We start from the raw sequence: 72,089 nt of genomic DNA, 5'->3' as shown, positions 1-72,089 counted from the left end.
ACCTATCTGCAGCCTGGCTGCCGTGCGTCACACTAAACATTGTTTCAAGCCTGACCCAGACACGGAGCCAGACAAACAGACTGACAGGGATCCGTGGACACAGATCTGCTTTTCTTGAGGTTTCTGGATATTCTCGACCCTCTGCAGAATCAAATATAGATTGTGACCTAAAAAATTGCTTTAACGTCGCTCTGAGCGCCTACTGCCGGCCCGTTTGGACTAAAGCGTTCCTCTCCGTCTTTCTGTATTTAAAGAAAAAGCATTTAGGCTGTGAATTCAACACATTTTTGAGTGCTGAGCCCAGTCTGGTTGGCAACTTACTTGACAATGTAGCAAGTGGGTGAGTTTTTGCACAGTGTCCTGTCAGTTTTCAGGGAACTACGCAAGCAGGGGAAGTGGTGAAGTCTCACACTGTCCCCGACCTTCCCGAAAACTCCAGCGGTGGAATCCGGCCTCTGATAGTTTGGTGAGATTATAGTGGAACAGAAGAGGGTCTAGCCTTAACAGAAACATTTGGAAAGTGTCATAACAGCAATGAATCCATGTAGCTACTGAGACACACAAAAATCCTGTAATATTGTAGTAATGTGGAATTTCCTTATAAGAAATGGTGTGAGCTGGGGTTATTTGAGTAACAAAAGGTGGGAAAACACCTTTCCTGCAAGAACAAAGCATAAACATTCATTTCAGCAGCGCTAAACAATAATCAATTTGTGCTACTATTAACTAATAAGAGCCTTGAGCAAGATAATCTCTGTGAGATTGGCTGTACTGCATAGTGCAGCCGTCACCTCCAGTGCGAGCAAGTCCGTTTCCTGTTCTTTTGATCTGCAGGGAGAACACGTCTTCACAAAGCTGAAAGACGGCGTACGATATGATATTATGTTCATATGTACACGGCACTACAGCAGCCTTCAGTACACCCCTCAAACACCTGCGCTGTCTGCTCTGTGATCCTCTCACCTGTGATCTAAGCCTTTTATAAACCTCTCCACCCTGCAGAAGCTGAAAGAACCATCAACCAGTAAACTCCTCCCTCTGCTCCTGACGGGGCAGCCATTCTCTGAGGCAATAAAGATAAAGGATGAGGAGTTTCCCACCTGCAGACAGGAAGTGGGGATAGCTTCGCTAACTGCCAAATATAAATATTTCTCGCACCTTGTTTCTCCCAGTTTGGGGTATAAACCAACATCCAGGGCAACTCCTGGCCTACAAACATGATCTGACCCCATGTGATAGCACAAAGAAATATGGTGTTTGAGTCTTGTTCAGACATGCCCATGCAGCCCCTTCTTCTGCATATAAGCCACCTGAAGTAATGTAGTTTGTCATTTGTACTTTTGAAATATGTTTAGTCCTTAGAGTTTTATTTGTTTTGGGAGGACATTATTAGGCCAAGCCTTTATACTAAGCTTAGCGCAAAAAGTAAGGAATTGTACTGAAGGGTTAAGAACCTACAATAATACAGAGAAAACAAGGACACCCCCAAGAATCATATCACCCCCTATGAACAAGCACTTTGGCGACAGTGGGAAGGAAAAACTCCCTTTTGACAGGAAAAAACCTCTGGCAGAAAGAGGTTAAGAAATGTGGGGGCATCTGCCGCAACCGGTGAGGGGAAGAAGACAGGACAAAGACACACTAGAAACGTTGTTTATAAACACATAGTGAGCGAAAAAGGTGACTGAAGAAGAAGCAATGCATCATGGGACGCTGGCAGCAGCCTAGACCTATCTCAACATAACTAAGGGTTCAGGGTCACCTGATTCACCCCTAACTATATGCTTTGATTTCTAATTAGCGTGTACAAGTTAACACACTTTTGGACCTTGCCCCAAGTGGCCATTCTATGAACTGCACTTCATTTTTTGGCCTGATTTTACAGCCCCAGAGGTCGCCTCTTACTAAAAAGGGGAATATCACTTTAGAGCCTATTCATCTGTGATTTATGTGTTTTATTTTATTGTCAGTCAGTTAAATCTGTCTGTTACTGATCAGACATCAAAGGAGATTTAATGCAGGGCATGCCCCACATTTTCCCTCGGAGGACACAAACAGAAGCTTCTGCCTTCAAAGACAATTAACCCAGAGCTCCGACAAACACACCGGCTAAACAAATCATAAACATAGGTATGAGAGCTCAGTGACTGGTTGTTTGGCAGCATTTTATAAACGAGCCATAAAGGGATTTGGTCTTTCCTTGATTTATTGTACGTTTCTTGTAGATTTTCTGCTTGTAAAAAAAAAAAAAAACAGTGAATATGTCTGAAGGTGGAATTTGTTATTCAAGGGGTGAAAACGTGAGTGGCAGCGGTCATCGCCAAGGTGTAAGCAAGCGGCGCAGCACAGTCCGTATGCTAATCAGACTCCGCAGTGTTTGTCATTTTCCCATCAACGCTGATGCCCTGCTTGCTCTCTCTACTCACCTGAGTTCCCTTAGACCTTAAACTCCCAACCTGCCTCTCTTCCATACTGCGTTGACACAGGCGGGCTGCTCCGTCAGTCACTCGCCTCATTAACTCCTGCAGGGATGTTATTCCCGCTGCTACAGCCGTGCATGCACGTGCCCATATGCACTCTTGCATACATTCACTGAGGCAAACTATCCCATTTGGAGGCAGTCGACTGTTTGCCGGTGTGCACATTTTGACATGTTTTGGTATTTTGCTGCTTGTCTAAATTACAACAGCTGCAGGAGTTACCGTTACCCTCTGATCAGATCTATTGATTCTGGAGTGTGGTGACAGGATAGGTGCGTACATTCATCATTGACTGTTTGTATTAGAGCTTGATAGAAACATCAGATTATTTAAAAAACAAAAAAAACAAAAGCAGTATTCTGTGCAGTCGTGTGAATCAATCCACTCCATGACTCAATAGCTTATAGAACCACCAAATACCTGTTTTTGCTATGACTTCATTAGTCACTCAGGACTAAGGACTTGCCGCAGCATTTCAGTCAGTTTAAGGTCTGGTCTTTGGCTGGACCATTGCAACACCTATATTTATTCATTTACTTATTTTCAGCCATTCTGGTGTAGATTAGCTGTTGTGCTTGAGATGACTGTCCACGTGAATGACACAGTATTGGCCAAGCATTAGCTGTTGGCCACATGGCCTCAGATTTGACTCTAGATTACTTTGGTATGCACATGAGGTCCTGTGGCTGCAAAACAAGCCCAATCATAACCTCTACGCCACTGTGCTTAATATCTGTTATGAGGTGTTCGTGCTGTTTGTCCCGGCAACCCTTCCAAACAAGCCATACTTGTTCATTTCTTTTTTTCTAATCATACGTTCATGAGCTTTAACATGCTAACTGGGGCCTATAGAGTCTGACATGTAGGCTCTTTTGCACTTTCTTCGAGGGTTACACAGGGGGCTGAACCTTGGGGTGAATTTCCTGGGACCTCCACTCCAGGGAAGACTGTTGCACACAATGTTAACACACACCTGAATGCGCCAGACCAACAAAATGCCCCAAACTTCTGCTTTTATAGAGTTGTTCACAGTTGCTGATGATCAGTTAAGCACTTACGTTTGATTATCTGGCTGCTACTAATCCTCTTAATTCCCATGAAAGCAGTAATAGTATACTAGGTTTTTCACAGTGCTGCACAGAGTCTTATAAATACTTAGTCCTTCACATGACTTCAGGTAGTGAAATATTTTGGTTTGATAAAAAATAATATTTAAATATTGATCACAATCTTAACAGTGAGTACCATGCCACTTAGCTACAGCTACGCCTACCAACCCTTGAGGTTAGTTTAGCTAATACTAGCTTAACCAAAATTGTTAGCATAAATTGTATACGGCAAATCGAAAATACCCACGGTGACATCGGCCGTGGGATTGTAGAATTTAGGCCATTGCCTTCTTGGTTTTGTGGACCCAGAAGTGACCATATTGAGATGAGAGGAGTGCTAAATTAGCAGGGTCCATTCGCAGACTGAGATTGTTAAGTTAGCTTACAAATACAAAATAAGAATTTCAGACACCCAAACTGGCACAGACAAGAAGACAACAAGAAAAAATGGGGGAAAGTACAAAAGCAAAAGCAAAATGAGAACGAACCGTGGACAAGCACTGTCCACAGTAAACAGTTGTTTTAAAATGGAAAGTGATCAGGCCTTTGTAAAAGTAGTCGCCTGCATCCACTTTCAGAGTCCGTCAGGTTTCTAGGAGCAAAGCACTTAAGTGGCAGAACACTTCTTAAGTATAAATTGCTTTTGTATTTGATATTAATTAGCCAAATCAACCATATTTGAGCGGTAAATCAATAGACACAATATGTATGCCACAGAAAAAAAGAGGGTTTTCATTGCATCACTTCTGTCACCCACAAAAAGCATTGATCGTTACAGGAACTGCTGTAACTGACTCAGAATTTATTGCCCTTTTCACTTTGAATTCCCATCAGATATCCACCTGACAGAGATCTGCATCCATCCAAAGACACAATCCATAATAAGCTATGAGGCAATGTCACTTAAGTTCAGCTTCCTTGTTCCTTCCAGGCAATAACTTTGATGAGTGGCAGCAATTTCCTGGATTAGTAAAGTCTGAACGAACACACAAGGCGAGAAGGATATGGGCTGCTTTAGGACGGATTTTGAGAAATCAAACTGGAACGCAAACTGTGTGCGGGCCAGCACCATTTCTATTTTAACAAAGCTACATATATTTGCAGCAAATGAACTTTAAAATGATTTAAAGGTAAAACTAAAATTGCAAGAATGCAGGAAGTGATGTTTAGAATTGAAAAAAATAAATACGGATTACATATTTAACCAGGCAACAGAACAAATAAACATCGGGGCATGAGCGCGATGACACATTGTTTTGCAGATATCATCAAGGCAAATGAGAAAGAGCTGATTGAGGAGCAGCATATTTGCATAAGCAACTATCAGACGCAGGTGGTTAATGTGGTTGGCATGGGTAGTGTAGTAGCCTGCTAACTGGGCGTGACCGAAGCTTTGCTGCTGTTTGTTGTGCTCTTATTCTTTATTTTAGGCAGTGGAGAGTTATTAACACTTCTTTCTGGGGGGGTTTATTAGCCCGAGGTGTGATGGCACACACTTGAAGCGTTTAGGACTCATTAGAGAGATAAAATCAGTGTCCTCTCTTTAATGAAAGCAAATCCTGAAGCGTTCGTGTTGAAGCAGATTGCTCATCTCTAAGAAGTATATCTGTACCGCTGATACTCTCACATCAGTGTGATTAACTCTGGTGTTTCAGATGGTTACACGCAGTTTCACAACTTTATGTCCCCTGAGTCATTGAGTTTGTTTCGATTGAACTCGTTTCCTGCAGTCTTGTGGATGAACATATTGTGACTGATGTAAAATATTAACGCCGTGTATGAACTCACATGCTGCCGCTGATTCTTCCAGATTTGCGTTATAATTTAGTTGCTTTCACAGGTTTTGCAGAATGTAATTAATGTTTTTGTTTTTTTTAACATCTTAAAACTGAAAAAGATAAAAAAAAATTGACCCTACTGGCATCATTTTTTCCAGCTTCTTTTAAAAAGGCACCTATAAATTTCAATTCACTTGTCATCAAACTGCTCCCTAATCTATGACGACAGTAACGTTTTTGACTTTCTACAGTAAAAGAAGAAAGGCCATCGGAGTTATCACTTGGTTTAGGGTTTGTTTGTTTTTTAAACTTTGAGCCTAAACACTGACTAAAAAGCAGGCAGACAGGCAAGCGGTGAGAACACAAGATGCAGTATGGGAAGGTCTGTATGCAGTGTGTTTTTGGAGTGTGACTCATGCTAAGAAAGATCACAATATTTCAACTTCTGCAGCAAAAAGGTTGCCGGTTCCAACTTAATGTGCAGATACCAGTGTTTTCAGCCTCAGCTTGTTGATGTGTACCTTTTATTTCTGCTCATTTTTATTGAAACATTTATTACAAAGAAGTTAAATCAACTATTCACTCTGAAGAAGATAAATCTTTATTGTGTATTTTCTATATCTAAATTTCTCTATAATAACAACAAATCCAGCATTCTCAGAAATCCTGCATCTCTCAATCTGTAGGTGGTACACAAAGGTTTGGCTGCTCCCATGTCACAAGGAATCACCACATGATTAATTTGGTAAAGCTTTACAGCGGATGTCCTTAATGATGCAGTACCAAAGGGGAATTTGTGTCTCAGAATATGAACCCAGAGGTGCTTAGCTTAGCTTAGCCTAACTGGAACTGCTTTGTCTATGACAAATAAATAAAATATATTTAACTTTGCAGTTTTATTCATGTCATTTCTTCTGCAGCTGAGAGTTTTCCTCTGAATCAATACTAAGCAGACTCAGAGGCTGAGATGGAGGAACAAAGCAGTGACACATTCATCCAGACTGCCGAAGTTCCTGTATGAGGTGATCAACTCTGAAATTCCAGGGAAAAAGGTTTGGCTTATTTTCACAAAAGCCCAAATATAATCTGACTGAACATGCAGACTGGAGGCTGCAGTCAGGATTTTCTCACACTGGTACATAGAGAGAGGTATCAAGAACACACCCGCGCATACAGCCTCTCACTTCATCCAACTTCTTGTATCATGCAGTATTCTCGTCTTTTTATTGTCTAATTTGCTGTGATTTAGGGTCTGTGTCCGCAGGCAGAGATTTTTGCACAGGAAGTGACCAGCCTCACATCTATTTGTCACAAAATAGCCCAAACCTTTCTCCCCTGAGGAGAAACGCTGTCATCCCTGAGCTTCGCTGAGGTTTTTTATAAAAAATAGATACAAAAACCCCACAGACTCTTATTCACTTAGATAATGTTTGAAATTTTAAAAGTCTTTTTCAGAACAAAACTGGAGTTTTGCACATTGTTTGCTCCTCATCTTCTTTTGAAAAGCAAGTAGATGCTCTTTCATCTATGCGTTTGCCACATCCCATTAAATGCTGCTGGTGTCTCAGTTGTGCACAAGGTGTCCTTTGGTGTCAGTGCCTTGGCATACAGCCTGAAACTGGACATAATACAGATGTAACACAGACACATAAGTACTCTTTGAAAGCAAATATTTCTCTTTAGATCTATTGAATTTTATTTATATAGCCCCAGTTATTGGTCAATAACATTTGTCTCGAGGCACTTTATATAAGAGGTAGCGACCTTACAATATTAATGTAGGACACAGGTTCATTGGACTCACTGGTGAAGTGAACGCAGGTCAGTTTCTGGAAACACACTGAGCCACTTGAATGTTTGTATATGAACTCATTTAAGTGAGGAAGAACTGATTTCAGGAAAATAGAGATGTTCAGATCGTAAACATTGTGAGGCTTTTGTTCATGTATTAGCTGTTTAGATGTTTTATCACACAAAAAACATTTACATTAGTCTAGAGATGAATGTCGTCATTATATTTTAGTAAATATATTCAGAGGTGAAGAAAATAAACTGCAGTGGTTAGCACATTTGCATTAGCCGGTTCGATTCCAATCGGAGACACAAATCTCCTTCGGAGGTTGCTGCAGCTGAAACTAGCTTTCCATGAGTCTGCTTGGTTTCCCCTATATTATTATTTTTATAACATTTGTACCCCTTAAAGTGTAAACTCAGATATTTTCTGTAGAATGGAAGAAATCGGCCGCCTGTGCCGTCATGACATTGAAACCGGTTTGGAGAAGAAGTGAAGTAATATCGGCCGTGTATCACTTTTCTTTAGGACGTTAAAGACACGGCTAAGCTTCCACAAACACAGCAGCTTGTTTCGATGTAAATTCTTCACAACGCCTCATCAGAAACTCTCAGTACGGTTATGCATTAAAGTAAACAGACACATGTCAGTCCCTCTGAGCCGTTCCCTCTGTTATCACCGTTGCTTAAGACCGAGATGGTGTTGCAGCGCACGGTGGCCAGCGCTGACTCACCTGGTGGAATAACACACAAACACCAGCCCCCCGTTCTCCACTCACTCAACTCCTTCCCCTCCCACTGAGTTCACCCTGCCCTGCAGTTCAAAGAGGTTCTGCCTGTCTAGCCTTGGCGTTTAATGTTTAAGTATTGGGAGCGGCAGGAGAGTGCAAATAAAATGCCTTTACAGACTCCGGGGCACGCTGAGGGTTGTGATTCTAGATACTGTATTGTGAAATTTCCATTGTACTTGACAGATTAGCTCCAGGTCACCTGATTCTGTTCAGCTGAATTCTGACTCTTTACCTCTGCTTAATGCTTGATGCGTGCGGCTTAGATAAACCATTTAGAGGAAGATTATTCAAACTTTGTGGCTCTAACAAAAGAGTACACATGCTCATAGGATAGATGGCAACGTGTCCGTGCTATAAACTGTTTGCCAGAAGTTCAAAACAGGATAAAGGGTTGAATGCGGACTCCACCTGCGAGGAGAAACCACAAAGAGTTGCGGTGGGGCTGTCTTTCTGTTGGCCTGGGAGAAAGGAAACCCTATTTGCAGCAACGGAAAACAAGACAGAAAGCCTGACACTGCTTATATGTTTGTGCGTGATTATTCTCTAGTCCTAATCCGTCTAACAATGTTACAAAACATTCAGACAGGAGGAGGCTTTAAAGCAGTAATTGGGGGGACTTACACTGGTTAAACTCCACTCAACCACTTCTAGTTGCATCTCGCTTGTGCTTGATCGAGACGGTGGCAGATGAAATCAAATGTGGGTGTGGATTTAGTCTGATTCTAAGCACATCTTTTTGATTCCTTTGAATGTCAGACACAAGAGGGAGCCTTCTAAAGAAAGGCAGCGCAACGCAGCAGATGAGGACGATGCGATGGATCAGGTAGAGGGTTCCATAAGTGCGTTTGCACATTTTGGACGGTAAAGTGTTAGATGGGACACACAACGAACCAGAAACTGATGACTCATCGGCCGTTTTTCACGCCTCATACTGGATTAGCCATCACATGCAACAGGCTTCTTAATAATTGTGTAATGCCCTCAATCCCTCCAGAATTATTTCAGAGAGCTGGCCTTTGCTTTTCTGCATCACCCTCATATGCAAATCCACTGTAAATAAAAGAGTAACATAATGTGACATAATGGCACAAATCTGGGATCTTAGAAGGTGTTTGTTTTAAGACGTCTGATCAAGGCAAATGCTCAAATAAAAGTTCACACGCCAAATAGATGCAGATACTTTAATTGTCTAAACTGTGTGCAGTGATTTGCTTTGCCTTTAGTTGCAAACTCCACCCATCTGGCACCGAATTAGGCCAAAACCAAACAATGAAGTGTAATGTTTGCAAATACTATTTGCCCCAGGTCTGACTGAGAGATGCTTGGTTTCCTCTGCGGTAGAAATTCAAGTTCAATCCCAACAGCAAACCTTGGTTTTTAGAAAGCACAATTCATTTTCATTCAACATCTTTTTTTTCTTTTGTTAGTTTATAGGTTGTTGCTTTAATAATTGTGTTAGTGTGAGCATTAATATAAGTATTATTACTCTTTTTCAGGAGGACTGAGACCTCTGAGGACTCTTTCTACCTCTGCTTCACCTCCCTGTGGGTTTGAGGCATTTGTGTGGCATGCCAGGTTATATCCCAGAGCTGTGACACCTGACCTGGGGCTAAACAGTGCCTCTGGTGTCCCTCAGGGCACCACAAGTGCTGTCAGCTTTGTGTTTGAATACATCTGCAGACGTCGGCGCTGAAATGTGACTAAGGAAGACATCTTAAGAATCTCAATCATATGCAGCAAAAACTGAGTGGTGGTAGTGATTTGCAGACTGAAAGCTGGTAGTGGAGTATCTTACTCTGGGTTATACAGCAGCGTGCCAACCATCTTTTGGCTAAGAGCTGATGATCGTGGTCTCAGTGAGCAGCAGTTGGTCTCACCTGCCCAAGCTGCTTTGCCACAAGCCTGGCACTGACTAAACAACACCAGACTGGAGGTCAGCCAGAGCGAGGTCTAATGAGAGAGAAGCCACACCAAAGACTGGCATATCTGTCCTCACTTCAGAGCACCTGTGCCACAGTGTCTGTGTGATGAGAGCCAAAGTTGCCTCAGAACAGAACAGCCCGTCTTCCTCTAATTACTCGTTGTTATCACACAAATAATTTTCCTTCCTGAATTATTTTAGACGTCTGTTTTGTCTGGACCTTGAATTTGAATACAGTGGTGTCTCATGGTACAATACAGCCTTAATCAACAACAGTAAAATATTTCTTCATTGGCCTTTAATTATAGGAATGAGACTATGAGAATGTTGAGTTGGTGATTGAAATAAAATCTATTTTAATACTCGAGAAAAGTCATAATTTCTTTCCTTTCGAAAAGTTAGTTTTTCAAAACTATGAATCTGTGAGTAAAGTAGGTTTTGACTGTGTAGGAGAGAATATTGTTGCTACCCACTATCAGTATATTTTACACACTAAATAGGTTCTTCCCCATAAAAAGTGGCTTTTTAAAACTTTTTTTTAACGCTTTCTAAAGCCTCGTCTACTATTGTGCTGTAAGTCTGTCCCGTTCCCATCCTCATTTTTAAGGACTCTGCTTCATTTTCTGAATCTGAGTTCCAGAAACCTGCGTGAAAATAAGATGAATGTGTTGAAAAATAGTCACATGGAATGATATTTTGGAGAATAAAATGCATTTTTACGCATAAACTAAAGTAGGAAACAAGAGCGCGCAGAGGGCACTGATGTTACTCCAACTTTTGCTTTTTAGATCTGATGAAATCTCCATAATATTAGTCCAAAAAGTACATTACAGTACCATGTTTTGTCAGATTTATTGCGCCTTTGAACCATCAATAAGTTAAGAAGTGACCTTAGAGCAAATTTCGTGCGTACATTCGCGTTGGCACGCTGTTGTTGTTGAAAGGGACGCGAAGTTAGAGGCAAATTTCAATCTAATCTAATCTAATGAAATCTCTTATCTCACTGCACTGTAAGCAAACTATTCCATACTATTCGTGCGTTTATTCCGGTGGATATGGGGTGTCACAGCCAACTCATGCAGCCTTTGCGCACTGCACGTCCATGAGCAGTTTTATTCTCCTGGGAAACGCATTCTGCGCTCAAAGTTGTCCCACACAAATCAATTCACCAAACTACACTGCTTCAGATTTGAGAACCACTGTTCAAGTTCCCCTGTCTGTGCTTCACTTACTGTGAAACACTGGAAAACGGGAGGGTGGAAAAAAAAGACAGTTTATAATTGATGTTTTCCCATGGAGCAGCCCCTCCTCCTCGAAACAGAGGCTAACCCTCAGGTGGAAGAAATCTTTTAAGATTTTTGTGGGATAACATCAGGAGGGGTAGTCGACGCCAATGAAGTCCCTCCCCTATAGATCGGTGCTATAATACAAAGCAGTAAAAGCGGTAGGCACACACACAAGCGGCAGCAGCTCGACTAGAGATCCCGTGGCTTTTAATTCCCTCACTACTTTTTTTTAAACCCTCCTTCGATTTGCCCCGTTATTACCATTTATCCGAGGCGTTCATTTCCGCACCTGCCACACAGAGACCAAGCTAAGGCGAAGTAGAAGAGGAGACAAGGACACTGCGAGAGCCGGGAGAGGCAGACTGTAGAGATAGCAGCGGTGACCCGTTTGAGATCTTAAAGGACAAAAAAAAAAAAAAAAATGCTGCTCTGGACCAAAATCGCGTTGGTCGGTCTCATCTGCTTGTCCTTGGTATCCTCTGGGATGGGATGCGGACCGGGCAGGGGCTACGGCAGGAGAAGACATCCGAAGAAGCTGACACCTCTTGCGTACAAGCAGTTCATCCCCAACGTCGCGGAGAAGACCCTCGGGGCAAGCGGTAAATACGAAGGCAAGATCACAAGAAACTCCGAGCGATTTAAAGAACTGACTCCCAATTATAACACAGACATCATATTCAAGGATGAGGAGAACACCGGTGCTGACAGGCTAATGACTCAGGTAAGGAGACGGAATAACCTTTTATTTTAATTTTATTGTGATTTTTATTTTTTTGCCCCCACTGTCCATTTCCTAACGCACCATCACTGCGTACTGCAACAACTCCCTTGTCAGACTGATTGCGCACCTTAAGTGAAGTCTGTTTTACCCGCTGCTGAACTCTTCACACTGAGCCTTTTAACTTCACTGCAAAGGCAGATGCGCTTTATACACCAGCATGGGAGTTTCCAAAGGCTGCAGGCTTGAAGCGAATATAGAAATCCAGCTGGATAAGTGATGTGCAGGCGGACAGTCAGGACACTCGGCTTTCATGATTGTGACAGTGTATTTAAAATATTAATGTGCCCCTCTCCTCATATCTATATTTGTATCTATGGGAGGCTCGTTTTGTTGCCTTACAGGGGCACGTCCATGTTAGATTTCATGCAGACTTTCTGTGTTTGCTGCCTATTTCGGCTTTACGTTGCAGCTTGTTTAAGCGCCTTTTCTTTACCCCAGCCCTGGGGATGCGCATCGCTTTAACAGCCGGGCTTACTGAGGCATGGCGTAGCTCATTCAGACGTTTCCTTGCACAGCCTTCTGTAATTTAGCCTTTCGCGTGGCGTGCATCTGTGCATGAAAACTGACATTTCTTTGAGAGTGTCCAGGCCTTGGTAAATGGGTGGGACTCGGCCAATTACACGAGCAAGGCGCACAGGAGTGCTGGTGTGTTTTACAATACACCTGCACGAAGGATGGCGTCTGTTTTAAATATCTCATCCTCTTGCAGCCAGTCAGTTTAAAACCTTATACCCGGTTCAGTGCAGCTAAGAAGAGGCTCACATACATCGGAGACATGCCTTGATTTCTCTCCAGGCTGCAGGATGTCGCGTCTCTTCAGCATGACTTTTAGCACTTAGATGCTGGTGAATTATTAAAAAGCTCTTGGGTGATATTGGCTCAGTAATAATAAAATGAAGGTGGTGATGGTGGTGCTGGTGGTGGTGATGAAGCAAGGCGCGCGCCGGTGTCCCTGAACCCGTGCCTAGCACCACGCATGAGGGCGAGCTCCAATAAAATATTCACAGTGCGTGCGTCGCTCAGCCCTCCCCACATCTCCTCTGCTATACACCTATAGGTTCTCATACGCAGGGATCGTGAAATTACAGTAGTGTGAGGATGTGATTACCAAGGCGAGGGGTTAGAGACCTAAACGGATTCTCCGTGGGGGTTTCCAGGTCTCTAGCAGGAACATAGTTTAATTTAACCATTATTTCGAGAATCTTTGAACTAAAGAAGCACCTGTCTTAATCCAAGCTTTTACTCTGAGTAAAAAGACCCGCATGCCTATAAGGATTTGCTTTTGCAGGTCAGCATCAAAACGAACAACGGTGGGAGGTGGAAGAGCTGATAAATTGTGATTACATGTGGCACCATACGCTTGTGCAGCGTGGCCTGTTGGGGGTTTCTTTTTGTTTGTTGGATTTATTTGGGTTTGTTCGTGATCCATTTCCCACTTGACTGTTTACAGAAAACACGGCGACCGACTCTAAGTGTGAAAATGTACACGAAAGAACTTTTAGGCGCCCCTCGCCGGGGCTTGAAACACAGTTTGAACTTAGAACCTTTGGTCAGCGGGAGGCCACAGTAAGTTAAAACAGGTGTGATTATCCTTTTTATATATGACACTGTAAAGCCACCAGATTGAAGCATGTGCACCCAAAGGAGAGTAAGTGTAGCTGCAAGCAACATAAGCATTATCACATGGGGATTTACGCCGTGCCAAGGCTTTATGCATGAATCCAGAGGGTTTTTACGCACGGAGTTTTACGCATGAATGCCTTGAACTTCTTTCGTTATCTCGCGGTTTAGAAAATAGGTGTTGTATTCATAAATGAAACAAGGCACGTGTCTAGAGTAGCCCCGTTAGATATGTGCAATAAATGAATTAATCAGTCAATCAGTTTAGTGAGGTCTTGCCAAGATTATATACTCGAAGAAGCGCTTGAACAAGCACTCCTAACTAGTTTGACACAGCGCACTCCCAGAGAGCTGCCAACAAATACGCTTTAGAGACATTTACGAATAGATACACGAAGTGACGGGTCCTGACTTGATTAGGACCATCACCCGCTATTCCACGGCTTTTAGACTTATGCTCACCTGTCGCTGACCCTCGTGAATTCAACTTGTGTTAAGTGACATTCTACGCAGAAAAGTGGGACAAAATAAGACTCCAAAGGGATTTTTAAGGCAATAAAATGACTTAAAATTAAACAACAACAACTTTGATTTGCCCTCTTTAAACAAGTGAAACTGTAAGCCACAATGTCAGGGGTTACTTTTTTTTTTACATTAGACCCAGTGCCAGACTTTTCATCTATTTTTCTCCCCCTCCAAGCGTAACAGTGTTAAGAGCCTGCAGTGCAAACGAGTTGGAAACGAGATGAGCTGGCGGCTTGTTTGCACTGACAGGTAGCTGATAAGTGTTTCCTCTAACCAAATCATTTGTGAAAAGATTAAGAGGCAGGCTGTTGAACAACTTTACCCCGAGCACAAAGCGCCGGTCCAAGGCGCCCTGCTGGGCTTCATGGTGGTTGAGCAGAATTTGGCTTGATTTGCGGCACACGACCTAATGAATTAATAAATAGGTTAAGCTTTACGGCTCTTGACTCCGACAGTCTCTCTCAGTATGCAGAAGGGTTTTTTAAGGAGGGTTTTTTTTTTTAATTCAACACATTCTACAAGTGTGATATGCTCATAAAACAGCGACTGATATATATGACTTTGTTTTCTGTTATGCGAGCGGGTAGATTTGTGTGAACAACCCCCGATTGAAGACCTCAGACTGTCCCAACCGTGGCGTGGGGGTGGGAGGGCAGTGGGCTCTTCTTTGCCCCCAGTGCAATCCTGGGATATTTCACAAGTCTGTTAGTCAGCAGCCAAAACACCTCGACTTAAGAAGGCATGTCACGTTTCCAAGACTTTGCAGGAGAAGAGTAATGAAAGTTTCCCTCCGCCGCTGGACTGAAAAGACTCTTTGTGATGTTTTATTTGACATATTGATTCGGCGTCCAGAATAGTTGTCTTGGAGAAGGCCAGGCATCTTCATTTAGAGCGCGGAGAGCTTAGGGTTCAACCAACTCCAGATATTTTAAGGAGGCAGCTGCTCTTGAAGATCATCTTCATATCATCTGGACATCAATTATTAATTTAAAGAAAACAAGCAACTGACAAAAGACTCCCTCATTCATCGCCTAATGCAGACTCGTGAATTCATACTGTATTAATGTTGTCTTTAATGCAACACTTCTGGATAGAAAAGGGTCACTGCTCGCACCTCTCCAAGACCAAAGACCCATATGTTATAGGCCAGTGAAGCGAATGCAGTGCCTTATCAATATTTCATCAGCAGCTTTCTTACCCGAGATGTGCCCTCTGACGCTGCTGCTAACACTGAGAAATGCAAGCTCAGGATCAGAGACGCAGTTCAGCTCCAGTGTTTCACCTCAGCTGGGAGGAAACAGGGGAGTCAGGTGGGTGGGGGGATGGAGTTGTGCGAGAGGCCTCAGTTGGTCCAGTTTTAATCTTTAATTGATATTAACCCTTGTGTGGTGTTCATGCTTTTGTTACTCGGGCAACATTGGCGGATCTGGTTTAACAGATGTTTACTTTTCTCAGTTCTAAGCAATAAAATCCACACATATGGTCAATATGTGGAATTTGCCTCCGTCAGAGCGTGTTTATGAACTAAAGCGCTGCTCGTTTTTGTGAGAAAATATAATAAATATCTAAATATAAAAAAGTTGTGAATCACATGAGCCTATGTAACTCAACCTCGTTAAACAAACAGCCTGTTTGCATCAGCTTCTACACAACACATGGGGGGCACTTTTGCTGTGTGTGCACATGTGTTTCTTGCCCACAAACATTTCACCTCTTCTTTTTGTTGATACTGGATCTAGAATAGATCGGGGAATGTCTCCTGATCGGTAATGAAAAGTCCAGCCAGGGCCAAGTATGTTGGTCCTGGCTGGACCACGTTGCCACATTGCCACGTGGGATGCTTCATTCCTTGGACGAGAAGGCCATTTAGTTTCACTTTTTCTCCACCTTGCTGTCTGCTGATGAGCTTCTCTTCACCCTCCTGTCTGCACTGTCCTCCCAATAAAGGCAAAAGTCCTCATGTACTAAAATCTCATCGTGTTCCAAATCCTCTCTTTCTCGACTAAAATCATAGATATTGATCGATAAGGAGCCTCCCTAGCAAAGCTGCTTATTAGTTGTGCTCCTCTGCGATTTGTAGTTGGGACAAAGGGTATAATGTGCGGGGATGAGGGAGCAGACAGGTGCAGGTTTAACAAAGTTGGAACTTTGTGCGGAAATAGCAAGAGCAGACAGAAAGAAAGAAAGAAAAAACAAGCGCGCACAGCAACAGCAGGTCATGCAGGACGAGGAGGAGAGAGTGAAGGGACACCAGCAGGACCACACTTCTATGACCACATGAGTGTGGGGGCTACAGTGTGATGCTTTATATGTTCTTCGCAGAAAATGAACCGGAATCTGAGGTGGAAATGATGATAAAGCACACAGTTCTTCTGGCACAAAGGGTAATTGCTGAAATGTAATAAATCTGTCGGAAGGCTGATTAGGTGATCTAATATTTTATTTCTCTGACCGCTTATCAGCCCCTATTTCTCTCGTCAGCTAAGCTGTGTCAGTGCAACCCGTGATTTGAGTGATTTTCACTTCATAAAAGCTGATATTTGCGCACTGTGGTGCTGTTTCGGGCAGTTCCGGTGATGCATGGATTCATTTCTTGTTCCCACAGAGATGTAAAGACAAACTGAACTCGCTAGCCATCTCCGTGATGAACCAGTGGCCCGGAGTGAAGCTGCGGGTCACCGAGGGCTGGGACGAGGACGGACACCATTTAGAAGACTCTCTTCACTACGAGGGCAGAGCCGTGGACATCACCACTTCAGACAGAGACAAGAGCAAATACGGCACTCTGTCCAGGCTGGCGGTGGAAGCTGGATTTGACTGGGTCTACTATGAATCTAAGGCCCACATCCACTGCTCCGTGAAAGCAGGTATGGCTCCAAAGTAAAAAGAAAAACAGAACTGCGCTGATAATCTGCCATGCGCACCACTGGCTGTAGGACAACGGCGCGCATTTCCCATCAGGCGTGATTGCAATCGTTTGTAACAACAGGTGCAGCTCAGGGAAGCAGCAGTCCTGTTTTATCTTCTGGAAAAGTTTCACCCAAGACTAGATTGTATCAGCTGATTGTGATGGGAAAGTAAAATAGAGTCACAATAATACTTATCATGGGCTTACTGATCTGATGTTTATTGTGGACAAGTGTGACCACTGATCAATTCAATGATTTCAGTGATTAATCACAGAATCCTAGTGTTTGAGGGGTCATTTAAGTGCAGAGGTCAGATGTTTCAGATCTTTTCATTTGTTTTAACTGGATAGTTTTTATGAAACTGTAAATAGTCATTTCTCTGAGTGATGTATAGGCATTTCCCGGTTATAGGCGTTATAAGCGTTTCTCGTTGCAGCTTATTTCTTGATCTTACACCGCCCCACACTGTCTCCTGGTGGGAACCGCTACCATAGTCTAACGAGGGTGCTCGGCGTGACCTAGAAATAGCACATTTTTCTCGCTCTCTGATAAAAATAAGTGCTGCAAGGTGAATTTGGTAATCGTTTTTAATCATATGTGAGAAAATCATAAGAATTTTCATTTCCGTTTGTTTGTTTGGTTTTTTGGGGTTTATCGAGGCTCATAATCTACCTAGGCCGTCACTACTGGACACCTATGACGCCCAGAAAATATTTCCTCCACTTTGACTGATGAACCATGGTGCTTTTTCCTTCTTTTTTTTTTTTTAATTGATAAATCCCTTACTTATCATTCAGCACACACGTTTTGAGATCACAGTATGAGCTAGGCCGACGTGTCATTGGAGGTCATGCGACTTTACCAAAAGGATTTGGCTGAACAATGTTGAATTGGTTTGGGGTAAATCTGGTTTTCAGTTGTCACCTTATTTCATGCTCGGGAATCTTAAAAGAAGATTAAAAGCCCCAAATTCTGAGTAGGAAACCCTTTTTTCTCCCTCTGTGCAGGACAGTGTGATCCTAGAGACTGGTATGTGAAGAGTTCCACCAAGGCCAAAATTATTGTCATCAAGACTGACAACAAAGCAGGGAGAGGTGGTAGACAGGGAGAGGGGGGACATTGATGTTGCACAACAGAAAGCATTTAAGAGTCCGGGCCCTCATTTAAATTCAAATCTACAACTCGAGAGGCTTGGAAAAGTGGCTCCACTGGGTAAATAGTAGTTGTGAGTCGCCTATTTGTGTGAATTGTCACATAGAGGTTTCTGCACCTGAGTAAATATGGGAAGAGTAGCTGGGAAAGGCGTAAGTGTTCTTTACGGAGAGTAGCTCGATCCACAAGTTGATTTAGAATAACAATGCCTGCTCTTCATTGGGGTTTTTAATTAAGAATAGATGAGCCAGGGCTTTCAGTTTTCCCGTCTCAGACAACGTGGGCTAAGCTAATACGCATCTGGCATCAAGGAGCCGACATCATTATGCAAAATGCATATGGCCCACCGTGTTGTGTAGAGGCAGAAAAAATACAGATAAAGGTGGATTTTTCAGTCAATTTGAATTATTATGAATGGGCCTTTGAATGAGTTCTGGGCTGGAAATGTTCAAAGCGCATGTGATGTTTGTTTGCACGCGTTAAAAAATATTAATAAAAGTCTCGCAGTGAGAAAAACGACTTAATGTTTTTCTTGTTTCTTCTAACAGAAAATTCAGTGGCAGCAAAGTCAGGCGGCTGCTTCCCCGGATCCTCCACGGTCACCCTTCAGGATGGCACCAAGAAAGCAGTCAAAGATCTCAAAAGCGGCGACAGGGTCATGACAGCAGATGACGACGGAAATGTAATTTACACCGACTTCATCATGTTTATAGACCGAGATTCGATGCTGAGGAGGATCTTCTATGTGATCGAAACCGACTCGGGCCAGAAAATAACCCTCACCGCCGCGCATCTCGTCTTCGTCAGCCGCAACAGCTCCAGCGAGGCGGAGAAGCGGATGTCTGCGATTTTCGCCAGTCAAGTCCAGCCTGGACAGAAAGTGTTCGTCTTTGACGCAGAGCGAAGTCGACTCGAGTCTGTGACCGTCAAACGGATTTACACGCAAAGTCACGAGGGTTCCTTTGCGCCCGTGACCTCACAGGGGACCATCGTGGTGGACCAGGTCCTTGCGTCCTGTTACGCAGTGATCGAAGACCACGACTTGGCACACTGGGCCCTGGCACCCGTCAGGCTCGCCCACTGGGTGTCCTCGTTCCTATTTAGCTCCCAGCCTCCAAGCAGTGTACAAAACGAAGGAGTGCACTGGTACTCCAAAATCCTTTATCAATTAGGGACATGGCTCTTGGACAGCCACTCGATCCATCCACTTGGAATGTCGGTATACCCAAGTTGAAACAGCTGCGACAGGAGCAGAACGAGACTTTAAATGTAGGACACACGAACTATACAGTAGATTAAAAATAATAATAATAATAATAATTAAAAAGAGAAAGAGAGAAAGAAAAAAAGCGAACTGACAGACAGACGTGACATGACAAGGGCCCCAGCGGAGTTGGGATATTTATTTCAGTGACTTTTCCATGATGTGTCCCCCTTTCAAAGAATGAATGGAGCCTTAAAAAGTTTCTCTTTGAATAATTTATTCTCATGTGAACTCTGCTGCTGTCACATAAATGGATTCTGAAACTGTGTGAGCAGCAAATTGTGCATAATCTATTTTTGTAAATATCAAATGCAAAAAAAAAGAAAAATGAAGAAAAAAATTGAAAAATGGGGAAAAAAATCGGAAACAGAAAGAAGATCATGTAAAACGGAGCTGACTTTGACAGGCTGTAAGTTTCATATATATGTATATATGTATGTATATATATATATATATATATATATATATATATATATATATATATATATATATATACATATATATACATATATATATATATATATCTCAGCTGACTGTTATATTTTGGGGAGAGAGGAAAAAAAACCCTCGCGGGGTTCCATAAATTATATTTTTATACACAGAATTGTAAATTAGATTTTGACAGATCGCTACCGAATCACATTTCGTTATTTGAAATAGTGTAAGATATGAAAATATATTTTAATTTAAATACAGTAGCTGGGAAAGTGTTGGAAAATCTTGTACTGCTTGGTTTATTAAGAATTTTATTATTTTGTAAACTGTTCGTTTCAGTTGTTGGAGAGGGACAGATATTCTGCCCCATGTCTGCATTCTCTGCTTTTTTATGTGTATGTGTTTCTTTTCTGTTTTCTTTTGAGAAAAAATAATATCAAATGCAGATTCTGACAATTCAGTAACAGTTAAAGTAGTACTGAAACCGTTTCGTTAAATAAATTAATAAGTAACTCCTGTAAATGTACTAAAATCTTATTTTTCTTTTCATATTTTGTAATAGGGAAATAGTTTTATAGAAATGAACTGCAGGCTGATGCACAGTTTGAATAGACTATATATAGGCAGACCTACCAGTTAACTTTCATAACAGGGCGATGTGTCAAAAAATGTCTAGAATTTATTATTTATATGTTTATTATAAAATGAGATAAAGAACATTTTCAAACTTGGAGTTGTTATATGTCTTTTTCAAAAAACAGTGCCAGAGGAACCACACAGTAGTGGGAAGAACGGGGGCTTTTTGGCCATATTATTTGGACATTTACAACCAAATTATAATCTGGACTCAGTCAAGAGATATATCAATTGGCTTGGTTCACGCCCGCCCCCCGCCAAAAGAATCCCCACAGCCTATTGGATGGCTTACGCACAAAAAACCGGGGAGAATATTGCGCTTTGATCTACCTTTTGCATGCTTGCGAAATGTTGAAAGCCTATGTCAAATTTAACGAGGTCTGCCCTCCGCAAATAACTTCCAACGCGCAGACAAATTAAACAGAAGCGTCTTTGTTGGCCACAGGTCTGCCTCTCGGCGTCTGCTGGTTCAGGTCAGATCGCTCCATCCGACAGTAACTGACAGTCGGGGCTCATTATAAAGAAACGCTGCAGTCCCACTAGTCCACATTACAGCTTTGTTAGTCTTAACAAATCACTATAATCCTGCAGTATTTTCATAGACTTATAGTGCGCATGCAGCACTTAATAGTGAGCTCTCAGAGATGCGTTTTTGTCCTCTAGTGGAGCGCTTTGGCATCGGGCGGCACATCTTCTCAAATCGATTACAGCATTAGCTTTTTTGGAGATATCATCTTCAGTGATAGGGCGACACCTTGTGGTTAAATTAGACAATTGGACGTAATATTCTGCAGCTGGGTGTAAATACTTAACGTAAAACCTGAATGAAGTTCTGGAAAAGGGATTTTTATATAACCAACTCTAGTCAAAGTGTTTGTAAAGCTGGGAGCAAAATCATACAGTCAAGCAGAAGAACAAAAGCAGTTCTGAAAATGTGAGACTATAAATTCAAATTTAAAAAAAAGAAGAAAAGCCCACGCACACAAAAAAAGATAAATGTTGGTGAATCACTCAGACCCATCAAAGGTAAAAGGGGCCTCTGAACCTGGGTTTCTGAACACTGTTGCAACATGAGCAGGAATTCCATTTTCGTCTCCCGCATTGTGTTGTGCTGTTGATATTGTGAGGTGGAAACTTCAGGGAGGGACAAAGCGGCCCATCTCTCCCGGCACTGTGACCTTGGGTCCCTGTCAGATACAAAAGCGTCGGTGCAGGGCAGCATTCCTCAGAGCAGGTAAACAGAGCCTCCTCTAATCCCTCTGGGGGCCCTCAGTCTGCTGGAGCTCAACGACGGCTTTTACAAATGTTGACATTTGCAAACATGAACAGTCTGGCATTCTGCAAAAACAAAACTCCCCCGTTTCTAAGAGAGTTCTGCAAACGACAGAGCTCGTCCTCTCTGCAGGCAGCTTTTGCTCCTTCGCGGCAGCAGCCAGCAGAGTGCTCAACATGGAAGTGGCAAGTTAGAGGGAAGCAGAAATCCACAAGGCCTTAATTGAGAGATGTCCCTTTATTCCTACTAATGTAGTATTAATAGAGCAAAGAAGAAAGCAGAACTTTTTGTGACAGGCCAGCATGGATAGATGGCCTGTCACAGGCCTGCAGAGATGGGAGAGTATGCACCCATCACTTTGGTTAAAAATGGCAATTGTGGTTTTCCAACTAAACTATTTAATTTGAATAAACTGATTCTGGTTTATGGTTTAAGGTGAACACACTGCAACAAGTTTTCCACTTCAGAATCACAGCTACATAGTTACACCTTTTGGCCCCTTTTTCTACACTCTGTACTCTGATATTTGGCCGAGCTGAGCAGCATCAAGTTTCTGATTGTTCGAGGAACACAAATTCCACCCAGAGTGATGCTGCCTGTATTAAAACCCTGAACTTTGCTGCAAGGTAACAGTGCTAAGCATTCGTCCCTCATACTTCTGACTTATATAAAGCATACCCTACCAGTAACAAGGGTTTACAAATGAGCACTACTTAACTTTAAGACAAGTAAGAGTACAAAATAGTTCTTTAGCTGGGACTCATTCTGCTTCATCTATTTCTACTCAAAGTTACACAAGGCTAAATGACAGAAAGGTCACCAAGAAGTTTATTTCACACCTGTTTCTGGTATCAAATGTGACATTTTCAATTTACATAAAATACTGAATATCTTGAATCATTTTCAAAATATAAGACATAAAAAACAGACCAAATGCAGTTGTTGTTGTGGTTTTTTTAATAATCCAGCAGACAACACGATCCCTTCTGACTCGTGTGATCGGGATGAAAACACACCAATCAATCATTATTTGTAGCGTCAAACCATCCGAGATGATGGCACCAGGTTAAAAAATAAATAAATAAAATATATAACAGCGATGAAGCTGGAAGGAGCTTCTGGTGAAGTGAAAGCCGTGAAGCAACTTGCTTTAGAGTTACGTGTCTCCTCAGTGAACCCGGCTGTCATCAGATGGAAACCTCCATCCACTGGACTAGCAAACAGTGGTAATCCAGGCAGGCCCCCCTGCTCCTGCTTGGTACAGAAGTCTTAAGTTCAGAGAACAGATGAGATATGTTCGAATGCACGTACAGCAAGTTGGAACAACAGCAATGACTGGAAAAGCAGAATATTCTCTGGAAGAGAAGGCTGTGGCTCAGGAGGTAGAGCGGGTCGTCCACCAATCAAAAGGTCGGCTAATAGATTCCTCTGCTACTCCAGTCTGCACTCTGTCCCCTAGATGGCTCTTAAAGCATAAATAGCTCTGTGACTTCTTCAAATAGAACACAGATATTACATGCATGACGTGAGAAACATTTAAACCAAGATTATCAACCTCATTTTACGTTGTGGGCCACATGCAACCCACTTTGATCTGAAGTGGGCTGGACAGGTGAAACCCCCTTTTTGTCAGTGTAAAGTTTTCCTACACATCTCAAAATGCAGAGATAGCTTAATTTTTTTTTTTAAATTAGTGTAGTATGTCCCAGTTTTTCTACATGATCAAAAATTTCAGTTACAATAAAGTTAAAAGTCCAAACTCTACTCCCTACTTCATCTTTTCTAAAAGCCATCCGGTCGGCCGGATTGGTCGTCCTGGCTGATTTTGGACACTGGGCCTTATGTTCGACACCCCTGATTTCTATGTGTTTAAACTTGTGGTTGTAAAGTCAAAGTATGACAAGTTAGTGGCTCTCAGAGTGACTGGAACTGTCTTAAGACTATAACTGAAAAGAAATTCAGTCAAGTTGTCAGACAAGAGTGAGGTTAGAAATCTTTGAAACAAACCGGAACAATCAGAGGTCAAAGCAGACTCACAAATGCCGCACGGACTGTTAGATAGGTTAACTGTATGTCCGACGAGGGAAGAGGGAATCTAGAGTCAAAGGGCGGGACCAGATTGTTTTCCAGTTGATCTGCATTAAAACATCTTTGATATTTAAATTATCAAATGAAATAAATTGTTTCTAAATGCTTTTTAAAATGAGAGCCTTCCATATTTCATGAGTGTTGCCCTGTTTTTAACCAGGCAAAAATCTGAGGCCAACAAATTTCCAATTTGTTCCAAATTTGTTAAATTCATCTTCGTCCACTTTTCCACTTCGGGGTCGGTCAGCTGTCGTAAGGCAAAAGGCAGCGTACACACTGGACAGGTCTCCACTATCACAGAGCTAACACACACAGTGAGCCGAACACACGCTCGTCCAGTTTAGAATTCCCAATTAAAGTATAAACCCATGAGAGAAAAAGTCTGTAGAAATAACTACAGTGGTTTTGGTTGCTTTATTTTTTCTCCCTGAAGGCCAAAATATGCCGGTCCTAACTCAACGGTCTCATTTATCTAGGACAAGGATTACACTAGCTCGTGACACTGGTTACTAAATTTGAGATACAGGACTTCAACCTTTAGGCCAGGGGAAGTCCTGCAGTGGCAAAAAGCTCAGAACTGAACTGGGTGGAGGTTAGGAATGATGAAATGTTAGGCACTGGACAGGAAAAAAGATGTCCAGAAAGGTCAAAGATGGAATTCTATGCTGTGAAACACGAATGAACTAAGGAAAATAGCTTTTTAAGTATCTTTGTATTTTAGCTCTAATTAAGAAAATTTGTTCTATTAAAGTAAAAATTACAAAAAAAAAAAAAGCTGAACTGGAAATAAAACATGTAATTGCTTATATAGAAACTTTTTGCAGCAAACATTTCAATGTTTTACGTCACCAGGTAAGGTTGAGGAAAGCTTCAGATGATTACATCAGCTACTTTTAGTACATAAACTTCCCAACTTGCATTTGTTTGACATATGACGAACAATGAGTCAAATTAATAAAAATAATGTAATAATTTAAAAAAACAAAAAAAACAATGGTGCCTATAAATAACATTTATTATGAAGATGAATGGCTCACCAATCTTCAAAGTTCAGAAGAATAAAGAAAAGATATATAATATTGAAAACATTAAAATTTATTTTGTCTTGATTAGCTTTGATTCACTTCTAGCTACAGAAACTTTTATTCATTTTGATTGAAGTTTTGAGCAAAAAAAAAAGCCAAAAACAATAAAAACACAGAAATATTAAAGTGCATCAAAAACTTTTATTTTTCATGAGTTTGAGGTATAAAGAATAGAAACTTAAATGTACTTAAAAAATGAAGTATCTTTAAAAGTCTTCATGTCATAGTAGAAAAATCCAGTTTTTACAGCATCAGAACAAATTGCACAATCATTTCAGAATAATTCAAACACAACATGATTCCTTCTTATGACACGAGTGTGAAAAACACAGAGATGTCTTCAAAGTTTGCTTTTTGTTTTGGTCAGAACCCAACGGGCTGGGTTTACAGTCATTTGGTGCACCATACAGTTCGAGATGACGAAACCAGTGCAGTGTCTTTGTGTTAAAACTCCAACCAAACAGTGAGTGTCAAGAAGCTGGAATGACCTTTGGTGCAGTGAAAGCCATGAAGCAGCTTGCTTTAGAGGTTTATGTGTCTGCTCAGTGAACCCGGCTGTCGTCACACAGATGGAAACCTCCATCCACTGGGCTAACAAACAATGGTAATCCGGGCAGGCCACCCTGCTTGATACAGAAGTTTTAAGTTCATTGAAGAACAGCAGCGGGAAGGAAAAGACGAGATATGGTCAAGTTGAAAGAACAGTGACAGCAGGAAAAGCGGTTAGGAAAAAGGCGACAGGCCCGATAACCTGAACGCACCAACAACTGTCGAGTGAGGGAAATGAAATCTTCATCTCGGGGCCGGAGATGGCGAGGCTGTGAAAGAACGTGAAGTGTTAAGCGAATGAGTTAAGGCAGTATCGTGGTTTAAGCTGGTCAATGGCTCCTCTTACTGGCACGCTGTTAAAATAAAGTAAAAGTATGCGTTAGTTACAGATGTCTCTCTGTTGTACTCGCACCTGAGATGGCTGGCGGTCACGTCAGGTGAATCAAATCTCAACTGCACCATCGTGCCACCAAGTGTGATCAAACAAAGAGCACCACGAGAGCAAGTGTGGGACCACACCAGAGGTGTTTCATGCTTTTACTCAACCTCTTAGTTAATGACTGAATCAGTCACAGGTCATTTAACACTTTTTTTTTTTAGTTTTCCTGTTAAAAGGCAGTTTTTTCCCTCCACTGTCACCAAGTGCTCGCTCATAGGGGGTCGTCTGATTGTTGGGCTTTTCTCTGCATCGCTGTAGGGTCTTTACCTTAGAATATAAAGCGCCTTAAGCAAACTGTTGTAGTGAATTGGAAGTCTACAAATAAAACTGAACTGAAATTAACTGTAAAAAATAAAAAAGATCCTTGAAGAATTCCCTGCTCAGAAAACAGGTTGATTATTTTTCTAGCAGAACAACAAAGGCTTTGAGAAACTGGGTGAGGTTATATCATGTTAAATGACCTGATAGGTTTCTGGGAAAAGGCCTCAGATGATTACATTAGCAATATAAACAGGGGATACTTTTAGCAGATTAATATAAACAGCCTGCTTAATTTCAGGTCACTCGCAAATGCACTTTGTTGATTGACTAAAACATGTTAAACCTTTGGTATGGCCTCTTAAATGTGCTTTTAAAAAATGGATTTGTCACTCTGCTCCATGGTAGAGGATTTGATCTGAAGAAAAAGACAGAATTCAGTGATTAATTCAGCGACTCTGCACCTTAAATGTACCTGTTAAAAAAAAAGTTACAAGTTAGTGCTGTGCAAAACTCAACCTTTGACCCAAATATGCGAAATATTCTCACTATAATCGTCAGCAGCCTTTATGGAGGTTTCTTATGCAAGCATAAGAAAGCTGCATTCACATCTGACAGGCAAGCCCTTCTATGTTAAATACCTACTACAACCATATGAGGTGGCATGTTTGGAAAAACATGCTGTAACTTAAATAAGCCTTTTTTCCCCCCCAATTAAAATTAATCACTTTTAAAAATTCACAGTACACGTCTGTATGAAATTCTTCACATTAAGGTACAGATAAGATTCAATATGAATCTGTTCTGGCATTAAAAGACCTGACGTCTTATAACAATATCACTACAACCTGGCATTGCCGTTACTCTTTCAAATCCACAGGATTTAGCGTAGCACTAAAACTCGAGCGAGTAACCCACAACATGAAAGACAATAAATACATAACCGTCAATACACAGAAAAAGCTCAAAAATGTCAAACAAAAAAAGAATAAAACATAAATAAACCAGATTTCTGCAACATACAAAAAAATAAATAAAACAATAAATAATTTTTAAAAAACGGCACAACTTCACTGTTTATATGAAGAAGAGGAAATTTGGGGGATCGAATACTTTGGGTACTTGCTGAGAATGTACTGGTGGCTTATTTTAAACCTTTATGGATTATTAGTAACTTCAAGTAACATAAGGGAAATACCACTAAATTTGTGATGTGATTCAACACATGCAGACAGGACAGAGAAGCCAATCTGTACACATTTCTCAAACCACAAAATCAGGGAGGTTAATCTGTAGCGCCACCTAGAGGCACAGCTGGGAACAGACTTCCAGACAGATTAAAAGAATAAAATAAAAAGTGGTGACCTTTTTTTTTTGGCATAAAACTCGTACCTTTTCCCTACCAGCCGAGTAGCAATGCTTCTCATTTTATGGAGCTGCACATTCAGATGACCTCAATGCTAAATTTTCAGGCCAAAATTTCTCATTTAAGGAAATAAATTCAGTGATATTCCCCTTCAACTTTGAGGTAGTATCTCTTGCCATAATACTGCTCTTTTTTTGTTTTTTTTGTTTTTTTGCGTCTATAAACCTACAAAATCAAAAATTACTTAAAAAAGTGGTTCATCCCAAGAAAATACGCAAGTTTCCAAACGCATTTACGTCATATGTTGCATAGTTAAAACCCCCAAACTTACAGAATACGTTAAAAAGTACAAAGGAGTAGAAAGTGTGGCACAGAAGATGAAAACTACGTTATCATAAAGGCACATAACACATGGACATCACACACAACCACACGTCTTTGGGCTAAAGTTCAAGTGGCTTCACATACCTGCATGTTCACGGTATATTGGCCATATTTTTATTTACACTTTTGTTTTTGGTTATTTGTTCGTTTTTTTCTTTTCACCTTAAACTTTTTGTCAAATGTATTGTTTAACACAAATGTGGTCCAGTCATTCCTCGTTTGAAAATACAAACAAAATACTTGTAAAAATGACTTATATCTGGACACGTCAGCATATCCTTTACATATAAAAGTTGTTTTTCCTGATACAACGTGAGTGAACTCAAAAAAATTTAACGAGTTAAATATCGAGTGAAAGCCTGACTTATGCACATGATCACTACGCGGGTAATGGTTGCCCCCTCTCGTTGTTCTGTCTCGTCCCTTTGAATAATGTATATAAAACAATTTCAGTCTTCGATGTGAAAAAACGTCTGCATTTAAACTTTTAACACATTTTTACAACTACAATACACAAACAGTTTTGTGATGAGGAGAAAAAAATCTGAATAACAAAAAAATTTAAAATGTGACGAGCTAGTAAGTGATGCCTTGGAAAAAATGTGTAAAACTGACAAAAGAGAAATTAGTGTATTTAGAAAATGTATCTCTCTACAGTCTCCAGGGCAAAGTATTAAGGTGAATTTTGTTTATATTTCCTCCTCTTTTATCCAATCTGACCACTCTGCGTGAAGGAAAAACAGTCTGCTGTGCAGCTTACTGATCAATAAGGCACCAAGCTGATAGTCACTCAAATTTGGGTAAATATTTCCAAACTTATTCCAATTCCAGAGGAGAGTAAGGAATGTATCCTCGAGGAACTTCACAGAAATGTCTGTTTATCCTGCAGAGAACTGGAAACAGTTCTTTTCCATCTACCAACAATGTCAAATACCCTGCCAAGCTCATTAAAAAGAAAGAAAGAAAACTCAAAAAACATGTCTACATACTCACGGCCACAAAGCACACTCGGCACAACCTAAATCTAACTACTTCATAATCAGACATCCAACTAAAATGCAGGTCAAACAAGGCATGAAAGGTTCATCCACAATGTTTTCTAGTTAACAGTTAAAAGCTGAGTAATAACCAACTAACTTAAATGAGAGAGAGAGAGAGAGAGATAGAAAGGACTTAGTAAGCAACAATAAAACTGAAAAACAGGAGAAATCAACTCATCAGTGCCCACATTTACAATTCTTTAAACCACAGGGAATTTAGCAAAAAAATAATCACAGCCTATCCCAGCTGGGTTTTGGTCACTGCTATGACATCTTGAATCATCACAACCAGGACACCTCTCCGCCTATATGCAGGAACCCCACTAGGTAGTGCCATAGACCAAAAAACAGACTTCACAGCTACCCGAATGCAGGGCTACGAGAGAAAGACTGAAACACCAATAGTGATAAAATACTGCCATCTACAGACAGAGGAGACCCACTACATGAACAGGCTGACCGCATCCCACCACAACCAGTCCCCCTATATGAGCACCACACCACTAATAACATAAAAAATTCTATTAAGTGGTCACGTTAGAATCACAGCGTTCAAGTGTCATTTGTCACGAAGGATTTCACTAAAGAGGGGAGCAACCATTATCCCATGATGAGCTCTACTTATAGTGTCCATGTCAGATGCAAAATAAACATTAATCACAAACTACATTGAAATAGCAGAAGGTATCCAGTATCTCTCCAGTGCCATTTTCACAACTGCAGACACTTGGTAGAAAAAGTCAAACACAGGCATGCTCTCAGCTAAATGTCTTTGTGTTCACTGTCCCAGCTCGATGGGAGACGACTTGATGAATGATGTGCAGAGGCGTTGAATGTTAGTGACCCCCAAAAGAAATGGAGAAGTATCTGTAGACCAGGTTGGAGCTGTGCAGGAGACCCTCCGGCGTTGGGAGAGAGCGACTTCTTGCAAAAGGACCCGCTGGCTTTATAACGCTCCTCATCCGTCAATCAGCGACACATCAATGTGGGACAAATCAATCATGTGCCTGTGTGGTAATTGTGATAACAATGTTTGAGCCACTGTGGAAGGAGATACCTATGACACTGTACAGCAGCTAAACTGGAAAATATAAAAAGGTCTACTGGAGTATGTCTGACATGTTTACAAAGATAAAAGGAAGGAGCTGTGTTCAGTACCTGTGGAAGCTCATTTGGAAACTTGCTGCATGTTGGGGACTGGAAAATGTAGCAAATGCTTTCCTCTGCTGGGGCACCATTTTGAAAGTCTGCAAGTGGATAAAAATGGGGGGGAAAGGCCCAACTAAATAGAAGTGCATACTCCTTTCCTCCGCAAGGGGGAGCGGGGGTGGTAACAAGAAAGGGAATAATCAATTGGATCTTCAAAGCTAACCTACTGAATCACTACAACAGAGGGCGCTGTGGGATTGCAGATAAGAAACGCCATTGCTGTCACTGGTGGGTGCCACTAAATATGTGGTTTCTAAGTTTTCAGTGTGAAGTAGGGCGTCAAGATGACCAAAGTGATCGGCAATATCTCGCCAATTCTTACCTAATTTGATAATTTAATCTTTTAAATAAATAACACAACATAGATTATTCAAAACTGAATCTACCTCGCTACAGTTTCATGTCACATCACATATAAGCAACACTTGCAAACGCAGATGTGTCTGGGTGTGCACGGAGATGTGCACGCAAACACACGCTCAGACTTCTGCACACTTTAAAATTAATGTGTGTATGCAGCATCGTCATACGAGGGGGGATTTTTCAATTTGGAGAATAATCTGACTAAACGTGCAGAGATACTCATTGAGCTCATTTCTTTTATTAATCTTAGGGGGGGGGGAGTGAAGACCCCCAAGATTCATAACTTAGAGTATCTATACACATGTATACTCTAAAAGGGCCCACTTTAACCTTCTCTGCCAACCTACCTTAGTAGCAATGCTATCAGTGACTGGCAATCCCTAAAGGCTAACAATAGGACAATCTGACCATTAAAGCAGATCACCTAATAGTGTGATGTATGAGGCTTTAATGTAAAAACAATGCATAAATTCAGCTTTAGCCAAGCCATGTCAACGAGGTATGAAAACACAATATAAATACACCATATTCTCCAGGGTGATGTATTTGGTACCCACCTTTATTGGGCCGATGGACCTCAGAAGGTTCTTAAGCTGCAAATCGGTTGTAGATGAGGAGAGGCCTTCAATGGACACAGTGCAGCGCTCACTCTCAGCAGTCTTTTGGCTCTGTCTGGTGGGCATCGGACGACCTCGACCCATCTGGCTACCCCCTCTACCTCGGCCCCGGCCTGACACAACAACCTAAAATCGATGGAAGGAGTCATTTTAAAAACAGGGAGAGAGACCACAGATGTACAGAGTGAACCTTCTCCTCCTAAAAAACGGGCATGCAGGTGCATTCAGCCGTGTGGAGAGTTTTCTGAGCACAAAGGCAAATTTTTAAAATTCTACACGTTTCCCTCTCACACCTCTCAGCCTTGTCACGCTTTCACATGATTGACTCGTCATATTTCTGCATTGAACATCAACATCAGAACACGATGCAAGCGGCGTGGCATATCTTCATATGAGCTTGTGAGTGAGAGATATGTTGCTTCAGCAGCAGAGGGGGAGGAAGAAGAGGAGGAGGGGAGGAGGAAGAGAGGAGAGGAGCTAGTGGGAATATGTCTGTATGTGTTGGGGGGCGGGGGAGCATAAAGGGAGAGGAGCCATGCAAGCGTTATGGTGGCTGCCTTACCCTGTCAGCGCCAGTGAGTACGGTAACAGTGACAGGAGCCTGGCGGTGACAGGCGTGCAGAGAGGCCAGGGGACCTTGTGTAGTCCCCCTGTGTTACACCATTTTCAGCCTGTCAATACTCCCGCACCTGGCATACTGTCCTGTCTTATTACAACTCCTCGATTGGTACGTCTACTGAATGCCACAGGAGTGCCACTGGCACAGGACAACTTTACAGGAGTCATTTCAGCTTCTTTTATAGCAGAACTGCCATCGCATGTGCAGTGACCTCCATTAATAATCACATTTCAGGCAAAATTCTCTCTAGTGTCTACACCACAAAAGAAACAGAGCTCATTTTGAGCATACCCTGTTTTGTTGTGGGTTGCCCATGCCCCCGCGGCTAGCCTGTGACGGTCCACCTGGTCCCTGTTGCTGTTGTCCTGTCATGGTAACTTTCCTTTGGATGCCCTGGTTGAGCGTAGCTGCTGGCCAGGCGCCTTGTTCCTGTACTGGGCTGCTTGTGGCCTCAGGCCCCTTTCCACTCTGGATGGGAATGATGGAGGGCAAAACTAATTTAGCATCTCAAAAAAAATAATAATTAATTATAAACTTCCCACTTTTTAAAATCACCTTATGCACATTAAGCATTTAGGGAAAAGTGGTTTATGGGCAACTGGGAGAAATGCAAGGACATATCTACAACGTTAAAATCTGTCAGGACTGGACGCTGGATTCGTATCCGCCAGGCTGTGGAGAATAAAGATCAGCTCAACAAGGTGATGGTCTCATTATCAAATAAAGTCACAGCTCAACTGTGTTGACATGCAGGGAGGAATTGAAGGTCGTCTCCTCCCCGAGTCTGCAGAAAGATGTGACAGATCAATACGAGGGAAGAAAAGAGGCGATATCTCTGACCTGTCCCCAGCTGAGAATAAATGGATTAATCCCTCCTATAGAAATCACAGCTCCTGATTGCGCCCATCAAATGCTAAGCTGCATTACACTGAAACGACAGCAGCTCGATGTGTACCCCATCTCCCTTGCGCGCTCCCCTCCTCCCCAGCTTTTGTGTTTTGCACTGCTTTGTATTATCCCTGATGAAAATATAATTTGCCTCTTATCTGTGTGCCTAAGCCATACAAATCCAAATCCTCAAAAGTGGCAACTTTCTTACACAGGTATTATGTTTCTCCCCCCACCGCCACCACCTTCAACCAAAAAAGATTAATTACAAGAGTCTTGGATTGGCATCTTTTGTTGCTTCGCACCTGAGAGATGGGCTGAGGGAAAAAAGCAACTGAGGGATGACAAGAAAGGGAGAGAGAGAGTGTGAGGAAAAATAAGGAAAGGAGATAACATTGTCAAGCTCCCGTTGATGACAGCAGAACAATGTGGAAGAGAGAGCACCTGGAGAATGTTCTTTTCACTGCTGCTATAGGGCCCTAGCCGTTTCTTTCCCTTTCCATCTCTCTCTCTCTCTCCCCACTTCACATCCCACTCCTCTTTTTTTCTCCAAGATGCGCTACATCAGATAGCTCTGCGCAGGTTTCCATTAACGCGCTGACACCCAGTTATCTTCATCTGCAGCCAGCCTGCGATTTTGGCTCGGCGGCTTGATCCTCTGGGATGAAGTCGAAAAGCAGCTTATTTCAAATACTATCATATCCCACCAACACATCTCATCAGTGACAAGTATGAATGTTTAACATGCACGCTTTTGTGGTTTTTCAATAAAGATTAATGTGCAATTAAGGCCACAGCAGTAACTTATCAAGCAAGTACAAAAACAGACAGCAGTGGTAATTCTGGACTTTACCGCCGTTACCGTCATTCTTATTTTACCCCCTCCGAGGCCTTTATCATTAAAAGAATACTCTTCTGTCCTGAAAAGAGGATATCAACCTTTAGGAGCAGTGATGAGGTGTCCCCAACTCCACAGATAAATGTCATATTGCTCTCTTTTAATGCCTCCAGCCTTTCTGTGTTCTCTAGGTAAAATGTATGTAAAGGCACTGTGGCTTAAATACCAGATCCCAAAGCTTAAGAGAGGAAACTCTTAACAGATCAATTTTTCCAAAATGACACAGACATCACTATGTCATTCCCATAGGTTAGATATCATCTGGACTACAACGCAGACAGTGAGGGCAATCAGTGGCATTTCCTTTCAAAACTGTGTAGTTTCCCATGTGGGTAAAATCTGCTGAAGAGGATCAAATAAATGTCAAACCAAAACAGGCAAAGAGGTGTAGGATAAAAATGAAATCATATGCTCACCGCTCCTGAAAGTTTGACAACTCTGACTTTTTGCGGCACCTGCTGGCGCTCGAAGCTAGTACTCCTTGCCCGCTGCATCACAGTTCTTTTAGCGCCAAGTTTAGGTCCTTGAGCCTGAGCCAGGGCTGGACTCGCTGAAGGAGTATCAGGTACGTTCCTTTGAGGAACTTGAACGGTTTGGATCGGAGCACCAGATCGGTTTACGTTCTGCAAAGCGCTGTTCCTTCGCTGCGGCACTGGCTGCAGCTCATTTTGTTGGGGTTGCTTAACAGGCCGGGCAGGCTGTTGCTGCTGAATGCTGCCTTTTACCATCTGCAGCCGTGTCTTGACATTGGGACGGGGCGCAGGGGTCTGAGCAGCACTGCTGGGAGGGATGGTGTTACCTATATTGCCAGTCTTTAATGTGGGATTTACTGATTGTTGTGTTCTCTGAGGAAACTGTCTTTGCTGTTGTGGTTGCAGTTGCTGTTGTGGTTGCAGTTGCTGTTGTGGTTGCAGTTGCTGTTGTGGTTTGTGTTCTGGTGGTGGTTGCTGCTGCGGCTGCTGCTGCTGCTGTTGTGCTGGAGGTACAGGGTGTGGTATTTGCTTATTTGGTTGCTCGGGCTGAGCTTGTGTAGTAGTGGTGCCTTGGCTTGGTGCCTGGGCATTAAGTCTTTCAAGCAGCTCCTTCTTCCTGACACCAGCCTGCATCTGCCGTCGCATCTCCTTCCTCTTTAGAATCTCCTCTCTCAGACGCTTCTGCTCCTCAATCTTCAGACGATACTGCCGTGTCTCCTCATCCTCATCAGGATCCTGTAGCACAAAACACAAGCTGGAAATATGCCTGCCACACTTCACTTCCTGGATGTAGCACTGTGTCTTATTTTAATCATTAGTGCTTGGGTTGGGCATTAAGTCTAAAGCATGTGAAAATGTCATCAGCAAATATATGATTTGGTTTTTGGTGAATTTTTAGCAAGTAAAAATCCAAAGACTTTAGTATACGGCAAGTCATTTTTTGTACTTATTACACACATTGATGTTTTTAGATTACATTACTTTAAAAAAATAATGTATAGTATTATTATTATATATTAATATTCCCCTGTTTTTACTGGCATCTAGTAGCGTGTAATGCAACAGTACTACCAGAAGGTGGCAGCAATGAAATTATAAGTTGTCTGCCAGTCTCCTCCAAGCCTATTATAAAAATTCTAACTAAAACAGAACAATTACTAGACACACATTAGATGCTCTGATACAAACAAAAAAAGAAAACAAAACATCTATGGCCATTAAAAAGTTCTAAAGAATGAATGACAACAACGCCCACTCCATAGTTTTCCAGGTATATAGAGCATATATATCCACAGTCATATGAGAGTGGGTGCCGAGGGGTAATCTTTGAATAGTCAAATAGCTTCCTATGACTACTTTAGAGTATTTTAGCTTGAAATGTTCATCTCTAACACTGATTTCCTTCTTTTACTTTTGGGACACGAGCTTACGATGGTTTGAATTTCATGATGCAGGAAAAACAATGCTGCAAATAACATTTTTGACACTGTGTTGTATACCAGAGGATTTATAAAAAAGTGTATTTGAAAAAAAAAAAAAAAAAATCAGCACATTACTATAAACACATTATGTATTATCCAAACATGCTCATTTTTTAAAATTTACTTCTTTTGTCCTTGTCTCAGACAAAAAAAAACAACTAAAATTTGATCTTCGAGTCCTGACCTGTGGTGTCACGCCGGACGGCGTGCGTGGAATTTCCTTGCGAACAACCGTCCTGCCTGCTCCCTCAGGCTGTGATTCAGTCTTCGCAACAGCTTGGCCTCTTCCTTTGCCACCGTCAGGCATCGGCTGAGTGTTCTGCCCAGGACGCATCCCCTGTGTTGTCCTGGCAACAGGCTTGATGTTGGCAGCGGGGGAGGTGGGGGTGGTGGCAGGGCGGGCGCTGTTCGTGTTTGTGTTGCCAGGTGCTACAGGGAGCTCACGCAGGTTGCTGTTGCGCTGCTGCATTTGCTTGGAGACAGGTGTGTTCTGAAGAAAAGGCCAAATTTTGTGTTTTCAAACCATTTAGCTCAGTTTTTATTTACTGATTAAAAATAGACGCGATACATATAACAACGATGGCAACATTTTATTCTTTCATTCTTAAACTGCGACCAGTTTAAGAATAAAATAAATGAGATAATATGTTAATCACTCACCATTCTCTGCCTGTTAGACATGTGGCGCTGTTGGGGGTTCAGAGGGCGGGGATTCATCTGCCTTGGGCTGCCATGCCCCTGCTGTTGATGGAAAGGATTCTGGCCATGGTGCATCATGGGGCGAGGCTCACCGAGATTTAGCTGCGGCTGCTGATGGTGGGGTAAGTCCTGCCTATGGTGTTGCTGCTGCTGGTGCATGGGCTGATGGGGTGACAGCGGATCATGATGTGGAAGCTGGGAAACAGGAGGGCCGTGCATTAAGCCCTGAAAAATCAGGAAGAAAAGAAGAAAAGCTCAATGAACACATCTTTTTCTGAAACAACAGAAACAGGACTAGTTTTTCTGAAAGTTGTTCCCAACATTGGAATGAGCAATTTCTACATAATTGAGCTCTAACTTGTGTCCTCATGCATCCAACTAAATAGTACTAAAAATAATGCTTTAATCACTAGAGGGCGCTCTTGTCTATGTCTCCAGTCAAAATGCAGCAGTGCCAAACACAAGAGCCTCAACACTTTAGCAGCAATGAATATGATTACTAGTCAGACCAAATTATTGAATTTAGAAAGCACGTCTAACTGTGGTAGAAGAGGAGAAAAAGGGTTAAATAAACAAACATTCACTAAACAAACAGACACAAATACACACAGACATCTAGTGGTTATAGAAATCACTTACTCTTAGTCGTACCTGCATCCCAAACGGAACTTGTGTAGGAGGGAAAAGGTTCCCCTGTTGGCCAAAAGCTTGACGAGGGCCCATGAAAGGCCTGGGCTGGTTGGGGGGTCCACCTTGTTGATTTAAGTTCACCATTCCCGGGTGATTTTGGTGGGGAGGGATGTTGTGTCTTGGGGGTTCTCTCCCAAACAGTCCAAGCGGGCCCTGGCCCGGGTGGTTGAAGGCTGGTCCTGGTGGGCCGAAGCCCATGTGGCCCTGGCTGGGCAGCTGCTGCTGGTGGAGGTTGTTGCTGCTGTTCATCAGAGGGCCGGGGCCCTGGTGATCAAACATGTGCTGCCCTGGAAACCGTGTTGAATCTGTGCGCTCTGTTTCCACATGAGGAATAACAACAACATAAGGGAGATGTCAGCTTTCTTTCCTTGAGACTACACCGGTAACTAAGACTCCGGATGTATACTGTTATAGCATGAAAAACGGATACAGCCAGCTCTCTCAAGGTGAACGGAAAAACAAACGTGTTGGTTATTAACTCTGCAAATGAAATATGTATAATGCCATTTCCAGGTTTCATTCTGACGTATATAAATATATACACACGTGAATTCTACATGAGTTCTGCTAACCAGAAAGCTAGCAGCATACCCTGTAGGTATAGCGCCAGAGGTGATGATGAACAGGGTTAAATATGCTAAGAGAGCTTTGTTATCCTCATCAAGGCTGGATGTGAGGCTCACCTCCCATAAAGAGGGGTTCTCTGTCCTGGGGGCCTTGAGGTGGCTGGTTCCTAAAAGGCTCCATGTGATGAGGGGGCCGCTGGGGCTGACCGAAATTACCAGGCATGTGCTGCTGAAAGTCTCCCGGTCCCTGGGAAAACACAAAACTCATGAATTATAGGCCATTCTGGGAACTCAATAATCACAAACAAATTAAACTAATGAAAAATGGGAATTTGTGAGGTATTGCATTGGGCAGAAAGCGCTTGTAATTGAGGTGCTAGGGTCATTAAAAAGATGCAGAATCTTGAGTTGTAAACATCAATATGCATGCCAATATTAAAGAAACCCTTCAGCATGAATTTGAGAGCAAACCTGCATTAATGCTACTCGGGGCTTCTAAAAGGCTTTTTTTCTAACAAGGAAAGGGTATTTCAGGAGGGGATAAGTGCCCTCATCTTTGTTTCAACCACTTTGTATGTTAGACAGCTTTCCACTCATCGCATGCACACCACTCCCAATCTATCTTCCAAGGAAAACTAGATAACCATTTAATCCCTCCTTGGAATTCGAATCCCCCTCATAACTGTCTCCTTTATTCTTTTAAACATCCATCTCTGTTGAAAAATTAACCTGCTATTCAACACGTGCCACTTCCACAAATGGGCTGCTTGCCTCCTCCAAGCCTATTGTAAATTACTTAAGATGCTATCAAGGCTTAATCCATCTTTATTCCACTGCTGTGTGGAGGTATTTAGAGAGAAGAGGTGTTAGAAAGCTAGAAGGCCAGAGTCCCAAAAACTTGCTTAACATAAAGTTAATCAAAGAGGCTTACAAAGACTAAGGATCACAATGGGGGCACAATCATGCCATTCTGAAAGGTCAGGCAGGCAGGTTTGCACAATGAGGACTCCAGTGTCCATATAATACCTCTCGAATAACACGGCTCATCCTCTCACGTCTAATCCTTGATAAACAGTCGACTCGGTATGTAACTGATGCAAGGACAGTGCTTAGTTGTGATGGGATAACCGTGACAAATATAACAGAGATGGGCCAAATGTCAAACTATATAACAAAGAATGAAAACTTGAGTTTTTGTTTCTGGGTTTAACATAAGACTGATATCATTTACTACTTGTGCTATTTTCAAAGTAGTGAACACTGCTGTAAATTAATAATAGCTAAAGAGAAAAGATTCCTACAAAGTGTCTGCAGAGCAGGCGTCTCTTTCTCAGACACGGCTCATCATCGGATAATTTTTTAAAACGCGTTTGTTGTTTAGGTTTAAGACAACACAAGCTTTCTGACTTTAACAGTTAGCTTTGAGCAGATAGAAAGCGCATGCTTGGCTATTTCCTGGTTTTTCCATTAATATTAATCAATATTTAACTGAGAACGGGCACCAAATCAAAATAATTGTCAAAATAATCCTTAGTTGCAGCTCTTTTGTGGTGAAACTAAATGTGTGAAGAGTAAAAATATTCGTAATAATGACTTTAATTGGTGTTGAGATTAATATTTCAAAACCTGTCTCCACCAGCAAAAATTTAATGCAGTAATACTAGAGGCTATGACCCCCAATTCGCCTGGCCTATTAACAATTAAATTTGATGGGATGATAATGTATGATAATCATGAGTAATCAGGTGCCCGCCGATAAATGGGATGTTGCCGGCTGGTATGTCACCTGCATTTCAAATTGTGTCCTTGGCAACACCAGCCTAAATGCAATTGACAGCTGGGGAATCCAACACTATGCTGTTCATCAGTCCAGTTGTCTGGATACCTTTCCAACCCACCCTTGTACTGCCAAAATAGCTCTTTGCTACGGTGCCATCAATAACCAGCACAATCACAGACCTCAAGAAACCGGAATGCTGTGATACTGACACTAAAGGCCAGAAATGTGTGTAAATAAAAATACATTTTTGACAAAGACCGACTACTGTGCAGAGGTCTGGCATCTGGCAGCAGGGTTGTAAATTCACATGAGCGCAATTGGATGCAGCCATTTCCAATGGCTCATTTGCATAAATCCATATAAAAGGCGCTCTCCAGAAAGATGTCAGTCAGTACCAGCACCACCTGATGCCTGAGCATCATTAAGTAGAAGGATGGAGTAACTTAAGGCACCCTGGGTGACTTTCTAGCGAGTGATTTCCTTCAATACAGTAATTACTTTAAAGGCATTTCTGTCATGTCTTGGATGGGCTCTTTGTGAGTGAAATAAAGGACCTTTTCTTTCAGGAAATCACTGACTTAAGATCAGCCCGTCTGACGTGAAATTCTGCCTTTGCAATATGTGGTACACCCGAGCCCCATCAAACCACCACCCCGTTTCACTAATTTAGATACTGTTCGAAAAAGGTCTCTGTGCCTTTGGGATACAAACTTGTGGAAAGTGAATTTTAACTGGCAGTATATCCTGGTTTCACAATTCCATTATATGCCAAGCTGGCTAGTCTGAGCCCCAGCCCATCCATAAAGAGCTACTAAGTAAGTCCCGCCACTGCAGCCCCAACCTCTAAAAGTCGACCGCCTAAAGCCCCTATCACGCATTTCCAGTTGTGCAGCCAGGCTCCTATCAGTGTTTACAGATTTGCTTTAACAGTATTTGGCCTGGGCAGACAGTCTAATTGAAGTAATGATATTGCCCTCACTAAAAGGGACGCTAACCGTGTGAAGGAGGAGAGAAAGTGAGGCGAAAGAGAGGTAGAGGAGCAGCTGCTACTCACAGGGAACCTCTGAGGACCCACAGCAGGTCTGGGCTGGCTCTGAGCAGGAGGCATCAAGGGCACTGCAATGAGAGGTAGAAAGAGAGCAAGAGGAGGAGGAGGAGGGGGAGGGGGAGAAAATGAAAATGAGAGGCAGTAGGCAGAGAGAGAGAGGGTGGTGATTGTAGAAAGGAAGGAGACCATTAGACATATCCATGCTAAAGGCTCTTAGTCAGGGGTACATGTTAAATTTTAGCTCAGTGTTGCTGCACAAATCTGCCCCCTCCCCAGTTAGGTACAGACCAGGGAGCTCAAGGAAATAGTAAATACTTGCTTGAATCAACAAATATAAAAGAAGAAATTTCTTATTGTTTGAAATGTTATTTTTTTAATGGGATTTTCTTAATAAGCATTGGTGAAACCATATGCCAACATCCAGCACTGGTAAAGAAAATTAAAGTGGAACATATAAACTACACAACACAGATGTACAAAAATAAATAAATAAAATGCACTTGCACACATATGCACACACAATCCTAACCTCAGGCACCCCCAGATCTTCCAGCAAACGCCTTTCTCTTGGGAGCACAGCCCACACTGCACACGCTTTCCTAACACAATTTCAATCTCGGCCTGGACAGACAGGCCAGATAACCCATCTCAGTGAATGAATGCATACTTGAGTTATTGTAACACTGTTCATCTTCACTGCCCATACTAACAAATTTAAGTCAGAAAATCTGACAAGACATCTCATCGGGTCATATATGGCATAATTTTGTGAATCTACTCTAAAAGTGTTTAAATACATTTCCAGCCACCATAAAGAAACATGGCTTAATTTGGGTTTTAGCTTGGTTTTCGCAGCATATGAAAGCCAGGCCAAAGCCCAGATTTTCAACTTCTAGATTAACTTTTATCTTTGTCCTTAATCTGTGTTCATTTCCTGTTTTTTGTTTTGTTTTTAAATTAAAGATGTCTAACAGTATCCATTGCCAGTTACTGTGGTTTAATAAACAGGCAAATAGATAAACAGCCTCTTGTAACTTCACTGAGTTTACAAGAAACCATCAGTTACAATTACTACCACGGCCCAAAGATGAAGAACTGACCATCATCACTAATGGGATGGCAGACTGGCTCGGTCGCAGCCTCAGGCGTGTGGGGCTACACTGAGTGGGGGTTCCCTCCCCACCTCACAGCCGAGAGGTTTGCCGGACAAGGACCCGGGGCAAAACACTGTGTTGCTTACTTGAAGTTTATGCATCGAAAACTGTTCAATAAACTAATTTTTTCCACTTACAGATTATTTGCAGACACTGAAGCTACAATAACAAACACTGGAAATGCTAATGAAGTCACCGTTTGACTGACTTTGTGCGCAGGTGGGCTTCTCAGTTTCCTGTCAATTTCTCGATTTTTTGTGTGTTATGTCTTTGACTCCAAAAAGTTGCACACAACAAATATGACTCTCTAAAGCAATGTGGTTTCTTATGCATTAAAACTTGTAAATGTGTATATAATTATGAGAGATTGGCTTGATCCCCTTGTTAATGGACAGAACTGTTGAATATATAAGTTCTCCAGCAATTTTAGTTTTAACACTAATCCAAAGAAAAACTGAATAAGAGGGATATATTAGGTTAAATAACAAAAGTCACCCAGAAAGCACTGGGTTGACGCTGGAGAAAGGTACCTTGAACGGGTGATGTTGCAGGCCCTCTGAAGTGGGGGTTAATGTGGATGTTCTTAGGTTGTGGAGCCTGTTGCTGGTGATGTGGAGGGAAGTTGGGTGGCGGGGAATTCATCAGTCGTGGTGGCGGCTCCATCTGAGGTCGCAGCGGCGGGGAGCGATGAGACATGTGCGGAGGGATGAGGGGCTGAAGGGGCTGCTGAGGAAGCGGACGCCCGTGATCTTGGAAGTGAGGCGGTCCGCTTGGACGTGAGGGGTGGTGCTGCGGGGAATGCAGCTGCTGCTGATGAGACTGATGAGGAGGAAGCATTCGCGAGGACTGCTGTTAATTGGAAAGAGAAAGGAAAGCAGAGAGGAGGGAAAACCAAAACAACCCGTCAAAACACCTTCCGATCTTTTGGATTCTGCTATGATGCGAGGACACACCAACAAGTCAATTCAACAGCAAGAGCAAAGACGGTATGGTAGAAATAGGATGTACGTCTGTTTTCTTTATGCTGGGTTCAGACTCTGTGATAACAGCCTGATTGTGGCCTCATACAGATGATGTAGGCTTCACTGTTAATCGAAAACGATAACAATGGATGGAAACTGGAGCAACTGTCCTGACAACCTGCTATGTCAGAATATTTTGTGAGGTTGACCATTATGAGCAAAGTAAAACAGGAATGATAGATATCATGTGCAATCATGATTAATAAAGGAGAAACAGCAAGTACTCCGTCATGTCTCTCAGTTACAAAAAGGCAGGTTTTTAATGATTATGATCGCTAACTCTGCCACAGTGACCATCATTACAGGTAGACAATTTTTGCACTGTGAACCCAGCGTCAGATTTCATCAACCTTCATTCAATAAAAATATAAAATCTTTGAAATATGCTACAAAAATTAAGAAAAACAAACAAAGCCAACACTTAAAAGTCATGCCACCTGCTACCACTGGAATATCCCTGCCATCGATGCATCAAAAAAATAATTATATAGTTAGGTGATGTTTCAAATGGGTCCTTGATAATTGGTCAATATGTTTACCGAGCAAACAAACAAACATGCCAGTGACCAAATTAGTCAAATAGTTAAGCCTGACAACTAGAGTGCCTTGTAAAAAGCGCACACTCATTAACGGCAGCCAGCAGGATGTTTGTGGTGTTGGCATGTCATCCCTGTGCCATTAAATTTTCATTTCCAGTGTTTACGTTTGGTTTTGAATTTTAAAGCCTATTAACACTAATTAATACAACCTAAAATAATGCAGTGCTGGAGTTGGATTTCATCTAGCCTTGAAAAAGAATCACTTTAATCACAGTCTCAAGCTGTGAACAACGGGGGAAACACCCAACTCATACTTTTATTTGTTACCTGAAGCCTTGATCTAAAAACGTAAAGAAACCCAACACACCTACACAGTTTGTTTTATTTTATTTTTTTTTTAAAAAGAATAAAATAACATTTTTATTTGATAAAATTAATTTACATTGTAACTATTTATATCATATACCAGTGTATAAAAAGGCCCAGGATGTGCTGAAAAAGTATTAGTTACTTGCACATACACATGCACATTATGGTACATGCTCAATGTGACTTTTTCACCAATAATAAATGTATATCAAAAGATTAAATGGTTGGAGCTCAGTCCTGTGTAAAGAGCAAACAATTTTTTATAATGCTGTCTAAATGAACAACTGCTAAATCATTTTCTATAATCCATATATCACTGACTACAGGAGAGCAGAGAGTGCTTTGACTTTCTTTCCATGTGTAATCAACCATTGCTGTGGTGCTTTTAGATAGGAAGGAGAGCAGCAGCAAAATAAATACATGTCAAGTACTTAGACACGCTGCCTTGTAACTGTGACGAATACAAGGAGGTAAAAAGTTGAGCCATTTCAAATCATCTTATTCAGTGAAGCCCTCATGCTCCCTTACAGTGAAGTGACACAGTACTGAGTGATGCAATGCTCTGTGCAGCCAAATAGGAGAACGCTTTAAAAACATTCAGGTGGATGACTTGACAGTGCTTTACCTGCATGCCCATGTTTCCCATCGGGGGGAATCTCTGGTCGTTCATTCTTCCTCGGTTTCCTCCTCTATAGTCTCCCATTTCAAACCCTGGGAAGCCTCCTCTTCCTCTGCCTCCTCGTCCCCCACCTCGGCCTCTGCCTCCGTGACGATTTTGTTTCTTCTGCCGTTCTTGCTCCTCGAATTCCATCAAATCTCGCTTGGCCTTCTCTGACAGTTCTGTTTATACGTGGAACAGGAAAAGGAGGCACTCATACATTAAACTTAAATCAACGGAAGTTTAAGTAATGTAAATGAAGCCTATAAGAGTTTAGAGAGATTCAATCTTTCAGCATCTTTAAGCATTCAGGCTGTCAGTGGATACAGAATAAATTATTCCCAGTAGGAATAATTTGTACCTAGTGTTTCAGGGATGTTCCGCCTTTTGGAGCCTGCATCTGCCAGGCGCACAACAACGCCCTCCTTTCTTTCAGATTTGAACCTTATGCGGCCAGACTCTTCATCTTCCTCGTCTTCTTCATCCGATTCCTCCTTTGTTTCTTCTTCTTCTTCTCGCACAGCCTCATTTTCACCCTGAAGGACATGCTCCGATGTTAGAAGCAGAAGACGTCTCCTATCCTAACATTTGCTTCACCATTTTTACTCTGTGGCTTGCTGTGTTTAATTTCATCATTGGCTGTATTGCATGAAAGGACATCCTAAAATTCATGCTGGTGTTTATTGAATATACACCAACAGTTGGGGGCCAGTAGCCAGAAGGTTAAAGCATATACTCCCATTGCTACCAATCAAGCTCTATGCATTCCTAGCTAACAAAGCCAGCCCTCGAGCTTGACTGTACCATGTGAAGTTGTAGCACCACTTGTTCATCCAGTTTCAACACTGAAATAAAAACAATGAATCTAAAGAAGCTGGCTTCAGAATACCTCCTCCATGTCATAGACTCGATTCCCTTCAGCAGTGTCTTCATTCTGCTGATTTCCCTCCACCTCCTCTGTGTCCTCCCCTGCGCCCTCCTCCTGCTGGGCTCCATCTTCATCAAGAGGCTCATCACCATAGGGGGTTTCGTATTCTTCATCCTTTAAAGATGAAACGGTTAATATGCATCAATAAATTGACAACAGATTTCTGATTAGGACCGGCAATGAGCAAATAATTGTTTATTTTTCCTGTTTCTGTTGAAAATAAAAAACATTCTGTTTAATAAAAATGCTGTTATAGATTATCTTTTTTCCCATCACTAAGAGCTGAAATGAACGCAAGAGGTGACATGATGACATACTTTGCAGTGCAGATTGATAAAATTTCAACTTTTCTCATTAAAAAAGGACAAAAAAATAAATAAAATAAAAATGCTATGGTGAGGTTTTTGGGGAGGCACCAGACAACCCCACCCCTTCCAAACCCAAATTATCATAACAGTAGGAGCAAAGCTTCATTACTATTCCTGACAGCATTTGAAATTCAATGAGATGTAAATGTTTGACATGATATACAGAAATGCAGGCGCAGATAAAAACACTCCTCCCCGCTTCAATGATGGTGAAAATATCATTGACTGACTCCTCACAAATCACTCCGTTACTGTCCACGCTGATTTCACTTCAACCCATGATGCAAACACTGAGCTGTGATCCAAATACACAACTCAGTCCAAAAAAAAAAAAAAAAAAAAAATCAACACACAAAAGGTGCAATATAGCCGGAATATGAGCTGCCAGCGATTCCAGCATCCGAACTGCACAATACCCTCTAACAAATACCAATGGCTGAATAAGGTCAGATTGTATGTCTTGCAGTGATGTTAGGTGATGTTAGGTGTTGTGCTCCATTAACCTGCCAGCAGCAGCGCCACGTAAAAAGGCAGAAAGGGGGGGGGGGGGATATTCCGACCAAACCAGGCGGATGGACAGTAAGCCCCAAGGGAGGCACAAGAACAGCTTAATCCTTTAAACTGTTCCACAAAATGCTCAATGAATACCACAGTGAGCAAAATGTCAAGGCCATGCAGTCTAGTGACCTTGTAAACAGGCATTGCAGATAGCTGAAATACACCTCCACACCTGCAGACATCTCCAAAATATCCAATCCAAAATAGGCAGCCACTTGTGCTAAGAAGGTCAACATCTTATCGTTGTTTGGAGAAAGACGCTAGGCTAATATATCTCTGTCAGGTGACACACACAATCACACCATGGTAAATGGAGCATAACAGACATTTGCACATGGATCTGGTCTTATCTTTGATCCTCTTAGCCCAGGCTAAGAGGAAAGGAAAACGAATAAAAGGGAAACTCACATCAATCATTAGAAAACTGTATGGAGTGTCCTCGGGAAGGTCAATAATCTTTTCACCTGCATGAGACTTTATCAGATCCAGTCTAAAGGCAGAGATAAAAGCCCCCCACATTAACCTCTGCCGATTGGCAGCACATCTCCCTGACACAAAGCAGCTTCTTACTCCCCCAAAGATACAAGGCCCAAGGTCACAATGGCACAGGGATTTGGAGGCGACAGCAGAGCATTACCTCACGCCAAACAAGCTGTCAACAAAACTTTGTCAGCAAGATGGAGAAATTAACTGGCAGGAAGTGATAATGAATCTAATCCTCCCCTGCCAAAAAACACCGACCAACATCTCCTTCTCCTGAATAGATTTTCAATCCTGACTGACCCTGTACTGAGACAAGAAAATTGACATTATCTCTTGGACACAATAGAGCTGGGCAGAAAAGGGGGAGAGAAATGTGTGTGTGTTTAGGCATAGATTTGAACAACTGAGGAAATGTGAGAACTCACTTGAAATTCACCATCAATAGGCTCATTGATTTGGATGTTTAGCACACCATCCTGATAGTCGTCGTCAGCCTCTGCTGGCTCTCCAGCGTAACCCATTTGGTCTTCGGAAATCTCTGTGCCATCTTCTTGGCCATATTCCTCTGTATATGCCTCATCCTCTCGCTGGTACTCTTCCGCCTCCTCCACATCCCCTTCTTCGCAGCCCTCTGCACCGAGGTTCACAACGTCATCGGTATAGTCTGCTTCCTGTGAGTTGTCCTGCTGGTCATAGGATGTGCCCAGGGTATATGCGGCATTGAGGCTGATATCCTGACCACTGAGAGGAAGTGAAAACATTTTTAACATCCCATAAAACAGAAATGAGGGATGATGGAAGTCTAAGCAAAGATGAGGACACAGATATAAGTGGATTACCTTTGATCTACGTCTTCATCATCACTTCTGAGAAGATCATCATTCAGCTCTTCATCTGACATTTCTGATGGATTCTGAAACAAACAAACAAACAAACAAACAGGGCCATTATGGTGTTAAACATACTGTTCTTTAGATGTGTGCGTGTGTTGGTGTGTCTGTTTAAGGTGTGGGGGCAGGGGACCACCTCCAACCCCAAAGGATGCTCTATTCCCATGTGGTGAAGGCAATCTGGACAGGTCAACAGAGTGCTTTTTTGTCCACTGTACTTCCTCCTGGTTCACATCAACAATTCCCCCTGTGGAGGAGCCACCTGCTACAAATCCACTGATCGCATCACTTTCTAAATGTTCCACAAACACCATCAACTAATGTTTAGGATGTTGTTTTCCGGTTTTTAAGCAGAGAAACCATACCAACAGCTTGGCACAAAGCACACACAGCAAAAAAATGTGACTTTTAAAAGCTTTTAGCTTATTCTTACCTTTTTACCTGACAGCCAGTCCTCTTCCAACAAATCCTCTTCCAAATCACTTTTGTAGCAAAAAGACAAACAATGACAGGTGAGTAGAGTTAGACATCAGCATGTTACTTAATACTGCCTTACATAATACTGTCAACTCTCTATTCAACTAGCAAGTTAAACCTGTTTAGGTAAACTCTTCTTAAAAAATATATATATAGAATTCTCAACTTTTAACAATAATAATATTATTGCAATAAAAGATAAGTAATTTCAGTAGCATCTTGACCAATACAAGGGATGTAAAAGTTCTAAAACACAGGCCAAAATCCATTACACACATTTCAATGATAACAGCAGGTTGTGCCATTTAATATAATAAAGAGATGGATGCAATAGTTTACCTCTCAAGATCATGATCTTCACCTCTCCTTCTGCGTGACCGCTCAGCACCGGGTTTGTCATATTCATCAAAGTCAAAATCTGCAAAAAGGACAGTTGTGCTTCAACATTAGCTCTAACAAGAGCAACGTAAAATACTAACAGAAGGCTCCCACATGGATTTAGAGGTGGGTGGTAGGCGGCAAGCAGGATAGTGGCTCGAGCCACTTTTTTATCATTTATGCAGATCTGTTAAGACCAAATCACATGCGGCGTCAGTAAGATTTAACAATGAACAATCACTTCGTTACACATAAAGCAGGATAAAAATCACTCCATGAAAAGATAACCCCAAAAATAAATATGTCTGCATTTTCAACATGATTTGGGAAATCTGGCAACGGCTTAAAATAACTACAAAATATATAAAAATTAGTTTTAAGGTGAGACATAGCCCACATTTTCTTCATATGCCATAGGCCTATTATTCTCACTATGATGCCTGTTTTAGTGGGACTGTGTATCCATTAAAAATGGAGGAGGCTCCTTGCCTGTACAATTAAACTTTTACATTTACTTTGCAAATGTTGGTCAAAAACACTGAAGACTAGTGTCTCTTTTCTACCGTCCATGATGCAAAACTTGAGCTGAACGTCAAGCCACACATGAATTTATGTCTTGGCAGGACTAACGCAGATGGGCATGTTTCTCCACCATCATGTTAAAGCTGAGTTGTAGTAAATCAAAATATATTAAAATATTTAAATTTTGGGTTGGAAACTAGCGCTTTTATGAATATATATTTTATGTATCTTAAAGCTAAGAAATTCCTTTAATATGTAAAGCATTAGACTAACATTATGGAATCGGGCTGCACAATTAATTGAATTTTAATCTCGATCACCATTTTGGCTTCCCACAATTAATTGAAATTGATCAAGCGACACTGAAAACGCGTGCTTCCCCAATGGAACACAAAGCAGAGGCAAATCAAGCGCTTCCTAAATCAGCACCTGACCACGTGCCTGCATGTGCCAATCACAGCTGTTCCCTGTGCAACAAAGCTTCAATTTTCCTGGACTAGTCTGGACAAGTAACATAATGTTAAAAGACAGAAATACAACAAACTTCAAATGTCTAATACAGCAGGTGGTGAAGAGAACATCATTTGTTCTTTGGAAATACTTTGTATTTAAGGCAAATTTTGTCAACCAACCAGCAACACAATGAACTTATTCAACTCCCTGAAAACACACCACAAACTGCTCTGCAATAAAGGCTGAGGGAAAAAGCAATGGGTGCTACCGTGACTCGTTCAACGTTAACTCAGACATCCATGAAAGTGAGCCTGTGCAGTGCATCAGTTTCCATCCAGCTCACAAAAATACACTGAAAAACCAATGCAATCACATTTAGCTAAAATAAGCACCCAATAAACACTTTGCATAATGAAAGCTTCAGAAAAATGATACATTTACTGGACTAAAGATGGGCTACCTCTCAGCGCAATCATTTTTCCAAAGTAGCAAAACCTGCGCTATATGCAAACAATCAAAGGGTAAATAAAGAGGAATCTCTTTTCAAGTACTTTGCTACAAGTTTTAGTCATATCCATCGCCCAGGTTTGATTAATGGAATGAAATACTTTATATTTTCCTTCTAGGAGATGCACTTGAGTCAAGTGAATAAACACCTTGTCTGAAAAGCTTCTTTAGTTACCTGAAATGTAGCACAGTGTATTTTTCCTCAATAAAAGCAATCAATAATCAAATGATTGTCCATATTTTTATTATTTATTTTTTATTATTTTGGCCATAATTTTGCAGCCCTGCAACAGACCATGTGCTTTTCACAATCTGAAATGCCCCTAAACTGCAAACACCCTGCTGCACATGCTCCTTACCCCAACAAACTGCCGTTATTGTTGCAATGACATGTGTATCAAGAGCCTATTACGCAAACTGATCAAACTCTTTGAAACCTTTCAGAGAAAGAACACAGATCGTCTATCATGGACGATCTTAATTTGTCACAGTAGCCAATTCAGGCAAACCAACTTTATTTATATAGGAATAGGTTAAAAAATACACATAATACAAAGGAGTGCAGTGTACAATGATGTGTACTCAATAAGCGATGGGCCTCGTGTCAATAAAAAGGCACATCTGATAAGTTTAAAGGCAGTGATCAATAACCCGATTTTAGGTTTTGTTTGAAAATGGCTAGCACTGAAGCAGATTTGGCCTCCATTAAATCAATAAATGCTCCGTTCAAACGTTATAGACCTTGATGCAACTGGGGTAAAACTCACTGCAGCAACATGATCAATGAATGTCAAAGCAGCTGAGATATTAACCACTCTGATCAGAACTTTCAGAATTAAATCAGAGAGATTATGTGGGCTCACCTAAATCTGAAGAACTCAATTTTAGCAGGTTTTCCAAACAGCCTTGAATAGAATCTGTCAGGCTCATTCTATTCAAGATAGCATCCCTACACTTAGAACACAGCAAATGCGCAAAATGCAACCTCTGATTCTCTGAAAGCCAGACATCATACGAGCAAAAAAAGGGACGGATGCTCAAAATACTGACAAATTGAAATTGTTTAAATTAGGGATGCACTGACTGATCAGCCAGGGATTGGAATCAGTGCATTTTCAGCATTGTAAGCCCTCTATGTCCAATTACCAGCCAGTGTGTTTCATACAGGCCACATACTAAAATTCCTATTAACATGAAAGCGCTTCAGTGTCAGTGAAAACAAAAAGTTCATCAAAGTAAGGCACGAAACTAGCACGAAAACATTTGAAACAACAAACTTAACAAGACACTTAAAACACCCTCACATAAACATTTTAAAGAAGCTACAAAAGGCACCTTAAGCTAAAGCTATCCAAATCCATCAATCTAAAGACATCAGAGCCAGTCACAAAGCAGAAGCCTTGGTATGAACAAAGAAAAATTAAGGTTTAAAAAGAGAAAAATGTCAGTGTCCTGTTAGCAAAAGTTGATTTTTCTTTGTGCACGCTATCAATTATACCCCTTAGAAAGAAAATCAGGATTGGCAAAAGCTGATAATGAAAGGTCACACAAAATAAATAAATAAAAATCAGACTCAACCAAGAAAATTGCGATCTCTACTTTGATTCTAAGACGGGTGGATATAACAATGTGCTCTGCTCTGCTGACTTCGACAAAGCTGGAAGAGGCTCAGGTAATTTAATTGTGATTTAAATATCAAGCTTAGCTCATGGGCGTCCTTCTACATCCATGAACCTTTCTCGCCTCTACCCATCTCGAGCAGACCATCCTTCATGACCCTCCCCAAAACTAAGGCTGGTGCTCCCTGACAGACAGTCGAGCATGAAACTTTTATCTGGTAAATTACACGATGTAATTCAGAATAATTTTCTGTTTTATCAGTAAAGTGTTAAAAGCTACACAGCATGGCGGGAGTCACTGCTGACGGTGGGAAGTCGGGTGTATCTGTAGTGAGAACGCTTTGCACCTTCAGAGTATTCAAACAGAATGAAGCAACACATCACGTCTTTCCCTCCAAAAATAATTCCAATAATTAATAAAGATAAAGCGAATGGAAGCATGTCGGCCAACAGCAGCACAGCCAAGCATTAAAAACAAGTTTAACAATGAACTCCCACTGGTAGACATTTTCATCATTCACAGAGCCTACTACCTTGTCTACAGTCTATGGCAACGTCAACGAGAGAGCCACTTGTGCTATTAAGTACCAAACAACTGTTGCAGGAAGCATGTGTCACACATAAACACACACAAGGCATGACATGCAGGTTTCCACCGGCAGTGTGCTCAGAGGTTAATAACTGTGTGTCAGTGATGCAACAAGAACTATATTCAAGACCCTGAAAATAATGTAGCAAAATTTAATTAACCTATTATCAATTTTAATTTTTACATTTGCACATTTTCTGTTCTGGCAAAAGTTATTCTACTCAAAGGGCAAATTAGCAGCTTTAAAATGGGCTCTTGAATCTGGTTTGCCTAATAATTCAGTCTCTGCTCATCTAATTATTCTGTATCTGTGCTTTCAGCTTGAAAATCTACTCTGACAGTAGAGCCTGATAAAGCTGCCATTTTTAAATAACATCCTAGAAAAGCAGCCATGCACTGAGCATGGGATTTCAACAGAAAAACTGTTGTACAGTTGACCGCCATCAGTGTCAACAATAATTATGTATGAGTCAGTTGTTTAATGGACTGCTAAAGGCACGAATCACAAACTCTTACATTTGACATTAAAGTTAGGCTAAAAAAGTTTCTGCATTCATGCAGTGCAGGAGAATAACTGGTTAATTTAACATATGAACTTGACAAAAAAGAAAGGCCATAGCATTCCAGTATGCTCATGCTGTCAGAAACGGTAATCAAAATAAAATATCTAAGTGTGATTGCTTGCTAAATTACAAATACCCGCAAAAATACAGCCAGAGCTGGCCCATAAAGACAAATAAAATAACCCATAAGAAGAAGTAGATGGAAAAAACCAAACAAACAAGTAAAAAACAAAACATAAAATCTGTTTTTGGTAAGAAATCTCATGTCTAATGCCTGTAGTGGCTCTTTACTGCTGTTTAACAAAGTCCCAATACAGTGTGTTTCATCATGACTTGTTCAGTGGTGCATATCAGACAGCTGGCAAGATGTGGTCTTATTTAAACGCTACAATATTTCATTTAAATTGTATTTATACAGGGCCAAGTGACAACAACAGTCGAATCAAAGCAAGTTATATTGTATGGTAAAGGCCCTACAATAACAGAGAGAAACCCCAACAAACAAACAACCACCCTTTAAGCAAGCACTTGGCAACAGTGGGGAAAAAGAAAGCAGGAAGAAACCTCTGCAGGATTAGGCTCAGGAAGGGGAAGCCATCTATTGCAACTGGTTGCAATATTTTTATTTTAGGCTGCCGCCAAGTCGCAATTCAGTCATCCAGTGTGAGGTCCTTCATCCAAGTCAGTATGGCCTCCTAAATATAGTCTGCCAATGTAGTAGCAGAACTGATGTGTAGAAAATAGGATTGCAGCTGTTTGATGCATTATCATCCTCTTATTTATACTGAATAAAGTTACATTTTTAACTGCCCCCTCCAGCAATCTCTTAGAGATCCAATCTCTGTATGGGTTTTATTTGAGGTAAAAGCCATTGGTCAGTCCGGCCTTGTGGTCCCAACCAATTCCAAAATCCAAATGATGTCAATTTTGTTCAAGTGTTTAGTCTGGTGCCTGTATTTTACCGCTTGTAATCAAATGTATTAACTCTTACTGTAATTGTGATCGTAAGATGGCCTCTACAAAGCAATGCTATCTAAACACAATGTAGGAATCACTATGGGGACATACGGACCGCGTTAACTGCGTCATAGTGCCCTTATAGAAATGTGCAGTTGTGAGTATAGCTACGATACTGGCGAAAAAGCCATAGAATAACAGCCTGCACTGCAGGTAGTTAGGTGCATAATCAGTGTTAATCATCCATAAAAGAGTTTGTTGTGGGGGGGTGGCGACTACCTTGAGCTATCAAAATTAGCTATCGATAAAAGCGCTACTGCGATCAAAAAGGGAAAAATACCTGATTAGAGAACCATTATATCTGCTTTAAAATTCAAGAGAAAGCAAATAGGACCCATGGCTTATTTTATATTATGCTTAGCTATTCAGGAATCAAGTGGTTTTTTTTCAATCCCACCAGATACCAGACTAGCAGCGAGCGTATTTGCTAATAATGTTAGCAAACAGGCCAAAAAGGAAATTCAACGCTAATCAGCGCTTGACTTTGTCCTCAATGTATTAACAATAGCTTTGGGAATTATGCACAGCTGGAGCGTATTACAAATTTAAACTTGTTGAGTTAACGTTGTGTCCGGTATTTTCGTCTGCTTACATTCGTTTTCGTTTTACAAAGCTGGTTTAGCTAATGGCTAGCGTGCGGCCTTCTCTCATTGAAGCCGTCTGTTGACAGTACGAACGAGCTAAGTTAGCCTCAGAGCTAAGTCAAGCTAACTTAACACTATCGACAAAATCAACTGATATTACTCACCCTGGTCGTTGGATGACATGATGCAAGGCCCGTCCCGCTTAAAGTGTAATTACTGTACTGCAGAGTGCATTTAATCTTCAGTACTTCACCATTTTCATGGTTTAAAATATGAGACTGGCAAGAGCTTCTATGCGGCAATGACTTCAGATTACGACCAGGATACAAGCATGCTAGAGATGGGTTTGCAGCGATGATGCATTGTGGGTGGGGAAAGTCCAGCTCCCTGGATCGGTTTGCTGCAGGAAATCGAGCTCTCTCCGTAGACATATGTTCGCCCTCTACTACTAGGCTACATGCAAGATGAGGGAGGGATATTTACTTTACATCTGGATAAGGTATGAAGTTGACTTCGTATTAGTTCTACAAAAAGCATACATCATTAACACAATAATAAATCTGAATATTATGTGGCATATTGGTAAGTAAGTGTATTACCTATAAATTCAAAGTGACCTTTTCAGCCTTTTTTTCAGGTTAGGGCAGCTGTGGCTCTGGAGGTAGAGCGGGTCTACCATCAGGCTGGTGGTTTGATTCCCAGCACTTTTAGTATGCATGATTTACTGGGGATACTGAACCCGCAGTTTCCCCCGAGCGTGAGCGTGTGAATTCTTAAAAGTCATTAGGCATAGAAAAAAAATTGTGTATGTGTTTGATTGGATGAATAAGGACTGCAGTAAGAATGCACTTTAAATGCTCAAATTGAGTTCTGCACTACATAAGTACCAGCTCATTTACAAAATTCAGTACTATACAAAACTTTATTGAAAAGTATAAAATGAAGGGTACATTGCACTGCAATACCTTTAATCTATTCTCCTTTTTGTAGTTAAGCATCATCCACAGAGGAAAAAGAGATGCACATTTTAAGTTCCTATGCGCTCTCTGTTCTTTAAATGTTTTCTGCTTCTTTCCCCCACAGCTTTAAACATTCATGGTACTCATTCAATTTTTAATAATCATTTAAGAATGAACATGCTTTAGCTGGATTAATCCTGCCCTCAAACCTCTCCTTGTAATGTTTTTCCAAGGTATGAAAAATTAGGATTTCCACCTGTGCTGGGGAACTACTTGCACTAATGGAAGGATAATGTTATAGAAACATAATGGTTTTTGTCATGCATTATTTCGGCAAGGCTGATGAGGTTTTTATAACACTTACACCAGTGGTAATCCTGTTATAAATAAAGCCTTTTTTAAATTCTAGTTTTGCAGTTTTATTTTTCTAATTCCAAAAAATACATTTTAAAACCAAAACTTTTATCTTCCTTTTTGCTATAAAAAACACACCTGTACTCTTGCACAATATCAAAGCTTTAGTGGAGACTGTTCCCTAAAAGGGACAGTGGTGCTAGGTACTTCCTTTTCCTTTTGCCAAGTCTCAATCAACTCTCTGATAACTTTGCTCCCTAAAGGAAGAGTAGACAGATTCTGCACTAAGATAAAACAATGACTAACAACAAAAACCAGGAGTCTTTTTTCTGATTGAATCCGAAACTTGGAAAAGGAAACTAATTCAGTCCCCTGCTCAGCTGAATATGCTATTTTGCACACATAAAATCATGAAGAACAGAAGAAATACTTGTTATCTTTAGAAAGGAAACAACCTCAGGCATTCAAAAGGTTGCATTTATTGTCTTGGCATGAGATTTTTTTTTCAATACAGAGAAGAGATCACAAACTGGCTTAGAACACTTGAAACTCATGAATAATACAAAATATTCTGGTTGTTAATTGGATTCCATATGTTTCAGCGCCACATAAATACATTAACACTAGAACAGAGAACAAAGAGAAACGTCTTTCCATTGGTCAGCTTTATGCTAGTGGGTGAAGTTTGCCCTTAGGGTGTCTGCTAGAAAGCCTCAAGGCAGAAGACTTCATGAAGTCTATGGTAAGCTAGTATAAAAAGTGAAACGTGTTGGAATAGGGAGGAGGTAAGGGTGGATGAATGGGCAGAGCACAAGACTTTCTCCTAGGAGACACCTGGAGTTTGTGTCCCATGTGAAACCAAGAGTCAACTTTGGCCTTTGTTAGGCTTTGTTTTCAGTTGTATTTTAGTTTAAACACAGGCGTAACAACTCTGTAATGGGCCTGGGGCAGATATTTTTTGGGCCCTTACTGCCACCAGAGCAAAAACACCATCTCACATTCTCTCTATATTTCTCAATAATCAATACTATCAACAACATCATTCTAGCTTTTGAACAGCACTGTGGACAGAAGCTGCACTCAGAAGTCGGAGAATGGACACATTTAGTGCTCGTTTAGTGCTATAAACTCGACTAGTTAAAGTGACATGAAGACAACTGTATTACTATAAACATGGAACAAAGGAGAGAAGCCCATTAACCACATTCAACAATCATTTCCAGTCGACCAGCTTCTAGATGTATTTTCACATGTAGGTGGTAATAATGTTTCAGTCATTTAGAAAAAGAACTTTATCTTAGCAACACATTGATAACACTGCTCAAATACAAAGTCTATCATCCTGCTCTCTTCTCTCCTTCCTCTTCTGAGCACCACATTTTTACTTTGGCTTGCTAAATATAATTTATAATGCTGCTATGCTGACAAAGTCCTCTATAGTACAGCCTACAGAAAACTTGATGTCAACAAGTTCGTGCACATCATCCACGGGCACCAAGGTCAAGAAGACAAGTAAAGTATTTCCCAGCATATTTGTCACCAAGACTTTTCAGAAATTCAATTCATAAGGAAAATGTATATTACATAAATCAAGTTAGGCTTCTGTTCACAAGCTAGAACCATGGCTTAAACATACTGGTGAAACATTTATAATAGAACAAAGCAAAAGATCATGATATGAGCTGTGGAAGTTTGTGGGGTTCTCTTCCACGGTCTTCACGCTGTACAGGCTCCAGTGATTCTTTTAAAAAGCAGCTGAAGACATTTCTATACAGACAAGCTTTTAATTCATTTGTTGTTTTATTTTTTCATTTTATTGTCTTATATTTATTTCTGGTTTTATTGTAAAACACTTTGTGATTTCTATCTGTGAAAAGTGCTATTTATATACATTTTACTTACTTTTACTTACTTATGAGTTAAAACAAATCCTTTTACAGTCTGTAGCAAAAGTACCTTCATCAAACTAACTATGTCTATATGTAGGAAAACTTAAAGGCAAGCAGCTTTACATTGTTTCATGGTTCAGCCAATAGAATTCATATTTGTCATATTCTATTTGAAAAACATAAAAAAAACTCAACAACTTATGGCAACGGATATTTAAGATTCTGCACAGTATCTATGCCAATGATCAAACAAAGAATGAGAACAAAAGCTCAGAGTTCCTCGAACTGTTTCCCTTCTATTGAAGCATTTAGATGACACTTGGGTTGATTTGATCTGCTCATCAAAGACTTGTTTAAGTAGCCATTATTCGCTTGTTATAAATATGACTTCCCCCTATTTTACAGAAGAAACTTGATTATTACCTATCATTATATGTCAGATATTGTCAGACTAACAGATATTAAGAGAGTAAGTAAAGTAAGTAAAGTAAAGTAATATCAGCAAGACAAAAAGCTCAATGAAAGCTTTAAAACAAAAATTATGCCAATTGCAGAATTTGATAAACAAAGGATGCAAGACTCCTGTCAGAAAAAGAACTGCCATGGCTACTGTTGTGGTTATCTTGATAGTGGTCTGTGAACCAAAAAGGGGAACAAAAAGGCCAGATGGATGATTGGATTAAAACACAGTATTTCAAAGTGACTGAATTGAAAAGAGGAAATCTATTTACTGATCACTTAAGTTAGAGATTAGCGTATCAGTATCATAAGTGTGTAAGACATGGTAGGAATAATTAAATCTGAGTGTATCTTTTCTCTGGAGTTGCACTGAGTTGTACTGACTTTCACCGAAGAGAAGTGGCTCATTCTTCAAACATGCGACAGCCTCTAGTTTGCATGTTTATGGAGAAGCAGGATTCACACCCTAAATACACCTAAGAGCTATGCAAGGACCTGAAGTAGGGCTGAATGTTCCTCCACAACCAACAGACCACCTGCCCCAAACAGTATTTAGTAGGGGTGCAACGATACTGGTATCGATATTGAACCGTTCGATACAGTGCTTTCGGTTCGGTACGCATATGTATCGAACAATACAAAATTTGTAATTTATTTTATCAACTTTCCTTCTGACGATTCTGTCTGTGTTGAGCGCTCAGTGAATCTGCGTTCGACTACTCCGCCTAGGCTGCACTGTCGAGCGCAGATCCACTGAGCGTTCAACACAGACAGCATCGTCAGAAGGAAAAGCGCAGGGCAAGCTAGCGAGACAGAAGTTAAGCTCTCCTTGCAACATGGCAAATTGAACCTTCCCCACCCTCATTCAGATCTGGCGTTTGGAATTATTTTGGTTTTCATGTGAAGTATGACCCTGAAGGTAAGCCCGTCATGGACTAAAGTAAAACAGTATGTTGGATGTGCCACGCAATGCTCAATTACATGGGTGGGAACTAGTGTGTTAGCGCAGTTAGCTCGTTAACATGTTGGCCGTCTAGCCCCACAGCTCGTTAATGGAGATTTTCCGTGTTGTGGCGTTAACGTCATTTCAACGAGATTAACGCTGACAGCACTAGTGGGAACACAACGAATATGACTGCACATTTATGCCGACATCATCCTAGTGCAAAGACAAGTGGAAGCAGACAAAAACAACAAGCATGCATGCTACAAACTTTACCCGAGTCATTTAGACAGCCGTTAGCACATGATTCTCCTTATGGGGACCTGATATGTTTAATATTGTGGCGAGCTCAGACAAGAAGGAGACGGAGGTGTCGTTTGGTCTTGCTTCCCGTGAGCTAGCCAGGGAGCACAGCCGTTTATTGACATCTGCAGAAGAACACTGCCGCTAGCTAACTGCTCAGCGCAGCAACCGCACAGCAACAACAACAACACAGGGCGCCCTCTGACCCCGGAAGGACACACCGTAGCAGCGAGAGGGCGTCACCCGTCACTATGGCAACATAAACAAAACATAACTGTACAAACAGAACCCCGAACAGCCCTGACCCGCTACAATATGCTGCTGAGAATATAGCCCAGAAGAAGTGTATAGTATAGCTTTTATTTCTGAAAGAGCCATTTCTCTGTAATAAACTCTCTTTTCCAAAGATGAGTGATTCCTCAATCAGATACAGGTGTTACCGCGCCAGATCCGCGGCCCCGAACCGTAGTAAGGAAACCTCTGGCAGTTACTTGAAGGTTCCGTAACTGACTCGTAGCCGGCAACAGCTTACTATACAGGTCAACTCCGCTAGCAAAAAGATCGAAGGAGGCGTAGGAAACTGCTTCACCGAACTTTATTTCTTCTCTAAGGCACGAACACCGCGTACAGTGGGCTGAAACAGTTTACTCACAGCAAGCATCGCCGACACAACTCTGGCTGTCGAGGGAGTTATTATATTCCTTTTATTTATTTTCTTTTCGTCTCTTCTGTAGCTAACCGTTACTTTTCCCCCTTCTCTGCTCTCTCTCTTCACACACACACCAGGCAGTCCCGCTACACACATCCCGAATACATTTCCCATCAGGCTTCATCCTTAAAGGGCCATGCCTGTAACACAGGGCTTGCAAAATCGCTAGCCCGACGTCCCGGGGCTAGCGATTTTTCCTGTCATACTACCAAAATCTATCTCTGCCCTGCCCGCCGAGCTATTGTAGGAAGGAAAAATATATGTCAATGCTTTTGCATTCTTTCGGAAATGTAGCTGGGTAATTATGTCATTGGCATCGGTGAGCCACTGTCAATATGTGACATATTGAAATCGCGTTTGAATTTGCGCTTGTTTTTTGCTTTCACTTTGTAAATGTCCAGGTGCCTTCTTTTGGCGCACCGGCCGGTCACGACCGGCGGGGGAAAAGTCGCTCGGGTCAGAACATGGGGTGCCACCATCATCCCACTTCTGACACCAATGTGGCGAGCTCAACAAGGAGACGGAGGTGTCGTTTGGTCTTGCTTCCCGTGAGCTAGCCAGGGAGCACAGCCGCTTATTGACATCTGCAGAAGAACACTGCCGCTAGCTAACTGCTCAGCACGGCAACCGCACAGCAACAACAACAACAACACACAGGGCGCCCTCTGACCCCGGAAGGACAGCAGCGAGAGGGCGTCACCCGTCACTATGGCAACATAAACAAAACATAACTGCACAAACAGAACCCCGAACAGCCCTGACCCGCTACAATATGCTGCTGAGAATATAGCCCAGAAGAAGTGTATAGTATAGCTTTTATTTCTGAAAGAGCCATTTCTCTGTAATAAACTCTCTTTTCCAAAGATGAGTGATTCCTCAATCAGATACAGGGCTTGCAAAATCGCTAGCCCGACATCCCGGGGCTAGCGATTTTTCCAGTCGGGCTACCAAAATCTATCTCTGCCTTGCCCATCGGGCTATTGTAGGAAGGAAAAATATATGTCAATGCTTTTGATTCTTTCGGAAATGTAGCTGGGTAATTATGTCATTGGCATCGGTGAGCCACTGTCAATATGTGACATATTGAAATCGCGTTTGAATTTGCGCTTGTTTTTTTGCTTTCACTTTGCAATCGGGCGAACTGTGTATAGAGAGCGACAGCACTGATTGGTGAGTGATGATAATTTGCGCACCAATTCCTCTGACATCGTCTTATCAATCGTTAGCTTACTATGCAAACATGACAAGTGAAATCTCCCGCAGCAAGCTTAAACATATGAGAGGTTGATCGCGCAGAGAATCGCTGACCGTTATGTGTGTGTGTGTAAAAGCAGCAGGATATATATTTTAGTTCTGCTGAGCCAAATAAGACAGGTCAGGGTGAAGAAGTGAGAGCCAAAGAAAAGCTTACCGCAAAACGGAAAAGTTATGACAAATCAGACTATAAGGCAAAGAAGTGCAGCTTTATGGTTTCATGGACAAAAGAATTTCTGTGGCTGCAATATGACGAGCTATATAACCGGGGCTGCACATAAGTGGTCCGCAGGTGCGCATTCGCTGTCAAAAAACAAAAAACAAAACGCGCACAAGATATGAAGTTGCAACGCGTGTTTGCATACATAAGATTTTCTGGAGGAGGACAGACATTTGTTTAAAACTCTTAAAGATGTCGAAGAAGCTCCTTTAAGCAATTACTTTGGTGTTCCTCTACCTCCAAAGAAATGTCAGAAGGAGTCCGAACCACAAAAGAAGCGCATATTCTCGGAAAAGTGGTTGCAGGAGGTGAGCTGGCTTCAAACAAATGATGAACGCACAGAGATGTGGTGCAGAATGTGCCGTGAAAATCCCACTCTAGCGGACAAAAACAGTGCTTTTTATATGGACGCAAACGCGCGTTGCAACTTCTTATATGGTGCATGTCTTTTATTTTGACAGCGAATGCGCACATGCGGACCACTTATGTGCACCCGTGTAAATAACATAATGTTCTGCCGGGCGTGTTGTTGGTTTTCTCTCGATTTCTGAGTCGACAAGCGCCTTTGTTACTGGGACCAGTCATTTTAAGAAAGGCCCCCATTAGAAGCCATGAGAAATGCAAGAAATGCATTATTGCTCAGTCTGCAATATCTTTCCCAGAACAAACACCAATTGCAAATAACATACTAAAAATAAACCTGAAAAATCTGTTTAGAACAGCGTACTATGTTGCAAAGAGTGAACTACCACTGGCACAATTTAGCAGTCTTTGCAAACTTCATAAAGCAAATGGCCTAGATCTTGGTTCCACTTGTCTCTTACCCATGACTTCAGCGGAAATTTCAAATTCAGGATCTGACACAGACTGATTCATGTCCTACACAGTTCTTACAAGTTCATAGAAATTTATGTTCGATTAGAACCAAGTATTTGAGTTGATGATTGTAATTTTTATACAATGTTGTAATTTGTTTTTCAACAATTTTTTGATTAATGTTTTGTTTCCTTTACAATATTATACATTAAAGTATAATATTGTAAAGGAAACAAAACAGGAAACAAAACATCAATCAAAAAATTGCTCTCTTTTTATTCGGGCTACTTACATTTATTTTGGCTACCAAAAACTGAAGAGTCCCTGCCCGAAGGGCTACCAGGGATTTTGAAATTTTGAGATCCCTGAGATATATTTATTTTTTTAATTACTTTTGTTTCAACAACATTAAATTTAAAAACTGTACTTTTGAGTTAAAATATATATTTATAATTTTAATAAATGACAAATTAAAAAGGCATGAACATTGTTTTGTATCGAAAAATATCGAACCGTGACACCAAAGTAATCGAACCGAACCGAACCGTGAATTTTGTGTATCGTTGCACCCCTAAAAAAAAAAAAAAATATATATATATATATATATATATATATATATATATATATATATGTATATATATATATTTGGCATAATATGTAATAACAGCAACTTAACAATTTCTATTTAGCTAACAATTAGCTAAATTAATAAAATGGCCACATATTGATATTCATCTTCCAGCATGTCCTGACTGTGAATATTTTTAACATTAGCTAAGTCAATATATTGAAGACATCGCTTATATCCCCCCCTTTTTTAACATTTAGTGTTGGGGTTTGGACATTTCTGCTGTTTGGCTGTTGACATGAATGAGAAAGAATGGGGAGGGGTAGTTTGAATGCTCTTCTTCCACATGGTCCTAGTGCATGCAGTGTCTCCCTGGTTGTTAAGTATTACATTTGTTTATAGACTGTAAGTAGTAGAGGGGTCCAATTCTGCATTTCCTCTTTGTACGTATACCCCACCGTCTACCACTTTTTAATAACAACCGTAAATTCGACTGTACAAAAATCAGTCAGGGTCCATAGATGGTCATTGTTTCTGGAATTTCTTCAGTGGGGGTCTCTGATCTGCTTTGCAGTCAAATTTTATGTTTTGATATCTGGAGGTGGCATCTGAATGTGCAGAGCTTCTCTCACTCGCATGAGTTGTAGCTTTACTTTCCCCTGCAGGCAGGTATCATGACTCATCAGATCTGTTATTTGCTGCAAAGCTGTCAAAGTTAAAAAACAAAAAAAACAAGTGCTTGGTTTTCAGTTTTAATGTAACAGAGTACAGCTGTCATGTAAATGCTTGTCCTTTTCAAATGGTCACTTTGGCTGAAATTCAAAATCTGGCCTTATCTTTATTCATTTCACTCCTTTGATTTTTCTTCCCTGTAAGGTCACAGCCTGCTTATCTCAACGCTATTTTTTTCCCCTCTTTTGTGCTTAAGTCTGGGAGTCAAAGTTTCGTCTGAGTCTGGCCGTTAGACTACAGCAGAATTCTAACCCCCAAATTCCTCTTGGGCTGACAAACGTCAACAAAGACCCCGAGAGACACCAAAGAGAGGTGAGCAGTGAACTGAAGCCTCATTGTATTGGCTCATTATGGGGTCCCGCAGTGAGGAAGAAGCTATTTTGTAGCACCACAAGGTCAATATCTGAAAGCCAGGGTGATGGAGGGGATATGCTGTGAGATTTTTAATTTGAGAAAGTGTAAAGGGACTTTGTTAGTGAAATATAGTCGGTGAATTCTAATAGACTGCAGCTACTGATACACAAAATGCGGACTTTGCCTTTATTTTTTCTTTTAAACTAATATGAAAAGCTGTTTATCCAAAGCATTGCGAATTTGCAGACACACCCAATACTGTGCTGAAATTTAACAAGCCCATATTTATAATAGTTTCCAAGTTGGAATCAAAATTGTATCTGGCAAGACCCATTGCAGGTGCTTTTATAGCCCATAACATGCTTTCTGACATTATAAAGGTCTGGTGTTTCAGCCTCCCAACCTCTGCAGGTGCAGTCCATATCAATACATATATTCCACACCTCATTACATGTTCACTCACAACATCTGTTTTCAAAGCTGTATAAGATAGTTCTATGCTCCATGGATCTACTTTCCCAGGAATTTTGATTTTACTTCCAAATAGATTTGAAAAGGGGACCTGTCACACTCTATTATGCTGACCTCAATGATTCTGTGCTCTGTCCAAATCCAGCGGTTTTCCATAACAATGCAAATTACAGGGTGCAAAGCCGAAGGAGACAAGACTTGTTATTCTCCACCCAAAGGACAGAGGTTCTTTACAACAAACTCGCCTGTATGCCTTGTGTAGACTTTGACAGAATATAAATGCCAACTTGGAAGTTGTTTTGTGCCAGACAATGAGTTTTAGATGTCAGTTCATAAGGATCAGCAGCTGTCTGGAGAAAGTGATGCTAAGGCTGTGGGATGTGGTGGGGTGGGCTGTAATGGTCTGTAGGAATATTTTTGTGAATGAATGAAACTTTGAAAGAAAGGAAAAAAAAAAATCAGCCGAGACCTTCTGATGCTGATTTGGAGGTTCAAATTGGTTCAGTTTTCTCAATAAGGGGAAAGTCCTTGGCAACATGGAAACTATTAGGGTTAATGTATTCAAAAACTTTCTTTTTCATCATTGTGCATAAAATCAATAACTCTAGCATTATGCAGACCGTATCTATCAAAGCTGTCTGGCCTTTATATGTATTTAAACATCTATCTATCCATCTTGAGGAACATGCTACATTTTTAAAAAAGGGTATGAATGAATATAACTGTCTTAACCCTAAAATGTTAACTGTTTTAGACTATATGCTTTTTCTTGAATACACAACACCATGCATCTGTGCCTTTTTCCCAGCGTGGATAGGCTGCAGTCAGTGACCCACATCTCAGCGCAATGAACTGCTTAACTCAGACTGTTGTTTTATTCAGTGCACTGTCAACAGACGGCTGAGGAGGAGGAGGGGCGGGGCTTACGCTTATGGCCCATTATTATTGGACACTAGATTCGACTCGTCTTGCCCATTGGCCGCTCGCGCTGTCGCTCTCGATCTGTTATCGCCGCTTCCCGCGCCATTCGGCGTGCACGCGCATGCAGGACCAGGCACGTAACCGTTTGGAGACTGTCTGGAGTCTGTCTGAAATAGATAAAATTGAAAATGGACTTTTAGATATCTGTGTTCATTTACAAGGAAGCCGCCTGTTGGAAAATGGGATCTTTGCTCTCCTCCTCGAGCGCCTTCGCCCACCAGTCGCCACGCTCTGGCAAAAATGTAGATATTTTTCTAGATAAACGTTGTGAAAGTTTTTTCTTCTGCAGTCTATCAGGAGACAGCTCTTTATGCACAGGTAGGTACGGCAAGCGTCAGAGTGAGAGTTGCCCAGTGTACTGCAGCATTACACAGCTGGTTTTTATTTTATTTTTTATTTTATTTATTTTTTAAATTCATTTTTAACCTGTTTATTTGTGAATGTTAGCTATGTGTTTTTGACTAAAAAAGAAATAAATAAAAAACAGAAAACAGTTAAATTGCAGACCTTAAAATCTAAGGCAGCTTGTTTTACGTAGCAGACTGTAAAAAATAATAAAATAACGCATATTGTGATATTTTTATTTACTTGTATTAATTCGACTAGCAGTAGCTTCTTTTGTTGTGGGGGCTTCACCTCATTCACTACTTCAGGAAGACGCGCAGGTGATGCACCTTTGCTGACGTGAGGTTGTTGATTAACCCCATGCGCGCTTTAGCTACCTGTTAGTCAGCAGACACCTGAAGGCAAATGCTGCCTTCGGTGGACTCTTCTATTCTCAGTTTAACCCTTTCAGCTACACTGACAAAAAAAAAGACCACATTTTTGGTTACAATGCATTTCTTTTGCAAGTAGACGCACATTTACGGAATCTAAATTCGTATATGTGACTACAGGGTAGTGGAAAATGAACACTGTATGAATTCTTTTTCTTCTTTTCCTATCTTTGCTTGTGCTCTGCAGGGAATCACCCTTCAGCCCTGGAGTTCAAGAGGAGTGCACCATCCAGAAGGCAGCCTACAAGAGCACAGAAAGGTTGGTTGCTGTGCGCATTAGGCTAAGATAGAGATTTTTGAACTGACTTATAGTGTGGGTTGATGTTATGCAGGATGTTGTTAGCTTTGTAAATTAACTGAAAATTGTCCTCAAAACATGATATTAATATTTGAATTCTAAAAGTTTTCAGAATTTGACCTGAACTTCTCCCTTTTGTAGCTTCAAAGTATAATAAAACACTTACTGTGGATAAAAAAATACATCTAGAAATCTATACTATATTCAAAATGCACACATATTTTAATAAATGTAATAAATATGGCTACAGTATTGCACCAAACTGAAATCCCTACGTGTGCTTTTAAACATCTTTTGTAGCCCAGCCTGGATGAATTTGGTTTGACCACCGAAAGATGTCTTTGTCAAACAGTTTCTTATCCTAAAACACAAGACTTTACAGAAAACATAGAAATATTGGTAAGGCTTTAACAACACGATCAAAGTAATCTGTGTGCCACTGTGGCTGTGTACCTGATGTGCTGCTGCCACAGACTAGTCTAGACACTTTTCCTCCTTCACTGCAGTTGTCTGCAGACAGTGCGGTCATATGACTTGGGGAGAATTCCTCCCTCCTTTCAGTGTCTGCTCTTTTAGGGCAAGATGGCTGCTAAAGTATTGTTGCAACCCATGACGTATATATGAATCAACGTAAAGGAGGAAAACCGTGGCAAAAATGGTCACACGTCTTGTTATAAATGACAACAACGTAGAAGGGGTAGTAAATATCAGCTCTTTTCACTGATTTTTTTCAAACCTACATTTATTGTAATCGTCAGCTCAGTTATTTCTTTGGTCGATTACTGATTGTTACTAGTTAGCATCCTCGGATCAGTGCAACCCAGTAAATGGAAAGTTGCAATGTTTTTGTGCAGTTCTTGACTATCTGAGAGCTTTCCTCCCCACTTCTTTCTCTTCTGCTGCATGCCGGTCTTTTATAGGGACGCTTGGTAGCCATTTTGTCTGATTCATCACTGCATAAGGCTTGCAGGGTATTCCAAAATTTGTCGTGTAACTACTCAGCATTTCTGAGCATTTGGCCCAGTACCTTCAGAAGGCTGTGGTCTCAACAGGAATACGCAGTACAAAATGCAGTCGTGTTCCAGTGTTGTTGAAAATGAAATTTGAGAGTGTGAATGTTTATATTTTTGTTTTCATAAAAAATCCAGCAAGTCTTAGACAAATAGTGGCACTAAAAAGTAACCTAACATAGGAGAAAGCATTACTTGGAATAACGATGTAGTTTGTAAGATTATACTTTAGTTTTTATTTGTAATTTTTTATTTTAAAGCTTTTGTCGCTTTAGACTTGAATGAGTCTTGTATTAACAGCCAGTGTGTTCATACCACAGGTAGTGCTGTAAAGTGGGATGCACAATAACAGAAGAAAAAAAAAGTTTACAATGTCTTTGGGAGATGCATTGCTTCACCTGAAGTGGATATTGATTTATAACAGTGGTATTACGCTATTGAAAAATTATAGCTGCGGTAGTAATGCTTTACAGAATCCTCTTTAAAGAGAGGGAGGCAGGCAGTATTAACTTTGACTTGTAAAAGTGCTTCAAGCTTTCCTCTGACATTACGAGTTATTTCCACTGCTTAAGTCTGTGATGTTTATCTGTTTGCCATATCAGTGACCAGCCTGGACAGATCTCTTCATTAACACCTACTTAGTGCATACTCTTCTGATGTCTGACGGCTTCTTTAGTCTCATCCTTTTCAGGTGTTTTTGTGAGCTTGTTGATCACGTAGCCACATATAAAACATGCAGTATTTTTGCAGGCCTGTCCCTAACCTGAACCAGTGTCTGACAAAAAATGATTGGAAATGCAATTAGAAAGGTAAGAAATGCGCGCAAAGCAGTCTTATATTTCTTTTTGATACCTTTAAAAAAAAAAAAAAAAAAAAAAGTGATTTACCTACAGTAGCACAATAGCACAGAATAGCGAGCCATTTTGGGGGTGTATGCTACACAGAATAATACGTTACTGATTCATTTTCAGATTTTTTTTGTTCTTTTTTTTTTGTAATGCAGTTTTAGTGAAATGTCTTACTTATTATTTGTAACTGTGACCACAATATTAATTAAATGAGTATTTATTTAATCACTACTACCTCCAATCAAACTGTAAATTAAAGCGATGCATCGCTTAAAGCTAACTTCATATAAAATCATTCCTAAATTATGTATCTGTAATTGTGTCAGCTACCATAAAGTGAATAACGATTGCAGCTTAAGTGTTTCCGCACAATTACGATTTGTTTTTAAACTGTTTCAGCCACAATTACCGTCTAGCCAATATGGCATTTATGTGTGGGGACTTTTTAGCCGCAGACTTAGTTGGAATAGTTTGAAGAAAGCTGTGATAAACAAGAAAAAAACAAAGTGTTTAATTTAATCCTTGTCATTTCAGTTTTCTGCTGTGTTCTGTGTGGTGCAAAAGAACATGAGCGTTGACTAAGACACACAGTTGTCCTGTAATGCTTTTTTTTCCCCTTTCATTTTCACAGGAGAGCCCTGGTTTCTTGAAGTCTGTCATGCCTTCATATGTTTGACCCTGAAGTGTACCCGCCCAAATGGTAAGATCTGTGTTGACCTGTTCATTAGAGCACATTTGGGCACGTTTAAAGTTGAGAAAAGCAATTCAAGGAATGCTTTAAGGTGCTGCAGTGAGTGAATGCGATTGCCTGAGGGAAATATCAGTCCGCTGCACACCAGCATTTCCAGAGCTTGAGCTCCTGCCTGCAATGCCAGTTCTGCATGATATGATGGTGAGAATTGGCTAATCAAATCCACTGCTGTCATTCACTATTTTTTTATTTTATTTTTTTACCAACACACATTTTTGATCTCTTCATAATATAATCATAGATATGGATCTTATAAGTTATACTTGAGGCGTTGACTGGAAAATGCTGATGCAAGAGACGCTCTGAATCTTCATACTGTTTTTCTATTGGATGATTGTCTCCACCCACAAGTGCAGTCACGAGGTCTAGCATCATGATGATGTCTGGGAAAAACAGGCTTTTCGTGGGTTATTTCTGTGCACATACAAACTAAAATCTGAGCCTGTTTCAAAGCATTGCTCTGTACAGCAGCAGCACCTGCCATTGTCTCCTGTAAATGGTGGGATGTTTAGCTCACCAGGCTTTTGCTACGTAATGACGCAGTTTCCTTTGACAATGGTGTGGCATTTTTTTTCTTTTCAAATCAAGGTTTTTTCTGTATTTAAGATGTCTCCTGGCAGTCTGCCAAAACATGGATCCATTTCCCTTTTCTGCTCTAACAGCTGCACAGCTGTGACCCTCAGCCGGTCTTAGCCATCGATATCGCAAAGCCATCAACGTCCATCTTAGGTTTAGGCACTGGCAAAAGAGAAGAACTGTAATGTAGCCCGTAGAAAAGGAAATCTGAGCTCTCGGCATAAATCCTAACAGAAAACGGCACAACTTGTATGAACTAAAACTTTCCAGTCAAAGAGATTTATGGGTATATGTGAAACGTACTTTTAGCGTAGTGGTAGTAGTATTTTAGTTTGTCTTTTAAAGTTTTAATTTTTGTTCAGTGCAGTGTGTTTTTTCTTATTGCCGTAATGCTTTCTTTTTTCATTTTCAAATGTTTAAATTGACTTTCAAATGTTTTTGATGCCACGGTTAAGATGATTTACTGAAAATGCTCATCACCTCAGATTTAAATCAAAAGTATTAATTAAGCGCCAGCGTAATATATTCTAATAACGTACTATTAAAAGTTTAACATGGAATACATGCTTTAAAATATAACGTGCAATACACATATTTTGTTATTTGTTATTTATTGAAGTCTATCAGACTTAAATGACGATCACTAAGTCACCCAATGTAAATGATCATTCGAGAGAAGATTCTGAAGCAATAACTGTTTGATTTTAAATTTTATTTGCTCTGTAAATTGTCGAAAAGTTATAGGTATTCGGCGATAATAAAAACGCGCATTAAAATAATACATTTACACGATTAATAAAATGTTTTTTTTCCAGCGTGTTGTGCATCTTAAACCTTTTATATTTTTTGTAATAAAATTTTAGCAGCATTAACGGTTTGATAGCAAATTTATTTCTGATTTGTACGATTATTACGCATTGTTCGTATTTATTGAAGTTATTTTTAATCGTTTATTTAAACACAGTTTGTTTTTATTTTATTGAGCAGAGTGTATAAATCTCTAAAATGTAATGAGTGTAATAAAATATTGTTTGTATATTATAGAATAGCATAGAAAAGTTATGCTTATTTACGCTAAATTATATTAGAGCGATATAGTGTTGTATTTTTGTGTGTGTTAGATTTCAGTCAGGCTCTTATAAGTGATGCATCTTTTTAATGAAGTTGTATGAGCTAATGACTGCACTGGAAAGTAAAGTCCACCCATTGCAACGTTTATTTTAAATGTACTGTATAAAAGGATGTAGAACTGCTAGTTTGTCTTACGAAACTATTTAGTTAACCTTTACCCACCCACTAAATACTTGTTTTCCTCCACTTATGTAAAGCCACACTGTATTCTGATGCCATGTAACACAACAGTGGCTGTCAGTAACATTAAGCTGGGTCTGTGCTTTGTTGCCATTAAAATAGAGAGAGGAAAAGGGACTTTGGATTTATGCATGTGTTTAGGTGTTATGAGGCCAGGAGGCAGGTCAGAATTACCAAACCTATAGATTAATGTCAGACCTGTTAGATTTTGTTAAAAAAATAATTAAATGAATTTTAAAAATGAGCCATGCTAAACCATATTAAGTTCAGCTTATGCATGCAGGTGGTTTAGATAGTTTCCACTTGAAATTATGATTACTAAAACGAAATTATTTCAGCTGAAATCCTGATTGCGTCGAACACTTATTAATATTTATTATTAGTTCATTTGACTGCAGATGCTTTTGTTAATAAGCCTAAATTGTTTTCACCATTTTGATCCAATGTTACTTTTCAAAATGTTTCTTTAAGTGGTTCCATTAAACCTTAATAACAGAATAATAAAAAGCTGTTTATCTGGTGAATTTTTCTGTCGCTTTGAGCCAAAATAACATTTTTGAAGTATTGAATTGATCTTAGGTCAACAGTAGGATCTTGGCTTGGAGATAACAGACCTTTTTTTTTTTTTTTTTTTAAGTTTTCTTTTATTTTAAATCACTAAAGAATCACAGTCGTCACACACTCACTGAGGTTGGGAATGTAATCTGCAGCCACAACATCATATCACATGAATATTAGTTCTTCATTAGCAGAAGGCTGCCTGCCTGAAATTCCACATTGACTTCAATGTAAATGTCACGGTTATTTCTGAGAGTTGTGAAGGTAAGTAAATAACCTCTTTTCGTTGACTGGAGTGTGTTTGCTTGCATTTGTTACAACTAGCTGTGATCCAGCCAGTCTTAAGATGTGCACACGCAGCATGTCTGTTCCCACTCAGCTGCGTTGCATTGACAGCTTCAGCAGTACTTCCTGGTTTCATTTGATTGCAAAACCACCACTGACTTTTAAATGGAGTGTGCTCATTTACAACACCCTCATAAACGATACAAACAAGGTCATAGGGCCTGGTGATCACTGTTTGACTGCACTGCAAGGCTGTGTGCTTGCTTATAGTGAGCAACAGCCTCAACAAGTACTTACCTTCTGGGAGGAAACTTTTGGGTTGAGGTGAACTTCTGCTTGTGTAACTCTTTCTCTGAGATGTCAACACATAAGATTTTACAGTGGACTATGGCTTTGAAAATGACCTTAGTTATACAGTTTGTTTGTGTCAAAAGACATGTATGCTTTTACAGTAGTGTTTAAGATATTGCACAGTGCTTTTTGGAGATTTTATTGTTCGTAACAGTATTCGGCTTTCTAATGAAGGTTTGAACGTGCAGTAAATAGTATACCAGTGCAGTAGTCACTATATAAAGCTTGACTCGTATCATTATTAAAGGACAGATTTTTGTAATTAGGAAGACAAAACACATTCTTATTGTGACGAGTTATTAGATATTGTTTTGTGCATATTTTAATCAAGACATCTTCTAAAA

At 40.8% G+C, this 72,089-nt stretch overlaps 2 protein-coding genes across 5 annotated transcripts; one reads left to right on the top strand and one right to left on the bottom strand.

Moving 5' to 3' along the window:
- The first annotated feature begins 11,248 nt into the window (after positions 1-11,248).
- Positions 11,249-19,760, top strand: shha (sonic hedgehog signaling molecule a). Its single transcript, XM_040044235.1, has 3 exons — positions 11,249-11,877; positions 16,688-16,949; positions 18,692-19,760. Exons 1-3 carry the CDS (start codon positions 11,578-11,580, stop codon positions 19,375-19,377), a joined length of 1,248 nt encoding a protein of 415 aa, XP_039900169.1. The 5' UTR covers positions 11,249-11,577; the 3' UTR covers positions 19,378-19,760.
- Positions 19,761-25,045: 5,285 nt separating this feature from the next.
- Positions 25,046-54,409, bottom strand: rbm33a (RNA binding motif protein 33a). Of its 4 annotated transcripts, none has more exons than XM_040044330.1 (19): positions 54,134-54,404; positions 48,077-48,155; positions 47,694-47,742; positions 47,210-47,283; positions 46,796-47,111; positions 44,923-45,075; positions 44,395-44,569; positions 44,001-44,215; positions 41,976-42,294; positions 40,298-40,359; positions 37,581-37,710; positions 36,847-37,211; positions 36,169-36,432; positions 35,693-35,998; positions 33,971-34,762; positions 32,060-32,236; positions 31,090-31,275; positions 30,119-30,207; positions 25,046-29,967 (listed from the first exon to the last, which is right to left on the bottom strand). In XM_040044330.1, the coding sequence occupies exons 1-19, from the start codon at positions 54,150-54,152 to the stop codon at positions 29,919-29,921; spliced, it is 3,819 nt and encodes a 1,272-aa protein (XP_039900264.1). In that variant the 5' UTR covers positions 54,153-54,404; the 3' UTR covers positions 25,046-29,918. The 4 variants fall into 4 exon arrangements, with proteins under 4 accessions (XP_039900264.1, XP_039900265.1, XP_039900266.1 ...); XM_040044331.1 differs by having other exon boundaries at positions 36,859-37,211; XM_040044332.1 differs by lacking the exon at positions 30,119-30,207 and having other exon boundaries at positions 54,134-54,409.
- Positions 54,410-72,089: the final 17,680 nt, after the last annotated feature.

Source organism: Simochromis diagramma, unplaced genomic scaffold (genome assembly GCF_900408965.1).
Source record: "Simochromis diagramma unplaced genomic scaffold, fSimDia1.1 OVJJ01000602.1, whole genome shotgun sequence".
NCBI classification, from domain to species: Eukaryota; Metazoa; Chordata; class Actinopteri; order Cichliformes; family Cichlidae; genus Simochromis; species Simochromis diagramma.
Note: the sequence above shows the minus strand (reverse complement) of the source record. Positions and strands in the feature narration are given on the sequence as shown.

Bases quoted from the DNA above. Each gene is read 5' to 3' on its own strand.
- shha (XM_040044235.1), top strand. From the start codon at position 11,578: ATGCTGCTCTGGACCAAAATCGCGTTGGTCGGTCTCATCTGCTTGTCC. The intron at 11,878-16,687 runs GTAAGGAGACGG...TTGTTCCCACAG, and splicing joins CTGACAGGCTAATGACTCAG to AGATGTAAAGACAAACTGAA. The intron at 16,950-18,691 runs GTATGGCTCCAA...TTCTTCTAACAG, and splicing joins CCACTGCTCCGTGAAAGCAG to AAAATTCAGTGGCAGCAAAG.
- rbm33a (XM_040044330.1), bottom strand. The intron at 47,284-47,693 runs GTAAGAATAAGC...TGTTTGTTTCAG, and splicing joins ACTGGCTGTCAGGTAAAAAG to AATCCATCAGAAATGTCAGA. The intron at 29,968-30,118 runs GTACTGAACACA...ATTACCACACAG, and splicing joins TTCCAAATGAGCTTCCACAG to GCACATGATTGATTTGTCCC.